The 72089-nt window shown below is 40.5% G+C and overlaps 1 protein-coding gene across 1 annotated transcript; it reads right to left on the reverse strand.

Moving 5' to 3' along the window:
- Window positions 1–216: 216 nt before the first annotated feature.
- On the reverse strand, window positions 217–35727 carry PGM2 (phosphoglucomutase 2). Its single transcript, XM_008523027.2, has 14 exons — window positions 35500–35727; window positions 31381–31548; window positions 26521–26627; window positions 22365–22449; window positions 20619–20702; window positions 20296–20489; window positions 16761–16950; window positions 15647–15744; window positions 14315–14495; window positions 14131–14224; window positions 12708–12837; window positions 11548–11737; window positions 7444–7577; window positions 217–2736 (listed from the first exon to the last, which is right to left on the reverse strand). Exons 1-14 carry the CDS (start codon window positions 35599–35601, stop codon window positions 2634–2636), a joined length of 1860 nt encoding a protein of 619 aa, XP_008521249.1. The 5' UTR covers window positions 35602–35727; the 3' UTR covers window positions 217–2633.
- Between the last annotated feature and the right edge of the window lie 36362 nt (window positions 35728–72089).

Here is a 72089-nt window from a genome sequence, read left to right on the forward strand (position 1 = left end):
TTTCCAAGCTGGGCTAACTTTGAGATTAGGATGCATGTTTATTACCAGTATGCAGAAAAGTCCCTGGCTCACAGCAGGATTCAACCATGACTCAATCAGTGAACATATGAATGAAGCCACAAATAGCTCTGAGGATTTGGTCTTTTAGGATGTAGAAATTACAAATATGACTTAGATGCCATCCTTTCAAAATCCCTTCAAAGTAGGACATACACATTTGTTCCATCACTTAAAGCATTTATTGAAACCATGGGTTTCCAAAGTCATGAAATAACAATACTTTCTCTCGATAGCATGAGCATTAAGGTAAATTGATGAGATAAATGAGAGGCACTCCCAACGTTTCTTACAGGAAAGAGGAACAGCTGTTATTTCACTGAGAGACCACAAAGAGAAAAAAAAAAAACAGTTGGCCTGCATTTTCTCCTGCAAGTCAGTCTCTCAGACTTCACTTGGGATTTGTTCTTTCCAGGAACCGAAAGAAAATGGGCTGTCACCTCTACACTCAAATTGGACAGCATTCCCCCAGCAGGTTTAGCTGTTAGCACGCAGAGGGACTGCCGTGCCTGCGCTCACTCCTCATCACGCCTTACTCCCCTGCAAAACATCTTCCTGGCATCTGCAGGCCACGTGGTTCTGCCCTGCTTGCCCCTAGTTTCAGCACACACCCCTTTCAGGCTGCAAGACAAGGCGCGCTATGAACACAAGGCTGCCCCTCTTTGGTACAAAGTGTTTTTCTTCCTATCTCAGATCTTAGGTCTTCTAAGAGGGCTGGTTGAGCATTCTGCCCAAGAGAATCGCCAATGATTTATTGTTGCGGATAGTGCCCTTTATGGATTTCCACATAATTTAAAGACCTGCAGCATGAAATGAACTCTGAGACCATTTAGTGACATTTCTTCATTTTAAAAATAACAAAATTATCACCCAAAGTCCACAGTTTACATTAGGGTTCACTCTTGGTGTTGTATGTTCTATAAATTTGGACAAATGTTTAAAAACACGTATTCACTATTACAGTATCATACGCAGTATTTTCACTGCCCTGAAAATCCTCTGTTCCGCCTATTTAGCCCTCCTTACCCCCTTAACCCTGACAAACAATGACCTTTTACTGTCTCCACAGTTTGGGTGATAATAATGTATCAATGCAGGTTCATCACTTTTAACAAATGTACCACTCAAGGGGGATGTTGGCAATGGGGGAGGCTGTGCGTGTGTGGGGCCAGGGGACATATGGGAAATCTCTGCACCTTCCTCTCAATTGTACTGTGAACCTACAACTGAGGTAAAAAACTCTTTGTAGAGAGGACACAGTGCTAACATTTTTTTCAGAGTACAGTTTGAGACTAGAAAACAGTATAAAGCAAAAATAAACATAGCTTCTACAATGAAGCAGCTGCTAGAATCTATCGAATATTGCAGGTTTAAGAGTTCTGGTAGGGCACAAACTATGTATCACTAAGATATAAAAACCTTTTTTCCTTTACTTTAGAAAACATTATCAATCGTATTGTCATTTTTCATTGTTCTGAAACTGTTAATAACCATTTAGGTTAAGAAGAAGAAGAATAATAATCGGTAATCATTTGCTTTAAAAATAGAAAATCATATAAAATATATAAAGTATATAAAGAACAGCTTGGTCCTAGCTCAGGGGTACTCAATGGCAGTCATTCTGGAAGGTTATAAGGCCATCGGTTATGAGGAGGGCAGAAGGCACAGATTAAATAATAAACCTGGAAAAGGATATCTATTATAATAAAGTCCGGTTTTAGATTTTAATCACGTAGAAGCAAGGCAAAAACATTACAGTCAGGTAAATAGTTATTGCCTCTAGTCCCTGCTGCCTCACGACCAAGAATTACATTAAATTGCGCTACAGCAAAGACTGGACAAAAAGTACTTTGCAAGTTTCCAACAGCCAATTGTTTGATTCAGGATTTAAAGAGATAAAATGAATGTTAACACATTGAACAAAGATGGTTAAGCTGTTTTTTCCTAGCATATATACAATGTATAACAGTGTATTATTAGAACCAGAAAGTTTTAGGTCAAAAAACGCTTATTTTTTTAAAGTATCTTTTGCTCCACTTTACAGGTTCCTGTGAATTGTATTTCCCCTAAACATGAACACAACATCTGATCTGTTCATTTATTTTACTTTATAAGCAATTGATAGAAAGGTAAACAAATGTAAATATATATATACCCAAGAAGTGGCTATCCTACACATGACAGCCCAGAATTTGGTAACTGTATACGTTTTCTGGCTATTTCAATAATTCATAAAAACAATTATGGAGAAGCCATATTTGTTATTTATTCTAATTAAAGCGTATTAATTATAATATATTTTTGAAAGTTAGTTATCTTTAAAATCTTCATTTTTTAATTCAGATAATACCCAGGCTCAACCTTTTAATAGGAATCTTGGTTTTTTAGGTCTTGGCCATCTTTTCTTTATTCACTTTAAAGATCAAACACAGAACAATGAGGAATGTAGGTCTATTAAAAAACATATAAATACTTGTAGTGATAGCTTCAATCATTTGGCCCTCAAAAACATTGCTTAACAAATCAAGTTCAGCTCAATTGTATGTAACTGGAATTACGCCCAAGGCTGGAATATTTCACTCTGCCTTTGGCTGCAGGTTATACTTCTGTGGCTGGAAAAAACATTCTTCAATAGCACTGACTAGTTCATTTAGTTCTTTCTTCAGCTGCTCAGGATCACTGGAAAATAAGGGGAAGAAAATTCCAGATGAGTGGATTATTCCAAAGCATATTTTAACTCGCACATTGATCAAGTAACACTAAAATTTAACCTTAAGAGGAGGGCTAAATGAGACAAAACAGAACTCCAGCGACTTCAGCAGGGGAACGCATCTGTTAACTGGGACAAAAACTCCCGTGAGACAATATCCATTATTTTCCCCAAAAGTTTTCCCCAAGTTTCTACTATAAACTAAATTATCCCTTTGCACTTTTCATAAGAGTTTTAAAGAAACGCAACGTTTGGCCTAGCACCCATACAAGAGCTACAACGTTGGTACTTAGTGCAGAGAAAACTTTCAGGACTCCCGCTGTTACTACATCTTGCTGAACTTTTACAAACGACGTCTCTAAGTCTCCGGTCTCCCAGGATACGAATGTTCCTGATCTTGTCTGCCCTCAACTACTGGAAGCCAAGCTGCAGCCTCATCTGAAAGGCTTCCTAGAATGGACGGAGACCGGGAGCCGCCTACTGGGCCCGCTAGTCACACCCCTGAAACTCACAGGCCTCGGGTTTATCTTTTTTATTCTACCTCCGGAACAAAAGGGTCACAACTAAAGTATAAACAAGAACCTGGGGAACCAGATCCCTTTAAGGAAATCAAGTTTTCAAGCACGTGGAAAATACTAATTTATATGCAAACAATTAGAAGGTTGATAATAGATAAAACATAATTGTAATTAGACAGGTTTCCAGCAGCTTCTATGTTGGGCTACTAACAGAATGTGAATTACTCTAAGTACTTAAAGACAAAAAAGCTGAATTAAAAAAACTAAATCCTTCAATTCCAACTTTCATTACTTCATACTTGACCATCTTTAATATATGCAAACTTTATTTTAATGAAAATTGCAATCCTTGCAATTTAGTTAAGATCATTTTTACATTGTAATAGCTAGCCAGTACAACTAAAACAATCCATTTTATTACAGACATTAATTCTGGCTCTTCTACTTACTAGCTGTGTGCCCTTGGGCAAATAGCCTCTTGAAGGCCCAGATTCCTCATTTATAAAATTGGGATAAAGACTTCATCTTCTCAAGAGAGTTGTACAGATTGAGATAAATTATATAAAGCAATTAGCACAGAACCTGGCCCAAAAACCTCAATAAATGTAGCTACCATTATAATTATTTTTATCCCCACTGGTAACATATAAGGTAATTATGCTTCATAAGCACATATGAATCACACAGTTCTTTTTTTCCTTCCCCATAAATGTGCTTTGATGAAAATAACAGTTCTCAGGAAGGCACATAACTATTGTTTTGTTTTGTTTTTACAATATACCTAAAACTAAAACTCATCAGTGAATTTTCTATACATCTACGTATGTGTGTACATATATCTCCTACCAGTTTGTTTCTCTGTTAGAACTCTGTCTAATTATTATCTAAACCTTGAGATCGTAAAAGAATGTCCTTGTTCTTAGGAGATGCATACTGAGGTCCATGGCTTTCTTTCAAATGGCTCAGAAGAAAAAAAAAAAACCCAAATAAAATATATATGGAGAGAGAGAGCAAAAATCACAAGATACTGCTGAGTCTAGGCTGGGGTAGGCAAACTACAGATTGTGGCCTGTTTTTGCAAATAAAGTTTTATTAGAACATAGCCACACCCACTCCTTTATATATACGGCTGTTTTCCCTGCTATAACAACAGAGCTGAGGAGTTGTAACACAGATCATACGATCTGTAAACCCTAAAATATCTACTATGTGGCTCTTTACTGAAAGTTTGCCAATCCCTGGTCCAAGTAAAGGGTATGTGGGTATTTGCTTCGCTATTATTTCAACATTTCTGTAGGTTTGAAATTTTTCAAAATAAAAAGTTGGAGAAAACTAAAGACATTTACCCCAACAAAAATATTTTTTAAAAGCAAGACTTATACTTGAAAGGATTTTCCATTCTAAAGGATTAGTAAGTTGTGGAATTCTATGAATCAATGATGTTCATGATATAAAATATATTAATAATATTTAAGGTTATCCGAAAATAAGGAAAGCTCAGCCAGGGCTTTATTGCCGCTGTGCGTTAGCTGTGCTGACTTGCCTGAGCACAGACAGCAGATCCACTGACTGGCCTGCTACCCAAGGTCCCATTTAATAAATGCAAGCAGCATTTCAGTGAATATAATAAAAGGACAATTTTTCAAACTATTTTCAGCAATTTATGAATTAATATTTGAATTCAAGTCCACTCAATAAGCCACATGAAAAATGTAAATACTGTAAGTCCTTAAACATTAAATAGTATTGTTATTATAAAGGAAAGTTTTCTGAAATATTAGATACATTTTCACAAGATAATGAAAAAGAAAAGACAAATATGTAGAGAAAACATCTTTAAATTGGACTAATGTCCACTCGTTTTCAAAAGAATGAGATGTAGAAATATGAAAGTACTAAGGAGAATTACCGAAAACATCAATGAAAAACCATACTCAATATAGTAACAAATAGCTTATTATGTAACACAGATGGAAAGATTGATACATGCACAATATTACAATAAAATGTTCGTAATACAGAACATGTAGAAAAATGAGCTATTTTATGTGTTTGTTGAAGTTGCTTAATAGTTGAGTTTTTGCCTTTGAGCACAAAAAGGTTTTAAATGGGAATCCATAGCAAAATTTCTTCCACAGTGCCATGATTTCTTCAATATGTTTGAAGATCGTGAGGTCTGAGGGCCACCGTCATGACTTTGACAGTTGGCCTGGTGCTCTTATTCAGAAGAACCAGGGCCCATTTGGGTGTGGAACGCCATGGCCCCATGATAAACTGGCGGAAGGGTGAACATAAGGAGTCCTTGTATCCATGTTTTATAGTTTTGTTTTGCTCTAACATTTCTTCCTTTGCTACCAGGACTCCCTTCTGTCTGCCTAAGAAAAGCCTACCTGTAACAATTCTTTCCTTACTGCTCTAATTTGCTACATTTAATCTGCCTGTTGGCTTGCCGATTTAAGAAGCTCAAAAATTTTCCTCTGCTTTTATTTCCACATGGTGCAAATTTGATTCACAAGGTCAGAAAAACTCCTCTGTGAGCAGAGCTTTGGTTTATGTATGTTCTAACAACTACCTAGACCCGTGCTGTCTTCTGCAGTAGCCATTAGCCACCTGCAGCTATGGAGCGCTTGAAATGTGGAGTGCAACTGAGGAACTGAATTTTTAATTTAATAAAAGTTTACTTAGTTAAAATTCAAATTTAAAACTAACGTTTGATTCAGTTATTGGAAAACAGGTACTTTTGGAGCAACCTAGGTATTAAAATCTGCTTTTTCAAGTGTAAATTTAATGAACTCTAAATACAGATCAAGTATTTCTGAAAAAATTTAGCATTTGAATTGAGATATGTGGTAAGTATAAAATAAAGACACTGTGGAAAAAAGTGAAAGATCTCATTAATAATTTTTATGTGGATTATATGTTGTAATGATAATATTTTAATATTCTAAGTTATAAAACATATTATTAAAATTAATTTTATGGGGCCACCCAGTGGCATAGTGGTTAAATTTACACACTCTGCTTCTGTGGCCTGGGGTTCACTGGTTCGAATCCTGGGCACAGACCTACACATCATTCATCAAGCCATGCTGTGTGGCAGCATCTCATATACAAAATAGAGGAAGATTGGTACAGATGTTAGCTCAGGGCCAGTCTTCCTCACCAAACGAAAATAATAATAATAATAATAATTTTACCTATTTCTTTTCATTACAGTCACGTGTCACTTAACGACAGGGATATGTTCTGAGAAATGAGTCATCAGGCAATTCGGTCATCGTGTGCACATCATAGAGTGTACTTACACAAACCTAGATCGCACAGCCTACTACACACCTAGGCTGTATGGTTCTAATCTTATGGGACCACTGTCACATATGTGGTCTGTCATTGACCAAAACATTGTTATGCAGCACATGACTCTATTTAAAAATGTGTCTAGCAGAAAATTTCCAATTGCCTACGTGGCTCACATTTTATTTCTACTGAACTGTCTTGACTTAATTCACCTTTAAAAAAAATACTACCTCATTCTTAACTGCCTTCTGAATAGGGAGTGCTAGTTAACTGAGTGTTAAATAGGTATGCAAAACCATATTTACACGTGCTAACTACACGTGTTACGGTTGTTGGAAAATGACCAACTCCAACCCAAGATCACAAAAACATGATTCTGAAGCTACCAGACCATCAGTTCTTTGGTGGCAAGGACTCTTTTTGATAGGGCTCTTTATCCCCACCAGGACCCAGCACAGACTTATGCACAATAGGTGCTCAGAGATATTTGCTGAATGCGTGTGCAATGGATTTTAATTTATTGTGTCAGAGATATGGAGAAAAAGAGAAAAACGCATTGGTCCTAGCTTCAAATAAAAAGTACTAGAAAAAGGAAATTTTGTTACTATGACTGAAATTAGAAATCAAATTTTTCCATACAAAGGAAGTTAGAAAAGAAATAAGTAATTAAGTAGGAAGCAAGCACTCTTGTCCCCGAACACTCCAACCAGCTCTTACGATCACGATATTGCTGCAGGTCCTGCAACAAGCTTCCTAATTGAACTACGTATCGGAAAGATGAAATGTTTTACTTAGCATTTGAATTGAACCAATTAGGACGTTGGAGACTAAAAATGACAGCAGCTGCCACACACATCATACCTATTTCCAGGGGGGGCACACAGCTCTGAATAGTACTTGATTTTGGGCTCTGTCCCACTGGTCCGCATGGTGGCCACGCCTCCATTAGCAAAGGTAAAGGTGATCATTTGGCTGCTTTTACTAGTAGGGAGGACCTAGGAATTAATTTACAAACGTTATAAAGTTAAATAGGAACATAAACTGTTCTAGTCTAACTATTTTCCCCTGGATAAGCATGAAAAGAAATGCCAAACACATTGGTTAGAAAAGAACATTTTTGAGGAAATCAAAAAATGTACTCCATATGAATGAAATACTAAATAATTATAATAAGGCGATTTGTAAAAAATTAAGTAACTTTATATATTAGTTTTTTACTTCCCTGGTTCTACTAATTAAAGCTACTAAAGTTTTACTAGAATTCATAAGAAAATGATTTGAATGATTAATAATACATTACAAAAAAAACCCCCCACAACACTAGACCTTATTTCACTTTGCAAAAAAAAAAGTCTATGGAGAGAATCTCTCCATAGACTTTTTTTTGTGTAAGATAAAGCTTCTGGAGGATGTATTCATAGCTAATTGCTCCCCCAACTCCACTAAAATGATAGAAGTAAAAAAAAAAACACAAGGGCAAAGAAGAAAATAGGAAACAGCAGTTGATGGGGTTGCCAACTAATGCTAGAAGCCAGAAAACAGATGGAGGAGCAGAACTGATCTGATGGAATGAGGACAATGACAGCTGAGCATCTGCAGGAGACAGACAAGAACCGGTCAAGGTGCTCGGCAGAACTCTGGCAAAGCTCACTACCTGGAGGCAGCAGGGACTGCAAAGGGCAGGGGCGAGACAAAGGTAGGATTTGAATGGAGGTATGAGGCCTGCCCAGATCCTCACCCTCTGCCCACGCAGTCACCAAACCACCTCATCAGGGGATGGTTTAAATCTCTAGTATAACTGAACCAGAAAGGCTCAGGAGCTGGGGACAGGAGGCATCGTGGAGGGCAGAGTATGGTGAAGACAGAGAGTAAGCCAGAGTCCACACTGAAGGCTAGCACTCCTCCGCCATGCCCCCGCACCTCTCCACTGCTTCTGGGGCCTCAGCAGCCCAACTTACAGCCCTCAGGTGGGAGATGAGGGTGAGAGTCAGGCCTCCCCAGATGGAAGCCCCCATATAAACGTTAATTTGATACCCAGTCTCCATAGAGTGAAGTATGCAGTTGACAAGGATTGTGCTTGTACACAGAGCTTCCAACCAGCTTTTTAGTGCCCAAAGAACAATTAAGGATCACTAGACGCTGGGGAAAAGACATGAGATACACGACAAATTCCAAAACAAACAAACAAAAAACTTGGAGGAAATAAAGACAATACAGAGGAAAAAAGATCTACATTTTTAAAAAGCTATAATTAATATCCTCAAAAGAACTGAGATATTATCTACATGAAATAAGAATAGGATGTTATTTTTAATAAACTAGAGAATAAGAACTGAAATAAATACTCAACAGAAGCACTGAAAGTTAATGTTGAGAAAATCTCCCCAAAAGTAGGACAAGAAGATACAGACGGACAATAGGAAAGAAAGAAACATGGAAAGCAGAGTATTGGTCCTGGAGAGCCAGCATCTAACTAAGAAGTTGTCAGGAAAGGCAGAGCAGGAAATGCAGACGATGGAGAAGAGGGAATGGAGAAGAGAAAATGCAGGTGAAAACTGCCCAGCCTCCTTCTTTGACACAAAATCAAGAAAATTTCTCAGAACTGAAAGAACTGATTCTACAGATCAACAAAGACCCACCAACCGTCTAGAAAAATGAACGAAAAGAGACCCATACTAAAGTACATCACTAAAATTACAGAACCCAAAGTTTAGTGGAAAGTTCCTAAAACCTTCCCATAGAGAAATAAACAAGTTGCAAGGAAAGGACTGAGTAAGTACGACATCAACATCCTTGGATGCTGCACACTGTAGGCTCACTAGGTCCTGAATGAATGAATGACTGCTCAACAGCCACCCTGGAAACTAAACAATAATGAGTGATGCTTTTAAACCTGGGAGTCAATAAAGTGTGAGGGTAGAATACGACATCTTTAGACCTAAAGACCTCCAAAAATTTACCTCCCATTCACTTTTTCTTAGGATGCTACTAGAGGGTGTGATTTAGGAAAATAAATATAAAAAAGAGGAAGTCATGGGGTCCAGGAGCAAAGGCCTCAACCCCAGTGAGTGGAGAAGAGCATTTCCAGAATGACACTGTGCACCCAACCCAGAGAGGAGCTGGCCTTGCCGGATGGAGGGACCGGGGGGAGGTCACTGAAACAAAATGGAACCGATAGAATAGCTGAATTATTGGACCATGTGGAAAACCCTACTGAAAGGTATTTGAAGGACGTGGGAAGAACTGGCGACAGTTAGAGAAATCGAGCCAAAAGAAAGAGCAAAGCAGGGCCAGCCCCGTGGCCGAGTGGTTAAGTTCGCTCGCTCTGCTTCGGTGGCCCAGGGTTTCACCGGTTTGGATCCTGGGTGTGGACATGGCACCGCTCATCAAGCCATGCTGAGGTGGCGTCCCACACAGCACAACCAGAAGGACCTACGACTAGAATATACAACTACGTACTGGGGGGCTTTGGGGAGAGTAAAGAAAAAAAGAAGATTGGCAACAGATGTTAGCTCAGGTGCCAATCTTTAAAAAAAAAAGAACAAAGCAACTATTAATGCTAGGAAAAATAATTTTTTATACAAATCAGGGGAACCCAATCAAAGTACACTACTTAACTAAGCAGGAAACAATAGCTACTAATTATAATCATACAAGCACGGGATCTGATGTCACCAAAAGTTGTGGTATAAATGCATTTTGAGGTTAGGGGAGAAGGGGGAATAGTGGATGTGGGTCGTGTAAGAACTAAATCCTTAACTTTATAATAGAAAATTAATAAAGCCCAACACTGATAAGTCCACACGTTACCATATGAGCACATTATTTAGAAATTTGGTGGTAAATACCAGGAGAGACAACTGAGGGGCACAGTGGCTGCCTCGGCACATGGCAATGAGATGGTAGGGATTACAACTGCCATGGTTTCATCACAGCCCTTTTAATACTATTTGTCTTTTCAACTATATTGTGAGCAGTTGAAAATAAAAACATATAAGAAGGTAAATATCAAAGAAAATGTCTAACATTGAGATTCTTACTCTCCTTCCCTTCCCCCTGCCATGGTTAATGATACTCTTCTGCCATATTTGAGCCTTCTTGTGACTCCAGTGGGGAATCCACATGTTGTGAAGAACACAAACTCATGCTTTACAGCTAACAGCTGCCATACATTCAGACAGTCGCATAAAACTAGCGGGAAAGCAAACTGTGGTTTTCCAAGTGTGGACCAGTAGCCTCAGCACCAGCTGGAACTTGTCAGAAAGGCAAATTCTTGCCCCCCCCCCCCCCCCCGCCCCCGATCTACTCAATCAGAAACGCCAGGGGTGGGCTGCGGCACTTGGTCTTTTAACCAGGCAGCCAGGTGATTCTGATGCTTGCTGAAGTTCAATAACTGCTGAGAGAGAGGAAAAGCTGGATCCGGAGTCAGAAGACCCAGTTTCTACCCAGACCATCACCAACTAGCTGTGTGACTGCAGGCAGATCCTGCACTTCTGAGTGTTTATTTCCTAGTGTGTTAAATGACAGTGTTGGCTTAGATGACTAGTGACAATGCTTTTAGTTCTAACGCAAGATTTTTAACTTTCTATGTATTTTTTTTTTTAAAGATTTTATTATTTCCTTTTTCTCCCCAACACCCCCCGGCACATAGTTGTATATTCTTCGTTGTGGATTCCTCTAGTTGTGGTATGTGGGACGCTGCCTCAGCGTGGTTTGATGAGCAGTGCCATGTCCGCGCCCAGGATTCGAACCAACGAAACACTGGGCCGCCTGCAGCGGAGCGCACGAACCCAACCACTCGGCCACGGGGCCAGCCCCAACTTTTTATGTATTTTTATAGCTAATTTAAAGTAATGCCTACATGCCTAAAATCAGCTTCAATTAATTATATGATTAAATAAGTTAGCTATTCAGAGTATAATAGAAGGTAAAGAGAAGAGTTTGACAAAAGTAGACATTACTTACAGCTTTTTTATCAGGCTGGCTATCATCATAGCCAGTTGTAAGGTCCCTAACGCCAGAAATTTCAAATCTGCCACAAGTTTTTGGATAATTATTCTTCCCATCGTAGTTTCTAAGGTTTTCAAACAATTTTTTAATGGTGTCTTGATCATAGCAGATAAAATATGAAGCTTTGGTAATATGGTAGCCATACCTTTCGAAACAAAATAATAAAATGGGTCATGAGGATATAATACACAGCACGGTGACTAGAATTAATAATACTGTATTGTATATTTGAAGGTTGCTAAGAGAATAGACCTTAAAAGTTCTCATCACAAGAAAAAAATTTATAACTATGTGTGGTGATGGATGTTAACTAGTCTTATGGTGGTGATCAATCTGCAATATATACAATTATCAAATAATTACACTGTACACCTGAAGCTAATATAATGTTCTATGTTAATTATATCTCAACAAAAGAAGAAATGCAAAATGGGAAAAAATAATTCCACATGGTGTACATACACTATGTATTAACCATTATATTCTAAACTAAATGAAATAACCATGACTAACTTCAAAGGGATAATTTAACATTAAAAAAAGGTACAATAATCTCCCCCAGGGATTGCCAAACTGCTGCCTGGCCTTCGGCCTGTATTTTTAAGTAAAAGATCTACTGGAACACAGCCACCCCACACCCATTACATTATGTATTGTCCCCGGCTGTTTCTGCACTACAAAGGCAGAGCTGAGCAATGAAGTTAAAGACTAAATAGATGTTTCATGAACACATTTAATCTTTTTTGACCTCAGACACTGAAAATTACATTCTTCACTTCACCATTTCCGTGACTAATGTTCTCATTTGTTAAGGATTAATGCAATCACAAAGGGTAATACTACTAAGTGGTTAAGTATCGAAAGGAAAAAGTGATCTCTTACTTAGTTTTCATAAGGAACAATTCATAGCTAAAGTAAGAGCATTCAAAAGAATATTACTGTTTCATGCAAAAGAACATAAAACATTTAAAAAGAGCCCTATGTCGGTGATACAGGTTAGCCAGACTTATTGTGGCGATCATTTCAAAATATATACATACATTGAATCATTATGTTGTACATTTGAAACTAATAAAAAAAATTACCTCAGTTAAAGAGAGTTAATAGAAACTTACTCAACATAGATGGCCTTTAGCTGCTGAGACAAAGACAAATTCTTGGTTGCTAGAAAGCTAGCCAACTCTGCGCTTATGACAGCGGCACTGACTCCATCTTTGTCCAGAACAAAAGGGCAGCACATATATCCTGCAGAAACACGTGTCGCACATACACCCTTAGAACGGGGCTCCTTTACAACACTGTGCGTGCACATATCTAAATGCATCCTGCCTATCGCATAGGAGGTTGTACAGTACGAGAGTGTGGCTGCTTCTCATTGCCCACCATTACGTTTAAGACTCTAGCCCAGTGCCTAGCGCATAGCAGGCCTTCAAGAAGTACTTGTTGAATAACCTGTAAGGAGATTCTCCCTCTTCGACAAATCATGCTCATTCTCTAGGTCCAGCGCAAAGCCCTCCAGCTCACATTAAACTGTTTCCAATTGTTCTAGTCAATGTTTATTCTGTCTTCTCTGAATCCCCTTAGTTCTTGTGAGTTCATTTTTCATCTTGACACCTGGCCTATAATCTTTTGTGTGGTTCCTTAACTAGATCTATACAAACTGCTGTAGGCTAAGGTCAGTCTCATCCATCTCTTTCAGAGTCTAAGTAATTGCTATGCAATAAATATTTGGTAAACAGACATTAGAAAAAATTATTTTAAATAAAAAGCTATAGAAAGACAAGACTGCCAATTTTGACAACAAAAGCTGAGCTATTTACTTCAATGAATTAGTTAAATGATGTGCATGTGTCTGTGCTGCAGGGCATATACGGGTGAACCAGAAGAATGTATATTATATAATAAGCATAATGTATCATAGCTCCTATTGAACTAATAACTAAAATATTCCTAGCACAAGCATCTGAACTTCATAGAACTATGAATCTAGTTTTCATATCTAGCTCTCCTTCTTTCTGCTAATTTCTATTGATAATTTAAGACAAGCGTTTTTAGTCATTCTGGCTGGACGTGAGGTCGTCCTTGCAGGTGACAATCACTTTGACGAAAGCACCACAACTGTGCCTTCTCCTATCCCCTGGATGGACCTACACACAGCACTTTTGATGGGAGTATGTATATCATATTAGGCCTGTATATCAACACCACAGTTGAGAAAATATCAAAATATGTGGATTCCTAAGCTACTAGCAGCCATGTGTGGAACACCACTGTTTTCAGTCATCTGGGGAGAGGATCCAGTTGCTTAAATTAATGGCTTGGTTATTTGTGAGAAATTCTTTTTAGCTGAAAAACATCTGAGATGCCAATTTTGGGGTAGGACGGTTCAGTGCTCTTTAAGCATCCCAGAAGCAAAGCAAACTGTGTGCCCCTGTTGCACTGTTCATCTTTTGGACTCAAATCCAATTCCAAATCTTTTCCCATTTATTTGCATTCTATGTACTAACTGATTCCATGATCATCATTATCCCTTCTTACCGATGGCTTCTTCAAATGCAAATAAGACATTTTTCCCTTGGTCTATTAGCTGTTTGGCTCGGTTTCCCATCCACTTAAAGCCAGTTAATGTTTCCTAAAGAGATAATCCATAAGAGAAAGAAATGCCTTAGACTTTCTACAGAGCGAAAGAAAGGGAAAAGAGCACGTGCCGCCAACACCTTACCTCGAAGTGAAAACCCTCCTTTAAGGCAATGGCCCTCAAGATTTTGGAGGAGACTGTGCTGGACAACATGTACGTGTCTTTGAGGGCACTGGGATCTTGGTTCTTTTCTTTCCAAGAAGTAAAGAGCCACCAGCCCAAGAGGGCCCCCAACTCATTGCCTGAAAACACTCTCCATTCACCACTGAAAGAAAAAAACAACCTATGCATTGCTGCGATCTTAAGAAAGACACTGGAAGACACTGGGACAGGACGATTAAGCCAAAGAAGCCTCACAGTAGTTTCTGCAAGACTGTTCTTATTCTTGCTTAAATAATGGGCCAGAAAGCTGACCGCCACTTCACAAACATCTAAGCAGCTACCATGTCTCAGCCAGTTTGTCCAGACAAACATCCTATCTTTGAAGAGCATATAAAATAAGTATGTCAGTGAGGACACATAATGCTTTTATCTTAGTCTGAAACATAACAGAAATATGCTGGCAAGAGCCCCCTAGTATAATAGTTTGTGTAGCTTGATTTTTGGTCTGGTCAGTATTGCTGATCCTGAGAGGGCAGTACGTGGCTTTCTTTAAGATCGAGCTTGGTGCTAAAACAGTGAGGACACCAGAGAACAGGTGTGTGATTAGGTTCCTCTCTGTAACCCAGGTGGCTAGAAGTACATCTCCCATTTCAGCGAGTATCACCCTAGCTTACTTTTCTAAAAACGCATATAGAATCGAACCTGTTTTATCATAATCTAAAACCCTAACCCTTTGGCAGCACCTCACTGCCCCAAAACATCACATATACTGTTTGACACCCAAAAACTGCCTGGACCCTGCTCACCTTTCAACTCCCTCCGCCCCTCCTAACTTACCACTACTCTTCTGTAAAAACTCCGCGGTCAAACTTGTCTTAAACACTGTGTCAGCACCCCGCAGGTATTTCTCTCTGGCCTGCTCAACCTAAATCCAACATTTGCTTGAAGGTCCAGCTCCTTACCAAACCCTTCAGCAAATACTGAACTGCAAAGTCAGCACCAAGCAAAGTACTTTGCCCTCATTAGGCATTGAGTCATTAATTATAATGAAATCAGTGATAAAATAAGAGAAGATAACAAATAGGAATTTCAGTTCCAAACACATACTAGGCTGCTTGACTCTGTGATATGCCTGCCCATCATGCGGCCCCCACGGCAGCCCCGTTGCGTTATGTTAGCGGTTCAGTGAGAGGATCATTTTCAAAACAAATGGGAAATATCTCCAACTAGGTCCAGTCTCCCCAGGAACATTTTACTGCCCAAGATGTCACCCTTTATATTTTCTATTAGATAGATAACCACAATTAATTGTACCTGTCTTGTTTCTCTGCCACAGCAAGTCTATCAGCATCTGGGTCGTTGGCTAAAATGATTTTGGCCTTCGTTTTGTCAGCCAAAGCAAAAGATAAAGTCTGAAAAAGAGTAGGAAAAGAAAAGACTACTTCAATCAAGAATTGACGGGGTTGGCCCGGTGGTGCAGCAGTTAAGTGCGCACATTCTGCTTCAGCGGCCCGGAGTGCGCTGATTCGGATCCCAGGTGCGGACATGGCACCGCTTGGCAAGCCATGTTGTGGTAGGTGTCCTACATATAAAGTAGAGGAAGATGGGCATGGATGTTAACTAAGGGCCAGTCTCTTCCTCAGCAAAAAAAACTAACATCTTCCTCAGCAGATGTTAGTTCATGGCTAAGCTTCCTCAAAAAACAACAACAAAAAAAAGAATTGAGCACATTGCAATCTTTAAAAATGGCAATATTCAGTTATTTAAGACCTAAAGGAGGACTTTCCTTAAACTAAGGCTGAGTTTTGTTCCTGGAGCTGGTCTTGGCTAATCACGTATTACCTCCTAAGCCAGAGGTCAGATAATGGGAGCATCAACATGTGACCCACACAGGCCCAGGGGATTTGCCCCTCATCTGACAGCGTGTGTGTGGCTGCACTGGTATTTCTAGGCTTTGCCTTGTGATCAACCCACAAACAAACCAAAATAAACCAACTCTCTGAATATCATGGTTACCCTAACCTTTAAAAAGGTTAAAGGGACCATAATTTAAATAGCACATCTTCATATCAAAAAAATGACAACTGAGGAATGAAAATCATGTGGTAAACCTCCATTCTGTTACTGTTTCTTTTTGGCATTAAGGAAGCACAGTAAATTGAAACCGAAATTAAATTAAATTGATTAAATTTAAAACGTCATTTAGATTTCAGCTCTCACATCCTGAGGCTGAGACATCTAAGTTGAAAGTTCCGTCAAAAAATGGATGACTAATAAATATTTCCAATGATGAAATTATTTTTTGGTTCAGCACAATGAAAACACATAAAAACTTATTTTACTTCATAGTAGTTTTTGAATTAATTTTTGAATGAGATTCAGTTTTGAATATAAAAGGTAAATTTTATAATAAAAACAATTAGGTTACCAAGACTCCTTCACCCTCTTCGGGATTCGGGTATTTCACGGTTGGGAACTCGGGGTCGGGATCCTTCTGTTCGGGGACAGCCGCGGGGGGAACGAAGTCAAAGGCTCTAAACGCAGACTGCACGAAGTTGTGACCCACACCGTGGACAGCCGTGTGCACAAACTTCAGCTTGGTCTCCCTGTTCACACTCCTAGAATGAGACCCATCACGGAAAATGACAAAATAGACAAATGCGGCTCTTGAAACTGGAAGATTTCAAAAATATCAAGGGAGCAGATTCCTAAGAATGTAAGAAATCAATGGAATAAGAATGTTTGAGACGACTGAGTATTTTTCTAATTACATTTAAAAAAATGAAACAAAACTTACCTATACTCTCAACATACACCCCTTCCCCACCCTATTCAAGTTTAAAAGTTTACTCTGTAGTTATTTTCAGCAAAGCTGATTACTTTTAGATTTTGTTTTATGCTACAGCTTTCTCACCTAGAGAGGGATAAAAGAAAGAACCTCGGGCTCAGATTCTAGAAGAGACTCACAGCCAGCCCAGGGGATACCCGCCCATGGCAGTGCCAGCTCCAGGGCTCCAAATCCTCTTTACTAGCCTCAGAAATGATTTTCAAAATGTCCATTTTAACAAAATGTGATGGAACATCGCATACATTGATGTGTGTATATATATATATATATATATATATATATAAATTTTCTTTATCAAGTAACAATCCTGTTCAGCCAAGTGCCCTGATCTAGGAACTTAACACAGAATAACAACAGACATCAAAATTAACAATAGCAGTTACAGAAAGGTAAACGTAGGCTTTAAAAAATTCCAGTGCTCTGACTGCTAGAATCTTAGGTTATTGGCCATTTTCTTTTGGAAATGAATAAGTGAACAGGGTCTTCTCTAAGAGAACAGTGGTTTAAAACAAGCATATCCTTCAAATAAAATGCATCTGGAAAAATAAATGTGCAAGCTTAGTGAGAACAAAGCTGGAGACAAAGCTCTCAGATAGTAAAATGAATTATAAAGCTATGGCAATTAGAATAGTTTGGTACGAGATATAAAAAGATAGAGAAAAGGAACAGAATGGAGAGTCCAGAAGCTGATCTGATTTGAAATGGGAAATATCTATGAAAAGCATAAGTCTTCATGGTTAACATGATTTGGAGACAGACTCTGAATTTAAACCCTAGAGCTCTGCCACTTACAAGCTGTGTGACTGCTGGTTATTTCCGTAACCTCTCTGTGTCGCAGTATTCTCATCTATAAAATGCCAATATACCAGAATTTACCCTGAGTGTTACTGTGAGGATTAAAATGAGATTAAATTAACTAGTACAAGTGAAGGGCCAACAGCAGTTATCTGATCTATGATAAGCACTCAATTAGTGTTAGAAATTGTGTGATAAAGGTGACATTACCAATTAGTTAAAGAAAGACAGATTCTTCATTTTAATGTGTTGGTACAACTGCAAACCATTTAGAAAAAAAACCTAATCTGCTTACAAAATTAAAAATCACCACTGACTCAAAAGATTTAAATACTACAAAATGCAAACATGCCAGTCCTGGGAAAAAACAAGAGGGATTAAAAAAAAATCTTGGTGTAAAGAAAGTCTCCTTAAGTATGACCCAAAACCCAGAAGTTCTAAATTAAAAAACTCATAAACATTATCAAATTTTTACAAAAGTTCAGCAAAAAGATTCAATGAAAAAGTCCAAAGGTAACAATAGAAGGGAAAATAATATTTGAAATAAATGAAGACTGGTCTTCTATATAAGCAAAGAGGTTTTACAAGTGCACAAGATGAACAAATACATAAAAAATGGGATAAATATGCAATATAGATTATTTATAATTAAAGAATGCAAATGAAGTGAGACACTACTTCATCTAGCAAATTGGGAAAAATGAGAAATTTGATAATCCTCAGTGTAGCTAAGAATATGTGGATCATAAACTGTTGGTGGGAGCATCAACTAGGGTACCATTTTTAGAGGGCCATTTGTTAACCATTATCAACTTTGTAAATGCTTATACAATTCTTTTTTTTTTTTTAATTTTATTTTTCCCTTTTCTCCTCAGAGCCCCCAGGTACATAGTTGCATATTTTTTAGTTGTGGGTCCTTCCAGTTGTGACATGTGGGACGCCGCCTCAGCATGGCTTGATGAGCAGTGCCATGTTCACGCCCAGGATCCGAACCGGTGAAATCCTGGGCAGCCTAAGCGAAGCGCCCGAACCCAACCACTTGGCCACAGGGTCGGCCTGCTTATACAATTCTGATGCTGATGCTGGAGATGTACCTGAGGATGCACATGAGCACGTGTATACACACACAAGGACTCGAGGACCTGTGCTCAAGGATGTTGATACCAGTGCTCCTTGGAGTAGTAAACTGGAACCTCCCCCCGTCTTTGTGAAGTTCAATCAGAGGGAAAGAGGGAAGGTTCCAAGATATGCTTTGTTTGGATTATACACCATTTAAAAAATGGTCCCCCACGTTTAAAACTTAAGAGATATCACATAGACTATTTAGGTTTCTAGTGTCTCTCAGGGAGAAAAAAATCAGATGATTTGGCAACTCTGTCCCTACATTTGCACATGGTAACTAACACCCAGCTGGCATGGCCGCTCCCTTCAGATGGGCCTGGGTTTCCACATTCTACACAGGAGCCTCCACTCCCAGGTGGTCCAACAAATACAATATTAGCGACAACCTAGAAATTCCGCTCCTTTAAAATCACTGGTTTCTTGATGGGGACAATCGAGCACGGTGGGACCTGGAGCACACTAGGGAAGGATAACACTGTCACTGAGCTAATCTGCCTCTAACCTGACTGCATCGAGTCTGCGTCACTGGGTTAAATAAATGGGTACAGCAGCCATTAAATGATCAGGACGAATAGGGGCTAACACAGAAGGGACCCATGATGGACTAAGTCGGGGAGAAGGGCATAGAACAAGGTACACACACACTATAGTCCTATGTACGGTTTTCGAATATATTATGCATGTGTGTTTGCATATGCACAGAAAATTTCTGGAAAGACAAAAAATGTCAGTGCTACCTATTCACCACCTCTCAGCAAGGTTTTTTACACATCTATAGACACACACACACATAAACAAATACACATACAGAAATATATGAACCTACCACAGAGGTCAGCAATCTATGGCCTGTGGGCCAACCATTTGCTTTTATAAATAAAACTTTTTTCCTTTTTTAAGAAAACCTTTTTTGAACACAGCTACGTTTGCACTCAGTCATTTCCCTATCATCTATGGCTGCTTTCCTACTGCAGCGGCAGAGTTGAGCAGCTGAGAAGTAGTTTGTACAGTTCTCAAAGCCAAAAATATTTATTACCTGCCTTTTTAAGAAAAGTTGCCAACCCCTGATCCACAGCCTCTAAAATCAGATGCAGCTACAGTATGTACCAATTGAAGAGGAAAATTTAATGGAAACTGATAGAATTCGGCTGAAGCACATTAATTTAACTCACTTGGAGTGAGTTTACAATCCACTTACCTGTGAAAGCAGTATTTTTTAAGGTCTTCAAAGTAGTCCTTATTGATGGAGGCACTTGGGTCGTGAAGGAGTGGGCTGCCATTAATTACAGAGTCATCCCAGGCTTGAGGCCACGGCTCTAGATTGTCCTCAATAGCCTGAGAAATCTCTTGATCATGGGGAGAGATGATCTGAGCTCCATTCTCCCAATAGACCTGGAGAACGTGGGAACATATCGAGAGGGTTTAGGGCTAACAGAAAGCATCCGTTCCCTAGGCTCCCAACCCGTAAAGGGGCAGGATTCTTACAGAAGGACATATATGTGGACAGAAAAACACAAGTACCTTATAACCATTGTCCTCCTTCGGATTGTGAGAGGCGGTTATCATGATTCCAGCACAAAGTTTCAAATGTGACACTGTGTAGGGCTGTAACATAGCAGGAAACAAGAACAGTTCCAAACAAAAAATTAGATATACTAAAATGTCTGTTGTATATTGTTTGTACCAACTGGTTCTCTTTTAAGGAACATAATATAGAAATAGCATAAAGTGTCATTTGATATTTTTGTGCCACACCCAAGCAGTATACTCTGATGACCATTAGAACGAACTCACTGCTCAAATCTCTGGGATGTGTTCCCTAATAAGAAAGGTGAGTATTTTCCGAGGTGCCTTCTTTGTATTCTCCCTTCTACTGGGAAAGCTAGAAAACTCTCCAAACCAAGAGACGGTCTAATCCTCCATTTCACATTCTTTGAAGCCTCTGCTTGGCACGAGAGCTTATGGATTCAGTTTACTCCCTCCCACTGCTTCCTTTTCTCCTTATTTGCTTTTAAAGAGAAGGTTGAAGGAAACGTTGAAGAAATGGAGAGTGCTCTTACAGCTTGCTCATTCATCTCCCACTCCAGGATGAACAGCACTCTCTTGTATTTCTCCTTAGCTCCCATCTTTACAAGACGACTTCCCAAAATGAGGAGAGGGTAGGCCTATCCCCCATATGGCTGCATTTGAGATTTATCTACAAGGCAACCTGAGATTCTGTCCCCCTCTACTCTCCTGCCAAGAATCATTGTGGTGATTTGTCCTCTTAGGAATCATCTCACATCCCTCAGGTGTCCTGGAGCAAAGACAAGGGGAGAAGCACTCCACAGTGAGGGAAAATGATCATGGGACACTCATGTAATTCAAGTCTGATATAAAAATAATAGCTGGCATCATCTATATAGAAGACCATGGATGTTCGAACTCACTGCAATTTTTCCATCAAACAATGCAAGTTGAACTACATTTAGATGTGACGTTGGGTGTCTACTGGGTTATTTACAGTCTAGGAGGCGATGCATCTACCTGTCAGTGCACCAGAGACAGTAAACACAAAGCTGGCAGCACTTCCCTCGCCTGTATTCATACACTCCCACTTCTCCGTGATGGAAGGAACTGCATTCGAATCACGTTTTTCACTTAATTGCTAAAAACATATATTCTTAGCATCTGGCCTCACCCTTCAAAGTTCTATCTACTTAAAAGCAACAGCTGTCACGGTCTCTATTTTCCTTTTCAGGTTCTGTTACATAAAGGACTTGATAAAAATCTTACCAAAAGATGCCAAGCACGCTTCTTGCTGTGGCTACAAATAGTATTCAGAATGAAACATTTGTATAAAAAGCTGGTGCACCAACTTGTCAAAAATATTCATGATAAGACATGGTTGGAGGTGAATTCAGGTTTAGACCCAAGAAGTTTCCTAATTGTGATAGCTGGGAAAAAGAACTACAAACCAAATTAAAAAACAAACAAAAGACATTTTTTGCTAACCAGCTAAAATTTCCTTTGCATGCAAGCAAAAGGAAAACTATAATTAAAAAAGTAAATTCTGATGAATCAAAAGTTGAATATCAAAGAAACTTTAGTAGGATGTGGGAGAAACAATCCTAGTGGAGAGGAGAGAGAATGCCCGCTGACCTGACGCCAAGGAGCTCTTCTGTCATGTGAACGCCTGGATCGCAACAGCACTAACGACTGTAAAATTCAGCCACATCCCAGCCCCAATCCCGTGACAGGAAATTATAAAGGGAAACAGCTACTTACCACAAATGGGGTTGGGGTTATATCAGAAAAGAGGTACACAGGAATCCCCTGACTGATAAACGTGGTTGCAGCAAGTCGGGCAAATCTGGAAATGCAACATGACGGGGAGAAAAGGAGAGAAGAGTTGTCAGGATTGCAGGTGACAGTAAAGAAGGACATGAACGCCTGACTTCTTTTTAAAAAAATTTTATTGAGGTCATATTGGCTTGTGATATTGTATAAATTTCAGGTGTATATTATTATATTTCAGTTTCTGTATAGACCGTATCGTGTTCACCACCACAGTCCAGTTTTTATCCGTCATCATATATGTGCCCCTTTACCCCTTTAGCCCTCCTTCCACCCCCTGCCCCTCTGGTAACCACTAATCTATTGTCTTTATCCACATGTTTGTTTATCTTCCACATATGAGTGAAATCATGCAGTATTCGTCTTTCTCTGTCTGACTTATTTCACTTAGCATAATACCCCTAAAGTCCATCCATGTTGTCAGAAATGGCACAATTTTGTCTTTTTTTTTTACCAGCTGAGTAATACCATTGCATATATACACCACATCTTCTTTATCCATTCCAACTACTTGTTTAGGTTGAATATAGCAGCCTGATCAAGAAAAATGTTTATTATATTTCCATCAGCATAGAACATTAAAGCTGGATGAACCTTAGGAGTCGTCTCATTCCATGTCTTTGTTTTACAGAAATGTTTTAAAGTCAAGAAAGGCCGGACAACTTGTTCCATGTCCAACAGCCACTTAGCAGCTGAGCCAGGCCGGCACCTAAGTCTTTCAAGCCCCTGTCTATCTCAGTGATTCTCAGCTGAGGGTGATTCTGCCCCCATGGGGCATCTGAAATGTCAGGAGACATTTTTGGATGTCATTGGGGGTAGGGATAGGGGACTACCGCCAGCTAGTGGGTAGAGGTCAGGGATGCTGGTAAACACCCTACAATGCACAGGGCAGTCCCCCACAACAAAGAATTATCAGGCCCACTATGAAGTCACATGTCAAGAGCACAGAGATGAGAAACCCTAGTCCAAAGCTATCACAATCCAGTATATACCATGAAGCCTAGCATTTGAGTGAATGTTGTCTTATATGAAACATGTAAGATATGCACATTGGCATGTGTATGTGTGTGTGACTGTGATATATATATGACATATATATGTATATGACATATATACATCTTGGCTCTCTTCAGTCCTTAAAAGATGACTTAAATCTTTGACACTTTGACATTTTTCTCAATTTCCACAGCAACTGGCTTTGGGTAGGACACAGAACATGGCATCACGTCTCTCTTCATGCTTGGAGTAAAATACTTTACCACAATAAATGAGCAATTTACTTCCAATGAACAACATCACACCACTACAGGATTAAATAAACGGATCATTCATTCTCCCCTCAAATATTCCTCGAGTACGAGCTTCAACAAACACTATTCCAGGAGCTGGCTGGGGCACAAAGAGATCTCTGCACTTTAACAACTCAAGCATTAAAATTCCTAGGATCAGTAGTAATACAAGAATGATTCTGACAGTAAAAAAAAAAAAATGTCTCTACATAGGGGCAAGTCATAAAAATAACAAAATTCAGCAAAAACAATTTTAAGAAGAATCTGAATTAAATCCACACTGCATTCACCAGAAGTCATCAAGCCACTTTTGCTCTCATGAAATGTTTATTGTGTGTTCAGGCCGACTTTAAAGACACTTTCTGGGGCTGGCCTGGTGGCAGACTGGTTAAGTTTGCACGCTCCGTTTTGCGGCCGGGGGTTCGCCAGTTTGGATCCTGGGCACGGACCTACACATTGCTCATCAAGCCACACTATGGGGGCATCCCACATAGAAGAACTAGAAGGACTTACAACTAGGATATACCACTATGTACTGGGTCTTTGAGGAGAAAAAATTTAAAAAAAGAGGAAGATTGGCAACAGATGTTAGCTCAGGCAGGACCAATCTTCCTCAAAAAAAAAAAAAGTTACTTTCTTAAAGTTGGCAAAGGACACACTCAGCATACATATGATATATATGAACTAAGTTACAAATGTGCACAAAAAAGATTCAGTGTGTTCTCTGCATATGCTTAACAGTTATCACTTATGTTCTCCACCAGATATTTAAAATTGGAAGATTGGAGAACTAATCAACATTTCCTTAGGTAAACTTCTGAGACTGTAATAGTTTCCAACTCTTTAAGAAGATTCCATTTACTCATCAGGAATGTTTCACCATATATTAGTTTAATATTTATTTTACGATTTCTAAATGTCTTGTATGTTGTAGGTGACAGAGAGCAACCCTGAGCTCCGATCCGTCCCATTCCATCAAACGCTCAGACGTGAACCATTAAGTCAGGCGGAACCAGTAACATCAGCCACTTTAAGGAAATGATAGGGCTCCAAGGCAGAGCAAGAAATACCTGTACCTTAAGTGACAATGTTAACATGGCTGAAGGATGCGTCAACCAGAAGCAGGGCAGTCAGCCTAAAATGAAGACATTTGAGGAGCTAAACAGGCAGAGTTACCCTTATATACGTACCGTGCATGCTCTGGCCTGGGGCTGGTAAAGCATGTGTATGATCTAATTCTAAACTTAAATTCACTAACTGAAAACTGACAAACGGATATTCTGGTTTATACTACATCTTTCTCTTGTGAATACAGTGCATGCGCATCTATCCCTGAGAGTTACAGCTTCTCTCTTGCTTTGTTGACAAAAACCACATTTTTGAGCCTGCAGCTGAAAACCAAACATCTTATATCATCCTGAGTTCAATCTAGGGGCAGCTGTCATCTAGTCTTTCACTCTGGACATGCTCCTTTCCTCGTAGCCACACATTTGTTCCCATCAGTGCTTTTCTCTTAGATTAAAAGCCCTTGACAGGCAAAGGTTAGGACTCTATGAACTCAGCCAGCTCTGTAAAGTTAACGAGACTTTCCATTAATATTAAATACTTGTATGTTCCTCCAACCTAATCAACTACTTATACTTATACACCGGAGGAATAAAAAATTCATCATAATAGAGGAAATGTTCAAGTATAAAAGAGGGTCACGTAACATGATTAAGAACAGGGGTTGGCAAACTACAGCCCATTGTGTAAATAAAGTTTTATTGGAACACTGCCATGTCCATTCAGTTACGTATTGTCTATGGCTGTTTTTGTGCTCCAGGGCAGAGTTGAGGAGTTGTGACAGAGACTGTATGGTTCACAACGTGTATGATGTTTCCTATTTGCCCTTTAGAGAAAAAGTTTGCTGAACCCTGGTGCCAGCCTCTTTATGCTTACATTGTGGCTCCTTCTCTCACTTCATAATCTTAGGGCACAGAGATGAAAGCACATACCTTACAGGTGGTTGTGAGGATTAAATGAGTAAATACCTAAGTGCCTAGTTCATATTCAGCGCTCAAGTGACTGCTGCTATTACTATCACTGTCGTCGTTGTCATCACCACCATCACCATCATCATCATCACCATCTGCCTATAGCTACATGAGGGCCCCACTGGTTTGGGAATATTACAAGAATGCAACTTGAAATGGGGTTCAAGAACGGGAAGGAGGGCTCGCCCGGTGGCGCAGCGGTTAAGTGCGCACGTTCCGCTTCCGCGGCCTGGGGTTTGCTGGTTCAGATCCCGGGTACAGACATGGCACCACTTGGCAAGCCATGCTGTGGTAGGCGTCACACATATAAAGTAGAGGAAGATGGGTGTGGATGTTAGCTCAGGGCCAGTCTTCCTCATCAAAAAGAGGAGGATCGGCAGCAGATGTTAGCTCAGGGCTGATCTTCCTCAAAAAAAAAAAAACATTAAAAAGGAAAGAATGGGAAGAAGCTCATGAGACTTACAAAGAGTGGAAGAAAAAAATTAGATAAACAGAAGAAAGTGAGAGGGAGAAATTATAATGCCATTTAAAAAAATTTATTTCATTTAGATAGATATTAAATTCTAGATTGTCTAAATAATTTCATTTTCTGAAGCCAAATGTAAAACCAGAATTCTTAAAAGTTACAGAGTTTACCCATCATTTTTAGAGTTAAGCAGTGTAGCTAACAAATGTATTTGAAGTCAAGCTATTGAAATGGTGATAAAAATAAAACCACAGAATACACTACAAGGAAACAGTTTCCTAAAAATGTTTCAATACCTTCTGCTACTGCCTCCACTTGCGGGATGAGCTCGAGCATCGAAGCTGATCACGACCCCTCTTTGCTTCAGGTCAGTGAACTGTTTTTCCAGGTATCTGCAAAACCCCTAAAAAACATACCATGGATTAAAAGAGCACATATGCTTTAACACATCAAAACTTGGCCAAAAATTGGTCAAGTTTTCTCTACTTCCACATGACAAAACTGTAGCAGAGGGGGGAAATCTCTCTGTAATTAAACAAACTGAACAATAAGAAAATAGCAGCTTTATTCATTGTCTATCTATACGTATCAAGTACTGTGCTGGACACTTAATGTCTATTATCTCTAACCCCAGATCAACTTTGCCAAGGAATCCCATTTTACAGATGGGTAAACTAAGGCTCGGAAAGGCTCAGTGACTTGCCGGTTTCAGATACACAAGGAGCAGAGCCTGGATTTGGGCTCAGGTCTGGTTAGAGGTGGTTTGGGGCTAGCAGGAAAGCTCACAGAATCTGGGTTTGTCCTCCACTCCACCACCTATAAGCAAATGACAAGTTCCTTACCTCTCAGTATCTGTCTCCTCTTCTGTAAAACAGGAATAACAGTACCTACCTTAAAGGGCTGTCTAAGGATTAAACGACTTAACACACGGCAAGTGCTGAGAATCCAGCCCCAAGGAATTGCTACATGTTTGCATTACGAGCATTATCTTTGTTGTGATTTTCCTTCAAAGCCTGTGCTCCTTCCTTGACACTAGTTCCACAATGACAGAGGACAGGCAGGTGTTTCAGACATTTCTCTCTGCTCTGTAACATCATCAGTAGGTCAAAGAAACACAGTACATTTACAAAATTTTGACAATTCACTAATCTAAACCCATTCTGCTTGTTCGTTTGTGATACTGCTTTCCAGCAGGCAGAGGTCTTAAGAAGACCTTATCAGCCCAATTACAAGGCATAGCCAATTACACACACAAAGATTGTGCAGAGTCTGGGCTATTACCCATGCCTAGAAACGATGGCGCACGCAAGTCCTGTATGTCAGTGGGTGCAATAACACCACATCAATCTGAAATAGGGAAGATTAGAGAACAGTGAACTTTGAATTCAATAGGTTTAGACTGCTGGATAAAATAGGTTTTATTACAGAACACAGAGAACTCTGGCTGATTGGGTAACAATGATGGTTCATATTACTTATGTTATTTAGGCTGAAGGAAGTCTTGTTAAAAAATAATTATAACTCATTTTTGATTGGGGGATACTTTAGTTCTTCTGCCAGACCAGTGCCAATTTAGAATGCCTTTAGTTTTTCCTGGACAAAAGTATTACACTGGGCATATCTTCTGAGGTTGCGTGATACAAGGAAATAAGGACATGTGTATTGGTTTTGTGGGTTCCCTAAAAGGTACCCGGATGCTTCACTCTCTGAGGATGACAACAGCGACAGCACCCTTTCCCTGTCCCTAGTTGACACACATTGGGTGGCCCCAATGTTCAAGGCGGCAAAATGCATTCAGCCTGAGTCCAAAATCCTCAGATGTCCAAATTACCTCTGGGGCCTGCTGAAGCTGAGCCCTGAGAGAATGGCTAAGGGAAGAGGGAATCCTTATTCCATGGAAAAAACTCAGGGCGGGATGAGGGAGGTTTTCAGAATTGAAATGTTATTATAAGACACAAGAAATAAACTTTGTATGGCTTCAAAAGGTCACACTATGACCAATATGTAAAAGCTACGGAAAGACAGATTTTGGCTCAAAATAACGAAACCATTTTTTAATGAGAACAATCCAAAGACAGAAGGGCTATGCCAGAAGACAGTGAGTCCCTGAATTGATGTGTCGTGGCTCAGTCAAGTAATCTAGGAGGAAATTATAATTTCTATCAATGAGGCGAACAATACAAAAATTCCCCTCTTGTCTCTATCCTGTATCCCTTTGGGACGTTCTTGACTCACAGACATCTGCTTCTTAAATCTAACCAGATGAATCTGGAAGCCCCATTAGGACGAGAGTCCACACCAGAGACCAGCAGGCAGGGTGCTGGGCCACAGTGAAGGCCAGCACATTCCGCCAGGTCACACTACCCAAGGTTGGGGTGGAAGCCCGGGTAGTTTATCCTGGGAATCCTTTTCTTCAATTTTGAAACTACTCCTAAGATTTTAAAAATGCTCTTATAGGGGCCGGCCCAGTGGCGCAGTGGTTAAGTGCGCACATTCCACTTCTCAGTGGCCCAGGGTTCACCGGTTCAGATCCCGGGTGCGGACATGACACCGCTTGGCACACCATGCTGTCGTAGGCGTCCCATGTATAAAGTAGAGGAAGATGGGTACGGTTGTTAGCTCAGGGCCAGTCTTCCTCAGCAAAAAGAGGAGGATTGGCAGCAGATGTTAGCTCAGGGCTAATCTTCCTCAAAAAAAAAAAGCTCTTATAAAATTGTCTTAATTTTTAACATGCTTGTCTCCTATTGTAAGTGTTTCAGTATAGGCTGGATGATCAATTTGGAGGAGAGAATTGTGGAGCAAATTATCCCAACAAGTGGCTGGTTGACTCAGATGACCTTTAAAGGATCTACTCATCTCAGTTTTGTAGGATTTTTAGCTATCACAGGGTCTACCCCCAGAAGAGACCAGTTCCCCTAGGGAAGAGGATGTGTGTGGCAGGTCCCAAGACCTTTCTGGGGATAGATTTCATCACTCCTAGAAACTAGATCTAGATGAACACAGAAGAAAAGACTCTTATTTCATCTAGAACCCCTTAAAATCCCCTAACAATTAGGCCTAAAAGGAGGTGTGACCAACTGGATTTTCCAAAGATGGCCACGCCAATACATCCCATCCCACATGCTCCTCTAGTGTGACACTGATGTTCCTCCATTGAGAGATGGGCGTCAACATGCCTTCACCTTGAATATGAGCAGCTTTACTGACTCACTTTTAACAGAAGATGGTAGAAGTGGTTTTGTGTGACTTTCAAGGCTAAGTCATAAAGTCAATACAGCTTCCATCTGGTGCACACAAACTCTCTCTGGATGCTTTCCCAGGCATCATGTTATAAGGAAGCCCAGGCCACATGCAGCGTTCCAGCCCAGATAACATCTTAGTCAAGAGCCAGCAATAACTGCAGACATGTGAGTGAGGGAGCTTTCAGATGATTCCAGGATCCAAGCTAGCCCAGGTGATGCCAAGTGCAACAGACATGAGCTGTCTCCACTAAACTCTACCCACATTACAGATTTGTGAGCAAAATAAATGTGATTGCTGTTTAAAACCATCATGTTTTGGGTGATTTGTTACGCAGCCCTTAACTGGAGCAGAGGGTGACCTTACCAGCACCACAATTCCATGTTATCCATAAACTAGAACAGGATTTCCAGGCTCACTCCATTGCAAGCCTTCCCTCCAAAGAGACCTCAGGGAGCCCTACTGCTTAACAGGGATTTGTGGCCAGGTGTTACCATGGCAACTCTGTACCGTTATACAAGATTTCCTTATTAGGGTTTTGCTTAAACAGGCCCAACTGTGCCTTTTCTGCTGGGAGGTACATGTAAGAGACACATAATCATCAGTAGTTAATTTTTCCAGCCTTTTCTTCCCCAGAATTAAAGTGATCTTCATTTTTAACATCTACGTAGTTGAAGAAACAGAATAATCTGTTCTACTCCATTTCCTCCATAATCAGATCTCTCGATATTCAGTGGCAGCTTCTCTGTTTTGTCAAAGGCTTCATCTCTATTCCTGAAAGCTGGGTCTGGACTCTGACAGCGAAATTCACAAACTAAGGCAAGGGAATACAGCAATCATTGCCACCTATACTATAAATTAAAACTAGATAGAATTGGCTCTTGGTTATTCTGGCAGTTAGAAAAGCTCTTGAACGCTTGCCCCTGTACAACCGTAACAAGAACCGTAAGACCGTAAAAGTCAGTCAGCTTTGCTGGTGGATTTGCACTGGAATGAAAGCTCCATGAGGGAATCCGTCTGTTTTAGTCATTATTATATCCCCAATGCCTGGCACATAGTAGGCACTCAATACATCTCTGCGAAATGAATGAATGAGTGAATGGATGGCTATATGAGTTTTGAAACATGTACTGGTTCAAACAACTGCACAAGCCTTACTTTTGGGAGTAAATGTGTGACTCCCTGTGTCTAGGCAAACCCACAAGACACGGCCATAATTAAAACAAATTATGTCTGTCAAATACGAAAGGAACCTGGGGTTAAATTAATCAAACAAAGGGGCCACTGGACTGGGGTGGCTTTAATACTTTAGTAGCCTATGAAAGCAAACCAAAACCTAAGCCTGTAAATGCCTCAAGGTCAAGAAATCAAAACCTAAGGATACCCAATCACAAACAGCCAACGAGGCTTTCCCAAATAAGACAGCTGCTTAAGCTATAGCCAATCAAATCATTTCCTTGCTTTGTTTCCTGCTCTTCTCTGTAAGTCTTTCCCCTGGTTCCTGTCAGTGGAGTGTTCCTAAGCACTTCTGGTTTGGTAATGTCCAATTTGAATAGATTTTTGCTCAAATAAACTCTTACTTTTTTTCTTTTTTTGTGTGTGAGGACGATTGGCCCTGAGGTAACATCTGTTGCCAATCTTCCTCTTTTTGCTTGAGGAAGATTGTTGCTGAGCTAACATCTGTGCCAATCTTCCTCTATTTTATGTGGGACACCGCCACAGCATGGCTTGACGAGAAGTGCTAGGTCCGTGCCTGGGATCTGAACCTGCGGACCCTGGGCCCCTGAGGCAGAGTGTGCAAACTTAACCACTATGCCACCGTGCCAGCCCCACTCTAAAATTTTTAATATGCCTCCGTTCATTTGTTAAGACTGGGGATATGTTAAGAATAACTAAGAGTTATGAAAATGCGGTACCTGTGTAGTCTGGATGATAGTCAAGTCATTCATATGAGAAACTCCCACTCCCATGGCAGATCGAAGGCCAGCTGTCCCAAACTCCATTCGAGCCCCAAAACATTTCTGTAGTTCTTCTTTATTACCTTCTGCAATTAGTTGTTTCACTGACTGTAAAGTTAAAGAATTCTGCAAAACAGATATACACCAGATACAGCCAGGTAAATAAGAGAATGAAAAATCTGAAAAATAAAAAAACCCACAGTGATTCTAACCTATGAAATATAATATATATATATATATATATATATACGCTTTTCAATTTTCTGACGCTTTTGAAATATGAAGTTGGTGTTTTGGAATTATAATGCGCGATATTGTGATACAATAAGAAATAGATGTTTGGTTTTTGTTCCTGGTTTCCGGCCCAGGGCTGCTAAAGCCCTTGGAATTTCCTGAGTGATTAGGGTGAGAGGAGCATCTTTTTATTCATAAGAAGCCTCTTTTCAGGCATACGTGAGTTTACGCTAATGAGGTAACTGTTGGAGGACAGGGAGCTGGTTACCAGGGAACCAACCATGTGACTAGAGGGTTAGAACTTACAGCCTCTGATGTCCAGGGACAGGAGAGGGGCTGGAGATGAAGCTCAGTCACCGAAGGCCAACGATTTACTCAACCATCCCTAAGCAATGGAAGCTCCATGAAAACCCTAAACAACGGGGCACGGAGAGCTTCCGGGCTGGTGAAGACATCAAGGTGCTGGTGCACCAGGAGGGTGACTTGGAAGGTCTGCGCCCCTCCCCCATACCCTGCCCTGTGCATCTCTTCCACTGGCTGCTCTTGAGTTGTGTCCTTTATAATAAAACTGATAATCGTATGTAAACTGCTCTCCTGAGTTCTGGGAGCCATTCTAGGAAATTATCAGCCCCAAGAAGGGGGTCATGGGAACCCTTGATTTACTGCTGGTTGGTCAGAAGTACAGGTGACAACCTGGGACTTTCGACTGACATCTGAAGTGGCCACAGTCTTGTGGGACTGAGCCCTTAATCTGGAGGGGGTCTCAGCTAACTCCAAGTAGCTAGTGTCTGAATTGAGTTAAATTGTAGGACACCCAGTTGGTGTACACACAGAACTGGAAAATTGGTTGGTGTGGAAAACCCACACATTCGGTGTCAGGAGTGTTGTGAGTAGAAGGAAATAGTTTTTTCCTTTATAATGTAAATATTATTTTCTTTCCTAATAAGGCAAGCGCTTTTGGAGAAATGGAATGAACATATAGGTTTTGGGTTCTAACACCCAGAATGGAATCCCAACCACACCATCACTTACCAATTCTATACACTTGGGCAGATTACATCGCTTCTTCAATTCTCAGCTTCCTCATCTATAAAATGGGAACAGTCTAGAACCTCCCTTGGAAGGTGGTTTCCATTAAATTAATGTAAAACTTCTTTCTCTGCCTGGTACTTAGTTGTAATCAAATATTCATTTTCTTCCCTAATGTCTTCAAATTTTCCCAGAGAGTGATGATTACACAATTTAACTCAAAACCTTACTTTTGCAGTGTTTTATAAATTGTACAATGCTTTCACATACCTGGTCAAATTTGAATCTTGCAGTAACTGCAAAAAGCATGCAAATAACAAAAACCCCACTTTACAGAGGAGGAAGTCTCAGAGATTAAGTGAATTACTTAAACTGCATGATAATCATGAACTTAGTGGCTTTTCTGCTTTAAATAGACACACAAGTCATTTCAGTTCATTTTACACTGCCATAGTTTCTTTGTTTAATAGTTGCAGAAAATGATAAGAATGGAGAAAAATGACAATCACGTTAATTCCACATCAGACTTTTAAATTAAGAATTCAGAGGAATAACAGAGTAAGGACTTTATTTCTATCTTACAGTCAGCATCCAACAAGATAAACATGCACGCAAGATGTGGCCACATCATTAAACTTTGAAATGCTCTTGCAATAAAACCTTGGCTTTCTGGCATTAAGCCCACATTTCCAGATTGTTCCAGATTCAAGAGGAATCAAGTAAAAGCCCACTTTTTTGATTAAAAGCAACAAACACTGATCACAGAGCACAATCTACCAATCAGACTGTCAGGTGCCCCCAAGGAGGGGTTCAGATCTGGAACCTAAAGAGGTTCAATAAATATTTGCTGAGTGAATGAGAAAATGGAGACTTCAAGGCCACACCCAATATCCAGCGATTCTCTCATCCACAGTGTAGATTTGGAAAATCCTAACTGGCCTTTGATATCTATAAAAGACCAAATAGCCTGAGAGAAACCCAAGGAGGCAGAGAGAGAGAATGAAAAGTCAATATGGCAGGAGAGATCAGAATCAGACGTGGGAGTGACCGAAGGTGACAGCAGCGAAAGGCACAGGGATGCAGGCACAGTGGGAACGTGGGAGGGCACCTGCCAGGCTCCTTGCTGACCCTTGGGGGCGTCAGACCAGAGGACTGCAGTGCTTTTAGCTGGCGGGAAGTCCCCATTTGGTGCCTGTCTTGAACCAAAGAAGAAACTGAGAGAGGAAAGAACCAAAGGAGTGGTAGGAATTAAAAAATAAAAAAGACGACGTCCCCTCACCTCTATCAGGGAGGTACTATCTCTATACAAAGACAACATTTTGTGCAAATGAGACTTCGATTTCTCCAAAGGGAAAGTTTAATGGAACAATTCGTTACCAACTATAACGTTAAAAGATTTCTACACACTATAAGTTACCAGAAATGGAAAACTTTTTCTTCCCAAAAGAATCACAAGGCTCTTTGCAGGAAAAGCAAAAACACCCAAGGAGTTGCCAATAGCAACCGGAAACAGGATGTGCTGACATTTCATGGACAGGGGACACAGGGAAAAGGGGAAGACCTGGCCCCTGCTGACAGGCCTTGCAGTCCCGTTCCTTTATTCAACAAATTATTTTAGGTATCTACCGTGAGTAGTGCACTGTGTCAGGGCCTATAAACCATGGAAGATAGCGAGGGAGCCGACAGGGCCGGTTACAGAATATCTGGGGCCCAGTGCAGAGTGAAAATGTGGGACCTCTTGTTCAACAGTCTTTAAGAATTTCAAGACAGGACAGCAGAGTATTAAACCAAGTGCTGAGCCCTCCTAAAAAACAGGTCTTGTGCCCCAGAACAGCTCTCCTGCCTTTGAAGTCAGCCCTGAGGGCGCACATTAAACAAAGAAACCTACAAACAAGTTTTTGTTTTGTTTTTTGACCAACCGCAGTCAGAGCTGCGAAGGAAAAGAACAGGAACAGAGGGAGAATTAGGGAGAAGACCTCTCTACATGAGCCACATTTAAGTTCACACCCAAAACATGAGTAACAACATGAGAAACACGTTCAGCAGAAGAGCGCAGAGAGGAACATTCCGGGAAAACAAAGAGCATGCCAGAAGGAAGGAACATGTGGGAAGGAGGAACTCAAGTTAGAAAGGAGGGAGGAAGCGATGTCCGGAGCTGGGGCCCTGATTCTTTCTTTGCTCCAGCATCTAAGAGAGTGAAGTGAAGAGGAGAAAAGCCAGCGGTGCTGTGCCCAAGGGGTTTCCTCTCATCTTCTCAGCAAAGTCAGAGACCTGAGAAGACGCCTGAAGCCAGAGCCCAATCGGGAGGACGCACGTTTGTAACCAAGCGCCAGGGAGAGGTGGATGGAATGCTACTTGCAGAGTTACCAGGAGCAAAAGAAATAGGCGGGACGGGACCGTTGTGTGTCAGTGGGAGATGCACAGCCGCTTGCTGAAGACAAGCCGGCGGTCTGAGCGACGGGAAAGCATGCCTGCCTCAATTAGAGGAGACTCCAGAGCCAGGCGGCGTTCAGATCAGCCCCGGCTCGCTCCCCGCCTCTCGGACTTGCAGCCCCGGCCGGTCGGAGGGCTAGTTTTGTCCCGGGACTTCCTTTCTCCGACAAACTCCGAGTCTGCCGCATGCCGAGGCGGCCCGGGGAGGCCTGGCGGCCGCCACGTCGTCCTCCACCGTCTTCTGGGGGAACCGTGGGGCCCCGCGGGCGGGGAGGGGAGGGGAGGGGAGGGAGGAAGCGCGGCAGGCTGTGCGGCGCCTGCGGAGCGGGCAGGGGACCCCGCACCTCCTCCGGAAGCTCCCCGCTCCCCGCCGCCCCTCACCTTGTCCCACTGCAGCCACCGGGCCGTCTCCTGGTCCAGCCGGGGGTCCATGCCAGCGCCGCTGCCTCCCGGAGCCGCTGTCGCCGCCGCCGCCGCCACCATCTCCGCGCTGCCACCGCCCAGTTCAGGGGGAGGCGCGATCGGCCTTCCGCCAGGCGGGGACACAAGGCGGCTGGGGCGGGGAGAAGAGGCGCGGGCGCCCGCTGGTCCCGGGAAGAGGACACGCTCCGCCCCGGGCACGCCTCCTTGCAGTTCCCCGGCGCGCCGCTGGGGGCAGCAAGGTGGACGAGTGGAGTCGGGGGTGCTGAGCCTTTACCATCATCTCTGAAAGGTCCTGAGGTCAACCCCCTTCATGCAACAGGTATCCACTGAGTTCCTACCGTGCTCCAGGCACCGTGTCAGGTGCTGGCACCCAAGGATGTGTAAACTCAGATTGGAGCCTAAAAATTATGAAGAAATTCTGAGGGTCAAGAATAACGGAAAAAATCTGGAAAAAGAAGAACGAAGTGGAATGATTAAGTTAAATAGACCGTGCAACAGAATGGAGAGTCTAGAAAGAAAACTGCGCGTGTACAGTTTATTTATTTCGGAGGTGGCACTGCACAGCAAGGGGAAAGGACTTATTTTCAATTAATGGTGCTAGGTCAATTGGGCATCCACGTAGAAAAAGAAAAAAATTTGAGCCCCTACCTCACATCACATCATGTACAAATATGCATTCCAGGTCAGTTGTAGATTTGTGTGTGAAAGGTAAAATGAAACTTCTAGAAACTAAGATAGAAGTACACCTTCATGACCTTGGGATCGCTAAGCCATAAAGGAGATGCATGCAGTAAGCGTGAAAAGGCGTGTACAAGAATGTTTCTAGCAGCATAGTTTGTAATAGCCCCAAACTGGAAACAACCCAAATGTCCATCAACAATACAATGGATAAATACATACAATGATATAAACAAATTATGGTATTGGCATACAGCAATGAAAATGAACTATTATATACAACGTCATGGATACACCTCACAAACATGTTGAGTGAAAGAAGCTAGTCCTTGTCATCATTTCTGTGCTGAGTCTCTCTCCCAATACTGGACCATTCCAAGGACATGAAATTCTAGAATATGTAAAAATATAGGGAAAGAAAACATCAGTGGTTTCCAAGAACTGGGCATGGGGAGGGGGGTTGAATACGAAGCCCACAAGGGAATTTTGGGGGTGATGGAACTGTTCTGTATCCTGACTGAGGCCGTGATAAACAGAATGCTACATGTTTATCAAAGCTCACAGAACTGCACACGCTAAAGGATAAATTTCACTGTGTGTAAATTATATATCAAATTTTAAAAGTCTTAAGATTTAAAACTTTAAAAAGGGGACAAAGCTAATCTATGAACATGGGGAGAGTAGTTACTTCAGGAAGGAGAAGGCTGCCTTCTGGGAGACTGGAGTTCTATTTCTTGACCTGGGTAGTGATTGTTCAAGTGTGTTCACTTTGTAATAATTCACTGAGCTGCACTTACGAATTGTGCATTTTTGTGTATTCTATTTCAATTTTTAAAAGAAAACAATCTATACCCAGGATCTATGATATCTGTTTAAGTGTAATGAGAGAGGCATGTTAATCATATAATCACATCAGTTAATACACAATCACAAATTGATAAAAATGTTGGAGAGAAAGCAAGGAGATTCCATGAGGGTGCGTAGTGGGGGGTGTCCTAGTCTGGGAAGCCTCCCTCAGCACTTGAAGCCTCTGTGGAGATGTGAGGGAAGGATGCAGTTAGTGTTGTGGGGGACAGCCTGGAAAACGCTTTCCAGATAGAGAGAACCACTGTGTGTCCTTCCTCTGAGTGAAAGGCCGAGAGACTGCAGCACGGGGGAAGAAGAAGAGACGGATGAGCAGCCCTAGTCTCCCCGTTGCTGTCTGCGGGTCTGCCACCCTCAGGGCTGTCTCCTTTCTCTGCCCCACACCAACCTTCTTTTCAGTCACTCTAGGACAGAAATTGCGGGACATAGAGTCAGAGACCAGGCGGGTCTCACTTGCCCTCGTTTCCCTCTCAAATGCCAGAGCTCTCCTAGGTGGGTCTGTGTGGCTTCCAGCCTTCTGCCAGGAGTGGGGTGGGGCGGGGATAGGGAGGCGGCACTGAGAGAGGGGAGGAGGGGGCGGTTCTGGGCCTGCGTCCTATCCTCCCTCCATGATGGGAGTGCTTGCAGCTGAGTCTCTGGTATAGTTCAAAAGGTGTGGGGGGTGGTGTGGTAAGGGGATATTTTGACTCTTTTTATTATTTTCCTCAGTGCAGAAATTGTGGGTCCCTAGTGACATCCACTCAGAACTATTGTACCTCCATTTGGGACAGCAAGGGGCAGGTTTCTCAATATTCAACATAGAGGAAAGAAAGCAGGTAGGATTTTCAATCTGAGAGGAACTTTTCACAAGAAAGTTGCCAAGCCGTAAGTAGATTCTCCTCCCTCAACCTGTGAAGAGCACCAAGATCTCAGGTACCGTCTGACACAGTGCGCCGTGCTCTCATCTCACCCTCCCCTCTGCCCCCCGGGTGAAGTAGAGAACAGTCCAAGGTTGCATCAGGGGGGTCTCTATGTGCAGGAGATTTTCCCAGGGTCTCCTGTAACTAAGATGCCGGCACTGGAGGTCTTTTTGGTTCTGATGATGCTACAGTGACCTGAAGCAGCAGGCTCCCACACATGACCCCCACTAACGTTTCTTGTCTGTGGAAGCCCGTGGAGAAAAATAGAATGTTGGAGCAGGAAGGGGTCTTTGGAAACAATTCAGACCTCCTTATTTTGTAGATGAGGGAATGGAGACACAGAAAATTTCAGAGCCCTTCTCCAAGACACACAGCTGGTCAATGAGAGAGCCAAGATTTGCGTGCCCAGTCTCCTGATACTCTAATCCAACGTTCAGTCTCCTGTTCCACTCTGCCCAGTGCTACACATGTCCACAGAAGGAAGTTCCGTGAACTCTGGTAACCTATTTCCACGTGAATAGTAACCAGATCTTGACGAAAAGCAAATATTAACCACTTCTGGCATCGATAACGTTAGGTGATGCTCAAAATAATCTGATTTGTGTGTGTGTGCTCCCCTGCTGCCTGAGAAGTGTTTCACACATGGATGTCCCATTTTCCTTGGAAGTCTTCTCAATTTCCCCAAACACCTTGTCAGCAATTCCACCAGATCCTTTGTATCCAGCCCAGGAACAGTTTCTAGTTTGGAAAGTTTTAAATATTTACTAAAATTGATCCCCATGTAACCGTCACCCAGGTCAACTCTGATCACCCATGGCCAATCTTGTCTTATCTACCCGCTTCCCTCTCCTGTATACTTTGAAGAATATTCCAGACATCATGTCATCTCATTTGTAAATATTTGAGCGTGTATCTCTAAAAGGTAAGGACACTTTAAGAATAACCACAAAACCATTATATCACCTAAATTTTTTAAAGTTGAAATTAATAATTCCCTAATATCATTAAATGTCCATTTAGCATTCAAATTTTCAACTGTCTAGTAAGTGTCTTCATTTTTTGTTTGTTTGTTTATAGGTTGCTTGAATCAAGAGCCAAATACTCTTGCCATTGGTTGATAAGTCTTCTAGAATCTCTTTTAATCTGTAGGTTCTGCCTCAGTTCCCTCACAATTTATTTGTTGCAGAACCTGGGTTGTTTGTCCTATAGGTTTTCCCACTGTCTGGACTTTGCTGATTGCATTCCCATGGTGTCTGTTAGCCTGTTTCTCTGTCTCTTGTATTGCCTATGAACGCATTTCATCATAGTTTTCTCTTCACGGTCTCTCCCTCACTAGACTGTGAGTTCGTTGAGGACAGGATGGTGTTTTATTGATCTTTGCCTACTCAGAGCTTAGTACTGTAAGTGCCCGATAAGTGGGTGAAGAAATGAGTGACGTTGGGAGGGTGTTTTCTTTCCTCATGTAGGAAAAAGGAAGGCTCTAGAGTAAGGGCTGGACCTTGGCCCCCGCCCCCCCCGCCTTTGTTCTCTGGCGGACTCTGAGCAAGTCACTTATTCTCTCTTGAACTTAGTTCCTTGTTTCTAAAATGGAAGCAGTAATAGTGTCCAGCTCATAGGGGTGATGTGGGGCTTAAATAAGAAACACATGTAAAATGCTTGGCGGAGTGCCTGGCAGAGAGTAAGCACTCAATAAATGTTAGCCATTATGATCAAAGTTCTACTATTGTGACATCCTGTGTTAGTCAGGATAGGCTAGGTCAAGCTGAAGTAATAAATTAATCCCTAAATCTCAGGACTTAATGAAACAAATATATATATTTTTTCTTGCTCGTGTTACCTGCCCAGGGTAAGTCAGTGGATGCTATACTCCACACAGTCACTCAGGGATCAGACTGCTTCCGTCTTGTGGCTCCTCCATCTCAAGATGTGGCCTCTACCATCACCATGAAAGAGCAAGAGAAAAGTGTGAGGTCACACAATGGCTCTTAAATGCTTCTGCCTGGGAGTGGCATGGATCACTTCCACTCACATTTCATTAGCTAGAACTCATCATACAAACCCACTTCACTGCAAGAGTGTGGCAAGTGTAGACTACCCATGTATCCTGGAAGGAGAAGAGAAGTGGATAGGGATGAGCCCTCAGACAGTCACAACTATACTTTCTATGTCGTCTGTGATTAAATGTTAGGATGGTTGCAAATATCGATGGCTCTGGTGTATTTCTAACAAGCAAGGAGTAATTCTTAGATATCACTCCATGAAATTTCGAACCACCACCTGAGAGAACAATCTGTTCTCCTCCATACAATAGAGTGATTCTTTGTAATAGAAGTCAGATGGTCCCTCTCCTGTTTTCAGTTCTCCCATGGCTTCATAATATACTTAGAATATAAACTATCTTTTACCATGGGCTTCAAAGTTCTTCTTAAACTGTCCCCTGCCCTGATTTCCAGCTACTTTTCTCACTCATCACCATCAACCAGGCTGTTCTCTGTGCTGATCCTTGAACATGTCAAGCTAGTGCTGGTCTGAGGCCTGTGCCTGCATTGCTCTCCCCTAGATATCCCAGGGACAAATGTCCACATTTAATTCAGGTTTCTGCTCAAATATCACCTCATCAGAAAGACTCTCTTCTATAAAGTGCCAATAAATGTTTAACAACTAATTCTCTGGGATAAAAAAACAAACATGATTTGTAGTATTTGCAGTTTCCGTGGTGTAAATACATTCATTCACCTTGGCTGGTTTCAAGTCCCCAGTGTGACATCACTGAAGACGGAGCTGGGAAGAGATGCAGAGTAGCACACCATTGTGTGATGTTTCCAACACAGAGATACAGTAGATGTAAATAACTTAAAGAGCATAGATAATAGGGACAAATGGTAAAATAAATAGAAAATGGTGAATTTTGAGTATTTTTTACCTTTGTTTTTATTATAATGTATTTACTTGTACGTTTATATAACTTAACTTGTAATAATGGCTGTGTTTAATATCTGGCTAGCAAAATCCCTAAAAATTTAAGTCAGTTCTGATGACACTGGTATGAGCCGTCACCAACACACCGTTGCCTCTCCTCAAATGGGACCTGCCCCACTCTCTTATCCTACTTTATTTTTCTTCAAAGTGTTAATCAGTTCCTGCCATGATATATTATGATTTTTTTTTTTAAATATTGTCTGTCTACCCTGCTATAATGTAAACTCTTTTGTTTTTTCTGACTGAGTCCCCAGTACCTAGAACAGTGCTTGGTTCATATTAGATGTTCAGTAAGTACTCATTGAAGAATGAATCCTTGGGTCCCCTTACGCTCATGAAGAAAACAGAAAATGGAATGTAACAATATAAGACACAGATGTAATACCTATACAAACCTTTTCTCTAAAACAAGCTAGCATTTCTGAATTTAACCAGAAAAAGTGGACTGCTTGTCGCTAGTCTCTAGAGCGCCAATTTCAAGGCTGATGAGAGAATGAGTAAATAAGGTGTCAATCAACTTTATCAGTATACTTATTACTGACCATGAACCCAAAGCACACCAACAGCAAACGTTTGTGCAGACCAACTGGAGTTTAATGGTCTTTCTCAGTGAAAAAATATTTAAATATCTATTGTTTATGCCTATTTTCATCAAATAAATTAGTGAAATTGGCGAGTTTTCAATCATTACTCATGTTAATAACCTTTCACTTGAACTCCCACTAAGGCTTCTGGTCATTAAAAATTGAACACCGGGGCTGGTTTGTGTTCCCTCCCCTGGCTTCCTCATTCCGCTTCTCTTTTTCCTTTACATGGTGTCCAGTTCTCAAGCACACGTTCCCCCACCCCCACGCCTGACCTGTCACAACCAAACCTCAGGGAATGAGTCATTCATTCTCATTAGACGGTTGGTGACCACTTAAGCATTGCTGGGTCCTTTCCTGAGGTATGTGGGCCTTTGGCCAGGCACTGACGAGCTGGGGAACTTAGGGGAGCGCTGTCAGTGAACTGCTCTGTGCCTTGGTGAGACAAAGTGTGCCCTGACCACATCGTCAGAATATGTGAGGATAAAGCCCTCTAAAAGGTTCATGTTTGAAAACTTCAACACCCTCTAAAGGGACAGTATGCTCCTTCCAGCTTGGAACTAAGCCTTACACTAAAAAATGCATCTCTACCAAGTATTGAATTTAAGAAACTTAGTAGGAAGGGAATTTTTTTTTCTAAGCCCCACATAATTCCTGATGTTTCTGAAACACCACTGTTTTGGCAACTGAATAGTCAGCCTTACTTACAGTATCTGTTTGTGCAGCCACTGGGTAAATTATTTAGCTCCAAGTGAAGCTGCCTGGTACATCGTGTTTTTCTTGTTCATCAAGATTATTTTGGTCTACCACCCTCTTACCCCAGTCATTTCTAGTTCTCACTGCATTAATTTAGAATTTAGTTTGTACTTCTTTTTTTTTTTTTGAGGAAGATTAGGCCTGAGCTAACATCGTGCCCGTCTTCCTCTACTTTATATGTGGGATGCTGCCACAGCATGGCTTGATAAGTGGTGCACAGGGCCACACCTGGGATCTGAACTGGCAAACCCCAGGCTGCTGAAGTGGAGCACACAAACTTAACCGCTGTGCCACCAGGCCAGCCCTCTTTTTTTTTTTTTTTTTTTTTTTGGTGAGGAAGATTGACCCTGAGCTAATGTCTGTTGCTAATCTTCCTCTTTTTGCCTGAGGAACATTGTCACTGAGCTAACATCCTTGCTAATCTTTCCTATTTTGTATGTGGGATGCTACCAAAGCATGGCTTTATGAACGGTAGTAGGTCTGCACCCTGGATCCAAACCCACAAACCCCGGGCTGCCAAAGTGGAGCGTGCGAACTTAACCTCTATGCCCCTAGGCCAGCCCTAGTTTGTACTTTTTGAAGTAAATAATAATAGAAAGGAGACCTAGAGTGTAGTACTAAAAGAAATACTGGTCCCAAATAAAATTATATTGCAAAGATAATAGACAAATCATAATTTAAGGTGGATAATCCAGCCTTAAATTCCTTAAAGTACCATTGTGTTTAATTCAAGAAAAAAAGTTAAACCTGTAAACTTTCCCACACTAAGCATTGTTCAATTTCTCTAATCCCGTTTTCTTTCTTCAGTGATTTAAGCACTCTCTCTCTCTCTGTCTCTCTCTGTGTCTGTTCTACCTGTAGAGAGTATATGTGGCTTTTTGATGAGGCATGCATCCCTTTCTTTATAGGAGGATTATGCATTCACCCTTTGCATGCAACATGCAAGGACTTCCTGTTGGAGGAGTAATTTCCCCTTCTCATCAGTGTGGGACTTGGCCGTGTGACTTGCTTTGCTCAGTGGAATGTGAGGACATGAGACCTGGGTCCCATCTGAAGAACAATTTTAATAGGCACCACCTCTTTTGGGCAGCTCTCCTTCCCTCTGCCACCTGGCAGCACGTCCCACAGGGTGCTGCCATTCGGCTCCGTCTGGGAATGAGAAGACACAAGCAGCAAGTTGTAGCACCTGACCCAGAGCCACCTCCATGCAATGTGGCGAGGAAAGAAGTAGCTGCTATTTCAAATCCCTGGGATTTAGGAGGTCCTTTATTACTGCAGCAAAGCAGGCTAACCCATACTGGAATGGCTTGTATCTGCTTTGAGGATGGCTGGGATTAAGGAACATTTGGATTTTAAAAGTCAGCTCTTTGAATTTTTCCTTTACTGTATGAAGACAAAAGTGTTTAGAGAAAGTTCCCAGATAGTATCCGACATTTCCTCCTGGGTCACAGCTGGATGAGGGACAATCAGGTCTTTCAGTCCCCTCTCAATGGTAAAAAAAAAAAACCCAATAGTTTCTCAGCAAGCTCCAGGCACCATGTACCTTAAATAATGGAAAGGTTTTTACTATTAAATTGTTCATGTTTTGCTTTTCAAAATATCCTCTCACTAGCACACAGATAGACTTCTGCAAAAAGCGCAAAGGAAAGATTCCCACAGTTCTGGCATACTGGTAATTATCACGTTCTGAAAAATACTATGTCATAGTTTGACTTGATGAAATCTTATTAAAATGTGGTTTGACAACTATAATTTACTCTAGACAGGCTCCTTTTCAAATTAATGGCCTAGATGATTATATAGTTGGACATCTAAATAATTAAAGGTTTTCCATGAAATTTATCATTTCTGTGTGTCAGATATCTCATTGCCTAGCTTTATGTCTTAATGTTCACGTACATTTTTCTGTTCCTATATATGTATATACAGTAGTTTCCCCCTTATCTGCTGTTTCGCTTTCCTCGGTTTCAGTTACCCACGGTCAGCTGTGGTCCAAAAATTTAAATGGAAAATTCCAGAAATAAACAATTTGTAGGTTTTAAATTGAGTGCCGTTCTGTGTAGGGTGATGAAATCTCCTGCCGTCCTGTGCAGTCCCACCCAGGATGTGAATCGTCCCTCTGTCCAGCAGACCCACACTATATTCTACTCGCCGGTCAGTCGCTTAGTAGCTCTCTCGGTTATCAGATCGACCATCATGGTACCACAGTGCTTGTGTTCAAGTAACTCTTATTTTACTTACTGATGGCCCCAAAGAGCAAGAGTAGTGATGCTGGCAGTTCGGATATGCCAAAGAGAAGCTGTGAAGTGCTTCCTTTAAGGAAAAGGTGAAAATTCTTGACTTAATAGGAAAGAAAACAGATTGTATGCTGAGGTTGCTAAGATCTACAGTAACTTTTATTACAGAATATTGTCATAATTGTTCTACTTTATTATTAATTATTGTTGTTAATCTCTTACTGTGCCTAACTTATAAATTAAACTTTATCATATGTATGTATGTATAGGAAAAAACGGTATAGATAGGGTTTGGTGCTATCCATGGTTTCAAGCATCCACTGGGGGTTTTGGAACATATCCCCTGTGGATGGGAGGTTACTGCTGTAGTAGTGTTTAGTTTTAGTAATGGAGAAAAAAATTCTATGCTCAACCATAAAATTAGCTTTTAAAAACGTATTGTTTTTCACAAGGCTGAGGTTTAATTGTATGTAACATTGATGGTTGATATCTAATACATGCAAATGTAGATGCAGGAGGTATTAAGATGAACAAGAAATACAGAATAAAAAAAGGCTCAGAAAGGTAAACAAGCAACCTCACATCAGAGACTCAGTCTGACAGAGAAACATTAAAATATTCATTTTATTAATGGTGAGACCTGGATTGAGGCTTTGCACCGACAGTAGCACGTGGGCCATGTACATTTGCTCCACCTCTTCTAAAAGTACACCAAGATGGAAATAAAGGGACATTTTAGGAAGATACAAGAACAGAGGGAATGGCGAGAGGTGGAAACAGCCACAAATTTTGGAGGCTGGAAGGCAGTTGGAAGAATGTAACTGGCATAGCAGCCTTGAGAGGGAGTTGAATCCTAAACTAGTGGATGCAGCCAGGAACAACCCAGTTCACAGGCAGAACCTCCGAAGACTCGGGAATTGGTAGACCCAGCTACTTCTGGAAGTAAAAGTAAAGGTAGGGGTAAAATCAAAAAGATTGGTTGAGAGTCTAAGAAGTAGTTAGATCTCTAGACTTCTTGCCCTCCATGCCAAAGACGATTGCTCCATCACTACACACACCAGCAGAGGGCTGGAGCTTTATTCTCTCGAGGGTCTCTTGACTGAGGAACCTCAGAAATAGGTTAGATTAGGATACCAAAGTGAAGATAGGATGAATAAGTAAAAATTTATATGCTGAATATTGATACCACCTCAGGCTTCTTGCCAATCTATTTTCCAGAATGAGGTAGAATCTTACCTGGAAAATATAACCAGCTCAAGAAGAAAGAAGCCCAGTGGAATGGGCAGCTGTCACCTAACAGTGAAGCCGCATAGCACATAGACCTTCCAATAAGTTTTTTACGTCCTCTCTTAAATATGAGAAGACAGCCAAAAATCACCAGATTTGAGCAAATCCTCCCATAGGAACACAGAGACCAAAATAAATGAACAAGAGAAAGGAAACAACCTACATGAAAGAGATTATGTGTAGGAAAGAGAATGTGAAAAAAATGCAAAATTAATATCTTGAAAAAGATAAGGAAAAACTGCATTTATGAAGTAATAACAGGATGACTAAAAGTAAGAGAAGATATAGCACTAGAAAATAGCTAATGGTAATTTAAAACATAATAGTAGAAATAAAAATATCCCAAAGTATGGTCAGAAGAAAAAGTTAAGGAAATCTTCCCCAAAGTAGAACAAAAACAAAGAGAAGGAAAAAGAAAAAAATTTTAAAGGAAACCCTGGAAAGACAATGTCTTTTCTTTTTCTTTTTTTTTCTGAGGAAGATTCACCCTGAGCTATTATCTGTTGCCAATCTTTCCTCTTTCTGTATGTGAGCTGCTGCCACAGCATGGCCACTAATAGATGAGTGGTGTAGGTCTGTGCCTGGGAACAAACCCGGGCTGCCAGAGCAGAGTGCATTGAACTTAACCACTAGCCCATGGGGCTGGCCCAGAAAAAATTTTTAAATGAGAAATTAGAGAAGTATTTTAGGAATTCCAAAAAAAAGAGAGCAGAGAAAATGGAGGAAAAAAAATAATCAAAGAAATAATTCAAGAAAATTTCCCAGACCTGAGGTTCCAGATTGAAAGGGCTCACTGAGTACCTGATAAAGTACATCTAAGAGACCCACATTAAGACACAGCATAGTGAAATTTCAGAACTCTCTGCCCAAATGAGGGCATGAACCTATTTAGAGGAAGACATGGGGTCTGAGAAACAGATGATCTATGAGAAAAAAATGAAAGATAACTCTAGGATGATATTGAAGGAAGATATCAGAATGACCTCTGTGCAATTGGCCTAGATGTCAGTCCATCCAGACAGAAGCAGGTCAGAATGTAGAGATGGCTTCAAAAAATTGAAAGTATATGGACTGGGGGTATGTGGGAAATCTCTGTACCTCCCTCTCAATTTTTTTGTAAACATAAAACTGCTCTAAAAAAGTCTTAAAAAAGTTGAAAATGATCAAATACCTGATATATTTCAAAGCGCTGAGAGTAAATTTACTCAACTGGAGGAAAAATTGGGAATAAAGCAGTAATAAGTACTTAGAAATTTAAGCAAAATTTTAAAAGGCAAGTATAAACTCTAAGGAAATAAGTTGTACAGAAAAGAAAAATTAATAATACGTGAATTAGCTGTCAACAGTGTTTGCATTCTACATAGCTATAAAATGGAAACTCTAAATATTGATCTAACCAAATTTACAACATATTGGAAGGGCAGAATATTGAGAGAAGTGTGTGTGTCTGTGTGTTTAAAAAGACGTGAAATCACCATCTCCCTGGTGAGAGATCAGTAAATAATGTTTAAAAGTAAAATTAAAAAGTGTCTATGTAAGCATGTTATTTAGAAATATGGAGGGAAATACAAAAGAACCCATTAAAAAGAGTTAAAGGAAGTTGCATTGTTGGAAACGGTGGTAGTTGTAGAGGCTTCTGCTTTTCATAACAAGCCTTTTAGAATTATGTACAAATCTTTAAACTATAGACATTTATAACTTTGATAAAAATATAAAATAAATTAAACAAAAAATCCATAGTTAAGAAGAGGCTTTGAGGTGAAGCCAAATGGGCTGTGTGTGAACTTTGCCCCCTTGGGTTCCGTCCAAGGACTAAGTTCTGGGGCACCCCAATCTTCAGGGACACCTGAGAACCCACAGCCAGCACGGTGGGAGGACAACCAAGGAGAGTGTGTCCTCGGAGCTGAGGAGGCAGGTGTTTTTGGGGGAATGGTGAGTTTTCTCAAATGCTGAGAAGAAAGAAGGAAAGCTCAGAAATTGCACTGGAATAAAGAATACACAAATTCCAGGTCTTTGCTTGCGATTTCCAGCTGACAGAAGAAAGAAGCCATGGGCCTCTTGGTTCAGTGATTGCCAACCCGAAATCACTTGGGGATCTTAAAAGAGCTCTCTCGTTCACACACATTTACACTCACACACTCGAAACCTGAATGGTTGGACCATTGGATTTTATGGGGTGGGGCTTAGGACTTTGCATTTCAGGAAGTTGCAGTTCTGATTCTGGTCGTCAGCAAGGCTTGGGGAGCATGGGTCTGGCTAGACTTTATCCAGAGCAATAGCTGATAGCTGGGCATTGGCCACACCTGCAAACCCTGCCTCTTCTTAAACTTCAGATATTCTGTCCTCAACAAAATTCTCATGTCTGAAGCCTGCATTAGTATTGGCTTCATATCTAGCATGTTTTTGAACATCTTGTTTTGAAATATTCATTTTGCCTTAATGAAAGTCAATGGACTGTGCTTGGTAAGGGATTTTTCTTCTAGAGTTTCGCATTCTTACAGGTGACGTCTATTCTTATGTATAAGCACACTTATTCACATATTGAAGGCAATTTGTTTCTTTTTATTTTTAAAGATTGGCACCTGAGCTAACATCTGTTGCCAATCTTCTTTTTTGTTTCTTCTTCTTCTCCCCAAAGCCCTCCAGTACATAGTTGTGTGTTCTAGTTGTAGGTCCTTCTGGTTGTGCTGTGTGGGACACCGCCTTAGCGTGGCTTGATGAGCGGTACTAGGTCTGTGCCCAGGATCCAAACCAGCAAAACCCTGGGCCGCTGAAGTGGAGCATGCAAACTTAACCACTCCACCACAAGGCTGACCCCAATTTGTTTCTTTTTAATAAAAGTGTTAGACAGGCATTGAGACAAAGAGGCCAAACTGCTCTTTCAATGGCTTTTGTAAAGAAAACCCAAACAGCAAACAAAACAGCTTATGATTCAATTAGCAATCCTGCAGCCATCTGTCAAGCCATAAAGATTTCCTGGAATAGTAAAAATAAATAATGGTTTTTCTTGCATTAATGGTTATTTATTTCTACTATACAACCTAATAATACTATTCTCTTCTCTGAAAGTGAAAATAACTATTAAAAACAGCTCTTTTTTATTGTGGTAAAATATACATAATATTATTTGCCATTTTAACCATTTTTAGTCACACGGTTCTGTGGCGTTAAGTACATTCACGTTACTTTGCTACTGTCATCACCATCCATCTCCAGAACTAAAACAGCTCTTTTTAAAATGTCTGAAGGTAGTTGTTTTATATGCTTAACATAGATTAAAAAATTTTGTTGGCCAAGCTAGTACAAATATTAAAGTGAATATTAATAAAATAACTTACAAGTATCTTGAAATATCTCATTTTCCTCTTTTTTCTTACTATGTTAGTTTTCTATTACTGGATAATAAATTACCTGAGTTTAACAGCTAAAAACAACTAATATTTTATATTCTTTTTATCATATTAAGTCTTTGAAATCTGATGAGCATATTACACTGACATTACTTCTCAGTTTGGGCTAGCCTCATTTCAAGTGGTCAGTAGCCACATGTTAACGTACTTGCTGCATGAAGACACACCAGTTATGATGAGGATGTCCTGGACCTGAGCACTTTACAGCTTATTCTAGATCTCACAAGCAGATTGCAGCATAAACGCGCAAGCACATGGCATTTGTGCCAAGTATGCTCAACTCACGTTGTACCATCCTGGTTTTGTAGGAGGCCCGTGAATAGTCTTAGCCAGATGAAACCCTCTAGACGGACGAGCTGGGAACCCTAGGGCATGGTCTTGGTCAAGGCACGATGGGAAGATGTGGTCTAGAAAATATCACTATTCCAGGATCTTGTCTACTGACAGTCTTAAACTAAGGAAGACTATTCAAGGTTAGCCAACATACTGTCAAAATTATTATTAATAGCTTATTGCAATTACAGCAAAAGGGTTGAAAATTACTACCACCACTCATACAGAAAAGTAGCTTCTGTATGTCTATAGCCTATCTATTTTTCCCGTCCCCACCACGAGAATGTTAATGCTCATACACTGGTGGTGGGAGTGCATATTGGCAGAGTCACCTTGGAAACAAGTGAAATTGAAAGTGTACATACTCTATGCTTCAGCACTTCCATCTTAGGTATATAACCTACAGCAGGAGTCTGCAAACTGTTTCTGTAAAGATCCAGATAGTAAATACTTGGGCTTCGTGGGCCAGAAGATCTCTGTCACAGCTACTCAACTCTGCTGCTGTAGTTGGAAATCAGCCACAGACAATATGGAACTGAAGGGGTGTGTCTATGTTTTATAAATAAAACTTTATTGGTAGACACTGAAATTTGAATTTCATGTAATTTTCACATGTCACAAAATACTCTTTTCTTTCTTTTTCTTTTTTCAACTATTTAAAATGTAAAAATCATTCCCAGCCTGCGGACTGTACAAAAACAAACAGTGGGCTGGATTTATCCCGTAGGTTGCAGTTGGTTAACTCCTGTCCCGGAGGAAATGTTGCACGTGTGTGGTGAGAGGCCCATGTAAGGAACGTCCAACAGTGTTACGTCTAATAGCAACAAAATAAAAAGCCCATCCCAGTAGCATAGTCAATAAGAAATAATTTGTGATATATTGATAGGATGGAACACTACACAGCACTGAAAATGCCTGCATTTTATTTACATGTATCACCATGGGTGAATCTTAAACACTTACTATTGACCAAAACAGCAAGTCACAGAAGAATTCATACGGTACAATAGTTATATCAAGGGTAAAAAAAGAAAAAAACGTGCTGAATTAAACAATATGTAGGTGATAAAACTATAAAGAAAGGCAAGGAAATTATAAACACATAATTCAAGAAAGTTGTTCCCTTAGGGAGGAGGAGAGATGAAGATATGTTGGGAGAAGCACCCAGGAGCTTCCAAGGTACAGGAATTTTTCTATTTCCTATATTTTATGCTGGGCATGCAGGAGTTCCTTTCCTTCATGTGCTTTAAATTGCATATTTATAAATAATATATACTTATGGACATGCATCTTACTAAAAATATTTAAACTGCATATATAAAAATAATATATACTTATGAACATATATCTTACTAAAAATATAATCTAATTTTTAGAGAAGCATTGCTACTGACAATTTGAAGTTGACACAGTACTTTGTTTCACATACTTGTTTACATATCAGGGGTTTAGCCAACGGACTTGGTTTTGTTGGAAAGGGTGCCCTCTTCTGGCAGTATGTCCAATTGTTAAGGAATTTGAATTGACAATATAGACTTTTAAAAATACCAGAAACTCACAGAATCACAAACATGAAGAGGCACTTTGTGAGGTGTTATGTCTATTCTTAACCAGTCCGAAGGATTTTATTTTTAGAAATCTCTGGAGAAGCATTGTTTTCCTATTTTAATTCAATAATATGACTTTAGTTAGTTTTAAAAATTCTCGTTTCCTTTATATCTTAATTTCTATTTCTTATCGATAGGCGAAATCCCTTAGACCCCTTTCGTGGAACATTTAAGAGACAACTATGGAAGCACTTATCCTGAACTGCGTCCCTGGACCTGGAATAACCCAGGAGCTGGGCAAGGCTGAGTTTCTTGTCACTGGCAATAGCTTGTATATTCTTGCAAGGATTTCAGAATTCTGTTTCTATTCAGAGGGAGACTCTGTCCAGATCTAGGGTCTTGTAGGGACTACTCTGGTTTGCCCCAATATCTAACATAGGTCTCCATTGAACATGAATATTACACTACAGTTTGTGAAAAGAATCTAAACAAAAAGTACCATTTATTCAGTTATTACTAAAAATATAGTTGAAGTTGTAGCATTAGTGGCTTGTAATTAATAAATCTAGTTTTTTGACCCAGCCATTACAGTTTAGTTAAATAAAACTCCTTTCTTTGTTAATTCACTGAACTTACAGTTATTATTATTATAACTTTAAGTCAAACATAGAATTTATGCTCCCAGATCACCTCATACCACCACTGTATTAAAAATAATCTTTTTTTAAGTTGAGGTATAGTTGACATATAACATTATATTAGTTTCAGGTGTACAACATAGTGATTTGATATTTGTATACACTGTGAAATGATCACCACAATAAGTGTAGTTACCATCTGTCACCATAGAAAGTTACAAAATTTTTTTTCTTGTGCTGAGAACTTTTAAGATTTGCTCTCTTAGTTCCTTTCAAATGTGCAATACAATATTATTAACTGTAGTCACCATTCTGTGTGTTACGTCCCCGTTACTTATTTATTTTCTAGCTGGGAGTTTGTACCTCTTGACCTCCTTCCCCCATTTCTCCTATTCCCCAACCCTCCCTCCCCTCTGGCAATGACCATTCTGTTCTCTGTATCTATCAGTTTAGGTTTGTTTGTTCGTTTGTTTTGTTTTTTTAGATTCCATATGTGAGTGAAATCATAGGGTATTTGTCTTTCTCTGTCTGACTTATTTCACTTAGCATAATACCCTCAAGATCCATCTGTGGTGTCGAAAATGTCAAGATTTCATTTTTTATGGCTGAGCAGCATTCCATTATATATATGTGTATATACACACACCACATCTTCTTTGTCCATTCATTCATTGATGGACGCTTATGTTGTTTCCACAGCTTGGCTATTGTAAATAATGTTGCAATGAATGTAGGAATGCATATATCTTTTTGAATTAGTTTTCTTTGAATTTTATTTTCTTCAGATAAATACCGGCAAGTAGAACTGCTGGATTATATGGTAGTTCTATTTTTAATTTTTTGAGGAAGCTCCATCCTGTTTTCCATAGTGGTTGCACCAATTTACATAAAAGTAATCTTTTTAAAAATGCCTTTTTTAAACATTATACGTTAGTATGAAAATTTTGTATTTTATTTGTATAAATACAAAATATTTATTAATTTATTATTTTCCTTTTCTTTCATGGCTACAGTAAACTTAATTTCTATGAAGGATTTTATTAGCCCTAAATTGTTTTATAGAAAAATGTGTTAATTGCACTAAAGTGGGTTGCACTGCTTTAAAAAATTTGTACTATTTTTATTACGCGTGAAAGAATGAAAAGTGGACAGCAGAAATGAAAATCCTAGACTTTTAAAACTGGAAGAGATTTCAGAGATCATCTTGCATGTTGCCCCCTACCATGGGAACTGCCCTCAGCTGAGTACACTGTGTTCTAAAGTGGTCACTTGATTTGTTCCAAATAGTGCAATTTTAGTAATTGGGATAACTCTTTTAACCAGTTTCAAGTGAACTTAAGTAGCAGCTTGGTTTTTATCTTAATGGAGTGAGCTCTTTAGTGGGCACTTGGCATGCCCAGGCTTTTATCATTGGGTAGCTGGGAGGCAGTGTTGTATAGAGGGAAAAAGCTTTCAAGTCACAGAAATAGAGCTGGGAGCTGGCTCCCGCCGCTTGGTGGCAGATCCTGGGCAAATTACTAAGGATGCAAATGGGAATAATAATACATACCCTGTAAGGTTGCTGTGGACTTCAAAGAGATGCATAGCTCTTGCAACATAATAGACCTTCAGTTAATAGTTGCAACCATTATTACTGGCTGTATACTTTTATCAGCTGTTTATTTATTATTATTATTAGCTATATATTTTTATTAGTGGTATTTTTAATGCTTATATGCAATTTTCATCTGAAATCCATCTCTTTAGTTTCTTATTAATCAAATTAATTAATGCTATTATATATTTATATATTACATATATATTAATTTTTATAATTATAAGTAATAATTAATTCATGCCTTAATTCTATATATTTTCCCACTGTCCTTAGAACAGTGACTTGCACCATCTTTAATTCATTTGTGCCTCAGTTTCCTCATTTGTGTTAGAGGGAGAGGTTGAACCAAATAATTTAAAAATCCCTTTTGGCCCTGACTTCCCACATGCTCACCAGTTGGTTTTTTGAAAACCCAATTCCTGCTTCTCACAGGGTTTTCAGGCCTGAATTATCTTCCTACAATAATTCATACCTCTGACTGCATGGTGAAAAATATTGGATTGAAAATCTTTGTCAGGAGTTAAAAAGAAATGATGATAATGGGAGTAGGGGATAAATCACTGTTTAATAAATGTGGTCAAACAAGCAAGAATAGTAGGGAGAAAAGTTAACTTGGGTGTGTACTTCATATTATTTATTTAAGTAAACTTCAAATGGGTCAAAGAGTTAAATATTTAATACCAATCTATTAAAGAAAAAAATCTTTGGAAAAATGGAATGCCAAATTTAATCCAGCTGTGGAAAAGAGATAAATTTTGATGCTTGATAAGCATAGGTTATGACCATAGATGCGATACATATGATTGAATAGGTGAAGTCAAACTAAAATTTGTGTACACACAGTGTATTGAAATTAATATTGAAAGAAATTAACAGGGTAAAGGAGACAAATGCGACAAAGACATCTCATAAAAGCTTTACTATTCAAATATAGTAAGCACATCAGTGTAAAAATTAACAAGTAGAATTCATTTAGTAGCCCTTTAAGGTGATCCAGAACAAGAGATAGCACATTGTCTCATGGAAAGAGTCTATGAGCCAATAGAAAGATGGAATAGAAAACAAGGTAGAAAAAATAAAAATTATAATGTCCAATGGAGCCAGGGCTGCGTGGCCACCGTGGGAAAACAAAATGTGCTTTCTCACTGCAGGAGGGTTGCATCTTTCTGGGGAATGATTTTCCAACATGTAGCAGGCTCTTTGAAAACTATTCATACCCTTTAACCCACTAATTCTATTTTGGAAATATACCCTAAGGAAATAAACCTAAAGGAAACAACATCAGTTGTAGAAGAACAAATATAGCTGCTCCACTTATAACACAAAATAAATAAATGGAAAAGGAAAGGGTTTATTTCAAGAAAAAGAAACAATGTGGGACTCACATACACACATATGTGTATATATGTATATATGCGTGTATGTGTGTGTACATATATACACACACACACAATACACACACATTGGCACATTCTCTAGGCGGAAAAAGTTTATGTGGTCTGTTTAAAGACTTGGAATTGTTTTTATGAAAATAATCTTAAGATGAAAAAGACAAGCAAAAGATAGTAGTTATACACTTATTATAGCTGTAACCTTTCATGTAATGATTATTCAATTGAGTTTATGTCTCATGGTCTCTATTTTCTGAAGCAGATGACTAAATTATTTGTTGAAAGTACTGGGGAATGAGGAGGGCAAGAGATGATGGAGGGGGAACTTGAGAAAAATGTCTAAGAAGTGAAGTAGTTGCTTTGGGGAATGGGATAAAGAGCCAAGTATTCTTAGAAGGCCTATAGCTGAGGCCTCAGATCATGAATTTTTTCCAGTCTAAAGAGTGATTTTTTTCCTGACACTGATCCAAAGTCAGAATGTGGGAGCAAAAAATGGAGATAGAGTCAATAAGCAAAAGTTAGAGTTTTAGAGAGGTGAAAAGAATGACAAAGGAACAAATGACATGAATCATTGGTAAATCTATCAGTCATTTGGTTGAAAGTAGCAGAAATGAACCATTAACTTTAGTCAATAATGAATAGCTCATAGATCAAAGAGAAGTTTAGAGGATCACGCTTAAAAAGCAGATGGGAACCAAGGGAGATCAGACAGCCAACACAGGAATGAATGACCAGGACACCCTCCTGGAATGGCTGGCATTGTTGCCAAAGGGGACCCACTCCCACCAGACCTCCCTCCCACTACCTCTAGACACGCCTTGCCTGGATTCTGCAGCCATGAACACAGGCTAAGCTATCTGTTTGTCCCTAGTGGTCAAGAGTTGAGGTGTCAGGCAGGAGCATCCAATTGGCTAATCTTTGTTTATGTGTCCAATCTCTACTTCCAGGAGGAAGGGAGAAGTACCTGGCCCCATCAGCTTCCATACTGGAAATGAGTCCCTACCTCCCAGCAGACTCTTACTGTAGGGATTTCCCCCAATTAGGGAGGGGGTTCAGACACTGAATTAGGAAAACAAACAAACAACAAAAACCTGTTATTCACTGAAGTAAGAGAGTGGTTGAGTGTTGGACCATTGGTTCTGTGATTATAGGAAAAGATGTGGGAAAAGACAGTAGTTGACAAGTTTGGAGAAAAGGGCGGGATAATGGGAAGTTTTGATGCATTATTAAATGTCAAGAATGAGAATGCTGGAAAGATAGAAGACTGTCACAGTAGGACATTAGAGTTTAAGATTTCAAAGTTGGAGCACACAAGATTTCTAGGCATCGATACAGTTATAAATCAAAGACAGCTAGAAAAAACTGGAAAGACAGCAATGGGAAAGAGGGAATGTTTGATGTTTTAGACCTATCCCAGCTCATAGCAGAGAGCCTGGCACTAAAAGGATAAGCGAATGAATGTTGAATAGGCTCTTTCCTTTTGTAGAGTTTTCTACATTTCTGATTTACATATATAAAAAAAGCAGAAAGTTGTATTTAATATTTGTCCTGATAATGACTTAATCTGATTTTCTGCTTAACTTTGAGATATGGTATAGCAGAGCCATCAAGGACTAAAAAATCCAGGCTTATTAGCTTTTTGCTCCATTAATCAGGTATTCACGTTGCTTTATTTGTATAGATATAAGCTAAACAATTTTGGTAAATCTGTTTGCTATTAAGTTTAAAGGGTAAGTTTGGAGAGGTTAGATATTATTGCTGGATGCTTGCTTGTTTGCTGTTAGACTTATTCTCTGCCCTCTCTCTACTCTGCTCTGTGTTGCGGGAACCTACATATCTCAGGCTCCCTTGTCAACTGGCTTCCTGATAAGTTCAGCTGGAGAGAGGCACTAAAAGAAGATTTGGGGCAAGGAGCAGGAGAGAAGCCAAAGTATTTCTCTCTGTGTGTCTGTGCATCCCTCCCTTCCTCCTTCTCCCCTTCCTTCCCTCCCTCTGTGTGTCTTCCTCTCAATCTCTCTCTCTCTCCGTCTCTGGTATAGTGTTCTGTGGCAGTTGTGTCTCCACCTCCTGCCCAACAGCCCCTCTCCTGGTCTCCCATTGGAAAGCCCCAACTTCAGGCCCTGGTAACACCCTCTCATGCCATTGACCTTCTCGTCCTGGGGGTGGTAGTGGCTTCCTACATCTCTAATCTCTGCGTAGTCTTACTGTCCCCTACTTGGCCTCTCAAGTCCTTTTATACATTCATTGTATTAAAGTCACATTGTACGAAAGACCTAAACTGTTTTCTCTTCTCCCAACAGGATCTTGACTGATCTTATATCCACAGCAAAGACTAAATATTGTGGAATTCACTTGATCTTCAACTGCATTCTAAAGTCATCAGACTCGTACAGAGCTTCCTATACCTGGGAACACTTTATTCAAATGGGAAGTTATAACGGGAAGCAAAGTGCTCCTAGCCATCCATCAAATCCTTTTGCTCTCCTCCCAGACACTCAGCCAGACTCCATTTCCCAGCTGTACGATGGATTGCTGGCAAACAGAAAATGGATAGAATTTATACCTGGTATTTCCAGGCCTGATCATAAAAATGTTCCTTCTCTCTCTTCCCCTTTCTGCTGACTGGACTTCAACATTCAGGGCAACTCTGGAGGTAGATGTTGAAGATGTCAGAGCCTCCATCTGCCTGGGTCCTTGACTGTCTCCGTGGAGGAGACTCTTCTCACACAAAGCACTACAACTGGATTTGAGATGAGCTGGAGATAAACTTCTATCATGGATAATTGCTGAGATTTCGGAGTTTGTCTCATAGCATTTATTGCTACCTTAACTAATATATGACCCGAGGTTATTTTTATTAGGGAGCGCGGTGGTGAAGAATGGAGGTAGACAGGCTTGGAATCTCTGCTCTGCCACTTACTAGCTGTCTGACTTGAGTGAGTCACTAACTGTCACCAAGCCTCAGTTTCCTCTGTTGTAAAATAGGAACGATAATACTACTATTCCATGGCGATGTGGTAAGGAATTACTATACATAGTGTCTACATGCATAATTCCCTACATAATTACTATATTATATTATACTACATCGTATGTAATTAGTGAGAACTCAGTAACCGTTAGCCATTTTTGTTATTAATCAACTAGAAAGTAGATTAGATCTTAAAAATAGTTTCCCTAGCTCTACGTGTATCTCACATGACCTTAAGACACATCGATGTAAGTTAAGGAAAGTACCACTTTCAGATAAATGGACCTTCATTATAAAGTCAATCTCATGGCCATTGAATTTTCTTCCTGGTGTTGTCATTAGATTTTTCCACTGCAGTTGCTGGAAAACAACGTCTTCCTAGGGAAACTGCACTGTGCAATTGGAAGGGTCAAGAGGAACAGGACTTTATAAACCACAGCCTCACCTGACCTCCCCATTAGGATTGAGGACTCCTTCCTTTGAGCCCTTACTGCACATTCCACACTCTAGGACGTTTACATGCTGCCAGCTTGCCTCCCTGTACCAGCACACAGGAAAGAAATGAAAGCAAGTTTAATGACTGGACACTTACAGGTCAAGGAGAACCAAAAGAGGGTAATGAAGCACTCCCAGGCTACAACAGCGCAGCTTCTATCGGCACTGGGCCTGAAGGAGCAATGGGAAGGGATGGTTACGGGAATCTGGCTCCACCCGTGGCTCTGGGAGAAGGCTACTCCTCAGTCACTGTGGCTACAGGGAAATGCAGCCAGTGTCAAGCCTTAGCAGGGCAGGGAGGGACCCAGGGCTACAGAAAGCTTCACCTTTCTCTCTTCCTGCCCTTCACCTCCTGCTATACCTCCGCTTGACTTAGCTCAATCCGAAGCCAGAGGGAGCCCACTTGATGCTGTCCATAAAAGTCAGCCTCCGGGGCACTGGGCAGGGTGGAGAAAGGTGGAGTGTGGATCTAGAGGGGCAAAGGAGAATATCCATATCCTGCCCCTGTGGAAACGTGAGCTTCTCACGAGTTGAGTCTTTGTCTTATTGCCTTTGCATCCTCAGAGCTCAGCAAAGGACCATTAATGGATGTTGGTTGAACAAATGAATATGGAGAACAAAGAGGCTTGCATTTAAATTTGAAGAAATATATATAATGTCCCCATAGCCTTAATTTGCCCTGGGGACAACGAAACTCCGTCCTGGAAATGACGGCTCAAACTGAATCGGGGCAATCAGTGCTTCATGAACCCCCAGCATCCCAGTCCTCGAGATCCATCCTTCCTCAGGCATTGGCAATTGCCTTCTCCCCTGAGCTCACTCCTTGCCTTTGGCCACTGTGTCCTCCAGTGTAGGTCAGCCTTGCAGGCTCCAGGGCTGTTTCTGAAGCCCTTCACGAAGTCAAAGGGCTTCCACCAATGCCCAATTGCCTGTTCCTCCTCATCCTAGATTTCCTTGACCTTTTCCTTGCTAGCTCTTGTGCTGCACTAAAATGACATCTCAACATTCAGGCTGATAGTGTTCCTTTTACTGCAGGGCCAGCACTACCAATTGCTTAAGGTTTGTCAGCCAATGGATAAAAACTGATTGCTAGTCATGGCAAAAGAGAGGGCACAAGAGAGGAGCAATGCCTGTTCCAGAACATCTTCCCCAGGGCAGGCCAGGAGCTCTCGCTGGTCGCAGTACTGTAGAGTCTGCCGTACTTCTTCCGTAACAGCGTACTGCTCCACCGGATGTTTTTTTCATTTTGGGTTCAGAAAAATATCTTAGAGATGAATAGCATCTAATAAATCGGCACTAACCCAGGGCTGCAGTAAATAAGAGATGCATTTCCTGACAAAAAAGAAACTTCTTCTGAAAGTTGTACAAACTCACACCATGTGAATAGTTGACATACTTTTATTACGAAACTTCATAGAAATGAGGTTTCCTTGTATTGTGAATCAATATATTTTGGGACAAGTCTTTTGTCTGAGGGTCAAGAATGTGTCTAAAAGGAAAGCGGACAATAGGTATCTGGAAAATGTGTTTCCTGTCGCTTTTCTGGTTGGCTTAGTTGCTCTATTTGCTCTCAAGACTGTGGGAAGAAAACATTAGAGACAGAAATTTGGTCAGAAGGGTATCACCGATCACCTCCAGGGATGTGCAGCCTTAGTATTCCCATAAACAGGTTTTTAAAAAGATTTAATTGTTAACCACCATCACTGATTATTAAGTCCATTCACATTTTCTACATTGAACTTGTCACTGAAGGTGACGGATCAAGTTTCTTTTTGGTTATGACTTAGTTTTGTGAACTTGGCCAAGCTTACCTGTGACTTTTATCATAGATTTTCTCAGGGGGAGAAGATGCTTTTCCTTTAGCTTATGACAGCCAAATTAGGAGCCTGAGAACATAAAATAGTATGTCCATGTTGTCTTAAGCATATACACTCATGATCTCTATTTTATTCACGAATTCACTGTTTATTCAATGGCTTTTTGTTCAGGCCCTATATCTGGTACTCCAGGGACTTCATGAAATGTGAGACATGGTCCCTGCCCAAAAGAGCATCGCTAGCTGGGGAGAAGATAAATGTTTAGCAACTATGCAGACCAAAATGCAGGAGCCATGACAAGGTATATTTGATCAAGTACCATTTGAGCGTCAGAGAGAATATACATTTAGAATCCTAGAGGGAGAGAGCTGACTGAAGACAATTCAGAGAAGCTTCCAAAGAGGAAAAGGAGATGAGATTGGTAGAATTTGAGATAATACGGGGCAGTGGAGGAAACGATGTGAGTGAAGGTTCCTGGAGATTTGTTATTTACCCCTCGAGCTTGTTTTCTCTGTCAAGCATGGAATCAGCAAATATGTAAGCCTCAAGGAAATAGTTTCATTGTAGCCACACAGTGGTAGGTCATCTAACTGTTGTGGACCAAACAATTGTGTGCACCTATTAACGTGTCTATAATCTTTCCTAGGTACAATGCTCAGATTGTGATGGAGGGAAAAAAAACATAAATGATTCTACTTTAGGAAGGATATTAAGGGATTGTTTTGCTTCAATACTAAAAAATTGTGATACAAAAGAAGGTAGGCAAGCAAATCAATATTGGCAAGTGATTATAAATATCCAGTTACGGTCACTGGATTATAAAAACATTTTTAGTATATTATGTTACAATAGATTTATCTACAATAGACAGATGTCAACTAGACTTATTGCGGGGATCATTTTGCATTATATATGTATATTAAATCATTACATTGTATACCTGAAACTAATGTAATGTTATCTGTCAATTACCTCTCAATAAAAAAAGAAAGTAGGCAAGAAAATCAATATTGGCAAGTGATTATTAATATCCAGTTACTGTCACTTAAAGAATCTATTTATAATATTTTGATACAATAGATGCAATCAGAGGCACTGACAACAAATGAGAAAGCAAATAAATTAAAAGTCCATCAATACATTTAAGAATTAAACATGACTCTAAGAAGACTCAAAGGGCACTCTCGCTCTCTCTCTCCCTCGTAATTTTTACCAGTCCATGAGTTTGATTGGGTTTCTCCACCTCAGCACTATTGGTATTTTAGGCAGGATAACCCTTTGATTTGGCGGGTTGTCCTTTGCCCTGTAGAATCCTTAGTAGCATCCCTGTGCTTTACCCACTAGATGCCAGTAGCATCCTTCTCCACCCCTTAATTGTGACAACCGAAAATGTCTGCAGACATCTGCCAAATGTCCCCTGGGGGGCAAAAATTGCTGTTATTGAGAACACTGGTTTAGACAAATAAATGTATTTTTTTAAAAAAAAATAAGTCCTGAACAGCTTTAACAGAGATCACATATGTAGGAGTAGAGTGTGGGGTTGGCACAGAAAGAAGGGGGCGGGGAAGAACTTTTTAAACACTCATGCAAGGAAGCACACTCTCATTTATTCCTAGTAGTCTCAATTATTTCTGGTAGAGAACATACGAAATAATATTTCTGAAAAAACTACCAGCTGTCTTGAGCTCTCTGAACCAAGGCTCGGGTGTTCTTGGCAGCTGACCTCTGCTGGCCAAGCATAGGAACTTTCTGAGCCTGGTGCAGACTCTCAGTGTTTTTATATGTGAGCATTCTGTGACGGATCAACCTCAGGGCAGGGTCTTAGGTGAAGGTGTTTGAGGCAGGCGGTCTTTCCCCAAGGTTTACAATGTCATCTCAGAGTAGATGTGCAAGATATTGGGAACATGCTCAGTTGACTAAGCTCCGTGGAAATGACCTTCCCTCTCTGGAAAGAGCAAGTCAAATTGCTCACCTTTGCATGGGCAGTGCTCTCCACTCAGATGGAGTCACCACCCAGATCCATTCTCATTGCTATGCAGAATTACCTCATCAATACTGGCAACATCGTTCTCTTCTCAATCTCTAGGGCTGTAAGCATTGGTATCCATTTAAGAAATGCATTATATTTTATGCATGAAAGTAGAGGATATTTTTATCAGAACATCTGGCACCAGAATTCCTTTTAGGGAGAGAGTGGATTTTATTGGAAAAAAATATTTGGTGAATAATTGGAATGGAGGAAGAGATGTTTAAGTCACCCATAAGTGAAAAAGGTCATCATGATTATAAATGCTTGATGTGAAACAAAGGGATAATTCTGCTTTGCCTTTTGGAGGAGATTGAAATGAAAGTGGGAAAGGGGAAGAGAGAAATAGAGAGGATGAGGGATAAACAAGATGAAAAAAGGTTGTGTAATTTCCACCCTCCCCGAGACCCCCAAAATATCACAGCAAAATCTTCTTTATCTGTTAGGGATGTATTAAGCTGCAAGTAATTTACTTAAGTTACCAGACTCCTGGCTTAAATAAATGGGAGTTTATCTGAAATTAGAGACATGTAGTTGTTGGTGTGGATTCAGCTGTTCAATGATGCCATCAGAGACCCAGGCACTTTCTTTATTTCCACATTATCATCCCTATTTTGTTGGCTATTATGCTCATGCTTGCCACATTATGGTCTCAGGTAGCTACTGTGGGCTCACACATGAAGTTCATATTTGAGGCAGGAAGAAGGAAAAAGAGGGAAAAGCTACTAGGGATGGCCTTCTTCTTCTTCTTCTTGTTTTTTGGTGAGGAAGATTGGCCCTGAGCTAACATCTGTTGCCAATCTTCCTCTTTTGGCTTGAGGAAGATTGTCACTGAGCCAACATCTGTGCCAATCTTCCTTTATTTTGCATGGGGGACACTTTCACAGCATGGCTTGATGAGCACTCTGTAGTTCTGTGCCTGGGATCCAAACCTGTGAATCCCAGAGTGTATGAAGCCAACCACTACGCCACTGTACTGGCCTCCATGTTCTTCTTTTAAGAAAGTAAAACGTTTCCCAGAAGCACTCCCAGCAAGTTCCTACTTAAATCACATGGCCTCCCTGAACTCAGGGGGTGAAAGGAAACAATTAGCTTCTATATCCTCTTTACTAGAGGCTGCAAGGGGGAAGGCATGGTACTGAGTCAGCCAGCCTACACAATCTGCCACATCTGCTGCACTCGTAAATGTTGGCTGTGTGTGAGCTGGTTTGGGAAATGAAAGAGGGTGATGAGTTTCATATTGGGAATTGATCTGGTGTGGGCAGAAGCTGTTCATGGGAAAGTCAAAGGTCATAGAGCAGGGAAAACCAGGTGAATGCAGCCCTCCAGGAGGAGCAGAAATCACGGTGAGAACTTTGAGCCTCCACAGGCTGTGGATTTGAGAGGTGGGGCAATCAGGACAAGTAGATCGTATGACTGATGTCTGGGTTGTATTAACCTCTAGTTAATCACCAATTCCTGCTAGTTATTCTTCTCCATGGTCTTCAGATTTGCCACTTTCCCACAATTCCTTCTTTAACTTCCCTGCTGGTATCTTCCACGCCATTCCTGAATTTTCCATCACTGCCTTGTTTCTCTGCCTTCAGTTTTTTCTCCTTCTGGTCCAGCCTGATTTAGTTTGTTGGTGTCTAGCTGCTGTCTCATAGTCAAAAAGCTTCAAAATTTCTTTCAGGGAAAAATAACATAATGAATAAATGGCTAGAATATGGAATGTGGTAAGAAGTTAACAACAGAAGTATTCATCCCGATGCTGGGGTCGAGCTGTCCCCTCTTTCGCTCCTGCGAGCTCACTCCTCAAACACAGAGGTCCCGAAGCCTCAGTTCTTCAGTCCTTGCCACAGCAGCATAGAGTTGCTTTGGATTCCCAGGCCCACACTAGTGATTGCGTGCAAATTATTTGTAAAGTTCAAATAGATACGTTTCATCTCTCCATAAGAAGCAACAGAAATATAATTGCGCTAAAACAAGTTGAACAATAATCATAAATAGAAAATGTGTTGTAGAATATTTGATTATCATGGGAAAATGCTTAAAACATCTTCCTAAGTGGAAGAAATAGGATCCAAAATAGCATGTGTTAGCTGAGTTTTTTTCAGATACACAACGAGAGAGAGAGAGCGCGCGAGAGAAAGATGCATTGCATCGTATGTGCATCTTAGGGACCGATTTTAGAATTTAACCTTCAATAAAGTGAGGCTGCATTATCTTGTTTAACCCACAAAATAAACTATTAATATGTATCAAGGTTGCAGTTGCTTAATGTTATAATGTGACAGAGTAGATGCTGCCAGTAAGCATGATGACTTTAGAATTCTCCACCCCCATCCCTAGGTTATTTTAAATTATTACTTCTGTTTCTTCTTTTAGTCCAGCTGAGCAGTTCCCAAACCTTAGTAGCTTGAGAAGCACTTTCCGGGGTTCTGAACATACAACCATGTGGACTGTACCTAGGAGTGATTTGAGCACAGTTCAGGGATAGTTTGCAAGGTTTTCCCCCTTGTTATCTGGCTTTAGAATTAAACCTGGAATCACTTGCTGCTTCACCATATTTACATTTTAAGAAAAAGATTCAAATGGATAGAACGTATATGAGAAAGTTGATAGTATTTATTTTTGATAATGGGATTGGGAGAAAAACTCTTACTTTATTCTCATCTCTATTTTCTTATTTTTCTACTATGAAGCCATAGTGCTTTTCTAAGCAGAAAAAACTTGTTTAAAAATAAATGATAAAAGATCAACAGCGATGCTCATTTCACTTTTTTCCCCAAGAGCTTCTCCGCAACTGGACGGTACAGCCTGTTAGAAATCTGCCAGGGCGATTCTAGAAGCTCAGCCCCCCTGAGTCAGCTCCAGGCCCCACAGATCTGCTCTCTTTCACTTCAAGACAGGGACCAGCAAGGGTCTTCTCACATGGTTATTTCCAGTAGGGTGACAGTGCCAGGGGTAAATCAATCCAGTAATATTTAGGGACAAACCAATCAGCTCACTAATCAAAATGGGTTACAAGGCTTCACTATAAACACCCAGACCACCTTTGTTCCATGACCCTCTTTTGGATCATAAGCTTTGTGATTTCTTTATTTGTGTATAGTCTTAGTTTTTGCTAACCACACAGTGTCGTTGCTGCCGTAGAGGAAAGAATTCTGAATTTCCTCACGCTTAATTGACTCTTCAGAGAGAGTCCTTTGTGCAATAGGAGCGTTTGGTTTAGATGGATCATGCTGAGCATTTGATAACGCAAATTAGTAATGCTGCCTTTTAAAAAGTATGTAGAAACTCAACCAGTTTGACTGCTCTGAGCTGTTCAGCTAGTGTGCAAACATGTGTTGTGTTCCCGGATTTTTTTTCTTGGACTTTTAGGGTGTGGAGTCAGGATGTCCTTTCTCTGTGCTTGCAAAGTCTTTTCATCTTTGCACACATGCTCAGAAACTGCAGGTAATATTTGAAAAGGATAAAGAAGTGTATACAAAGCATCCTCCCAAACAAACCTTTGTTGCGCTAAGTTTTATTTGAGGTTGAGAAGTCTATTTGTCTAATAGGAAACAATGAAGGATCCACGGACCACCCAGGGACACTCTCTCCCCAGGAAATTGCTGCCGTTCCCGGCTCAGCCCCTTTCTGCCCTTTACCTGTGTCTCGGCTTAGACAGCTTTGAAAGTCTAGAAGCAGCCATAAAAGGACCTCCACAGGAAGTTTCCAGACTCCACTGAGAAAGGGGACATAGTACAAAGCAGGTCACTTATTTTTATATCTTTCTTTGCCTTTGTCTCCCCTCCTTGCTTAATCTCCCCATGAACCGCCACAAAATTTGGGGGAGGAGAAAAGCTTATCCCCTTAAGATCCATCTAGAGGTGAAACGGCGGAGTGATTGAAGCTACCACTTTTCTCCTTCAGAGGAAAATAAAAGACAACAGGATAATTCAGGTATGTAAGAAATGGTGGACACACTGAAGAGACCGTAAAACTAGAGAGTTTATGTTAGTGTCTAAATTCATGAGCAACAGTGCAGATTTTTGTTCTGTTTTGTTTTAGTTCAGCCAGACAAATCGTCCTCCCTTCTCAAGTGATGTGACCACCTTTGCATGGTAGAAATCTTTCTCTGAGCAGGAGCTTGCTTTTCCATTTGTTGGGCCACGGGGGAGTCCACGAAGGACAAAGCAGTTCTTGTGGATCCAGTAGATGATGTTGATAACATGTTTCAGGAGGTTACAAATGAAGGCCACGGAGAGCAACCACACCTTCCACCGTACCTTGAAACAACCCTCCTCCCGTATCTGAATCCCCTAATCAGGTCTCTATGAGGCTTTTATTCATCATTACGCTTCCACGCATATACTTGGAGAAAGAGGAGAACTGAAGGTCTTCTCAGGGCCTCTTTGTCTTTTCTGGCAGCAGTAATTACTCAGTTCATGCTGAGTCATTGTATTCATTTAGGCTCATTGACTTTTACATATTTTCAAATGTAAGACACCTTTTCACATGGAGGTCAGTCTTTATAAGCATTGTATTTCACTATAATTCTAGTTTTTTGCCTTTGAGAATAGTGAGTTACTTTAAGTCGTTCTTATGAGGCTGCTCCTTCCTGTCTTGTCAGAGTCTGTCATCACTGCTCACCCAAGCTGCAGACAGATGGTGACCAAGATTGCTGAAACCCTGTGGTACGGGTCAGTGAACAGCCATCCTGGGTTGAGGCACTTCTGAGGGCATGACTGCCGGCAGCAATCAATTACAGGCCAACCAGGCAGCAATCAATTACAGGCCAACCAACCAGCCAATGCACATTTACTACCGAGCCAAGCACAGTGCTCAGCATTATGGGAGTAGATAAAGAGGTAATGACATGGTGTATATTCTTGGGGGAAAGAGGGAGAGGAATTAATATTAACAGGTGCTCACCAATACTTGGCACTGTGCTAGCCATTACAGAAACACACAATGAGATACAGGACATGGCTGCTGCTCCCAAGGAGCATGCAAGCGAACTGAAGAGTAAAATGCAAGCACACCCACCCCCACACCTTACAGCCTTAAATCCTTTTTAGAGAAAACAAAACTATTTAGTCCTCACAACTGAATGAGGCTTGCACTATTGTTATCCACATTATACAGTTAGGCAAAGTGAGGAAGGTGTTAGGCTGATCAATGGTAGAGCCGGCATTTCAATCCAGGTGGTTTTGCCATAGACCCCACGCCATTAACCCTACAGACTACATAGCATATACTATATATGCACATAAAAAGTGAGTTATGAAACAAAACTGTAATCAGGTACCTTCACTTTCTGAATTCTTGTTATCCAAAATCAGAAACTGATTAGGTGTATATATGGCGGTGTGTGTATAGATGTACGTATTAACATAGTACTCAGACTGCTCAGAGCCCTCCCTAGCCACACTTTTACTACATGCTATTTGAAACTTGGGAACAAAATATATTTAGGTGATATGGTATCCCTTGTTACTCAAAGTAGCTATCTAAACTCTCATCATTCAATATTAGAAAGAATAATTTGGAGAGGAAGTGTATAAGAGCGAAATAATTGGAGCAAATAATGAACGCGATAGGAGATGGCAGTTGAGATAAAATCCTCCGGGATAAATAGATGTTTGCCCAAAGATGAAGGAGAGGCCAGAATGACTGAGGTATGCAACCAAGGCATCACAGTTTGCATTCAGAACGAGAAGATTGGAAAGCCTGTATACGGAGAGGGGCCAGAGATGAAGCTAGACAGGGAGGCAGGAGCTAGATGCTCAGGGCACTGAGCGGACTTCATCCTGTAGACAGTGGTACGTCACTGGTAATTTTAAGCAGACAGGTAACATGATCAGATTTGTGAATTAAAAAGATGACAATGGCTTTGGTGTTTCATAATGTTCAATGTTATATGGCTTCTGCATGCTTGGGAGCACTTTGTGGAAGGAATGGCATCTATGCTGGCAAACTACAAAGCCTAATTTTGGAATTATTTTGCTAGGTAGCTATGCTCCTATCAAAACCCTTGGAGAAGCTACAATGGATCCCCCACGGAGCCCTGCCCAAATCTACAGATAAATGTGGTGACCTGTGCAGCATAAAATTACTTGGTGATCCATCCACTTGATAAAATAGTTAAATTGGAAAGCTACATTTGTTTGTAAATGGTATGGGCATTATCTACATTTATAAAGGGCTTTGAGTGCTTCAAAACAACATGGCAGTTGCTTCTTCAAGGGCAACAGGAGAGTGTCTTCTGCTGCTTTGAATCTCTCTGACTTCTGTCTCTGACCTCTAGACTCTTTTTCATTGTTTCTCCTGATTAGGTTCAGGCCCACTCAGGATAATCTACCTTTTGAATAACTTAAAGTCAACTGATTAGGAACCTTAATTACAGCTGCAAAACCTCTTCTCCTATATAACATAACTTAAATATTGGAGTGATAGCTGACATGGAGTGGCAATCTTGGAGACCGTCTTAAAATTCTGCCCACCATAGGTATTCTCACAAAGGGAAGCTAACCCCTCAGAGTCTATGCTTGGATGCCTGTTTACCTCTGCTAAATGCTCTCCTCCTCCCAGACACCAGCATTCGCAGTTGCAAATTCTGGACTTCTTGACCCCAGAAATATCTGGCTTTAATTTGGCACTTCTTAAAACTCCAGATGTGTTCATAACAGTATGGGCCACTAATGAACATTCTAGTGAACCTTGTAATTATTTGCATTTCCAGGTTGCTGCCCTATGAAAGTGGGTGTAGATGGGAACACTTAGAGAATTAGCTGCTGTTTATTTTGGCAGGAGTGGCAGTGATTGCTGTGAGTTCACCTGACCCTACTTCTTTTTCCTCCAGGGTATAGAGCCAGACTATACTTCCAAGTCTTGCCCTTGAGTATGTGGCTTGGTAACTACCCTCCCACACAATCCTTCACTCTCTTGGTTTCTTGCCATCTAGGAAGTTGGAAATCAGAGGCGTGGTGGAGACAGAAAGTGAAGGAGCTTGGGTCCTGAGTAATTGCTTGGAAGAGAGTCACACAGGAGGGCCACCTGACCAGGAACACCCACACTGGACTATTTCATGAGTAACATGAACTTTTGGTGTCAAACACTGACATGCTGGAGCTGATTGTTACAACAGTCAACCTCTCTGAGTGGTACAGCTGGATTCCACACAGCCTGTGGCCAAGAGCTCATCCACATGTGCTTCCTAATTGATAGCTAGATGAGTATCATTAATCTATTTGTTACTGTGACTTTCATTACCTTCCTTTATTTTTCAAACAAAAAGCATAATCCATAACCTATGACTGCTAAAACACAAAAGATATAAGGAAATATTTATTTTATTTGGGAGATTAAATAGAATCGATTTCTTTCTTTTTCTTTTTTTTTTTTTTTGTGAGGAAGATTAACCCTGGGCTAATATCTGTTGTCAATCCTCTTCTTTTTTCACTTGAGGAAGATTGTCCCTAGCTAGCACCTAGTGCTAATCTCCCGCTATTGTTTGTATGTGGGATGCCTCCACAGTATGGCTGATGAGTAGGTCTATGCTGGGGATCCGAACCTGCGAATCTGGGTGGCAGAAGCGGACCACACAGAACTTGAACCACTCAGCTGTGGGGACGGCCCCATCACTTTCTTTTTTTCAATTACATAAACTATTAAAGTTTTAGAGCAATGTCTATGTAGATCTACCTGTAACAGGAAAATAATTTAAATTTTCTCTTATTAATTAAAATAGTCTCTTGAAATTAGTAAGTTAGAAATCTAATTGATTTTCTCTTTATTAATCTAATATAATTAATTTATATAAACATTGCCCCAGACTAAAGTCCAAGGATATATACTGAGAGGCTACATAGTAAAAACCGGGAGATAAAGTTGTTGCTTATCACCTGGCCCCATGCTTTCAAGTTTACCTTCTTACCTTTCGTTCTTGTGAACAATGATGTCATTGCTTAGAATTTAGCTGTTTCCTGGAACCCACTGTGTGACCTTAGTGTATGACATTTTGTTGTGTACATTGAACTAAAAGAGAGTCAATACTATGATCAAGTTAATTTAATAAAATAACTTGATATTTAATATGCAAACATATTTTGGAAACTTAAGGTAACATTTTAATTATTTCATGGACTTTATTGATTGAAATCAAGAAAGAAATATCTTTGTTCAGAGTTAGCCTATTTCCATAAGAATAAATTGTTTCAAAAAAGATAATTAAGAAGAAAACAACAGAAAGAATGATATAAACAGGAAATAGAATAGAAGAACAGTGTTTGAATTATAGCTTAGATATGAAAGAAAGGTGACCAAGTGTAAGAAGAATGAACATGAGGGATATGTGAGCTTAAAGAAAAAAAATCAATATAGGTAGACACATTTTGTAAATTATAGGCTTAAGAAAGAAAAGGGAGAATAAAATAAAAACTTCACTCAAACTGAGACAAGAAATTTTTTTTTTCGGGGGGGAGGAAGATTGGCCCTGAGCTAACATCTGTTGCCAATCTTCCTCTTTTTACTTGAGGAAGATTTGCCCTGAGCTAACACCTGTGCCCATCTTGCTCTATTGTTTTGTATGTGGGATGCTGCCACAGCATGGCTTGATGAGCAGCCCAGGATCCAAACCTTTGAATCCCAGGCCATTGAAGTGGAGCATGCAAATTTAACCACTATACCACTGGGCTGGCCCCAAGAAATATTTTTAAACTGAAGAATATTTGTAAGAACAGAAAGGAACGTAAAGGGTACTAAATATTTAAGAAAAAGAAAGAAATCCTGCCACTTGTGACAACATGTATGGACCTGGAGGGCATTACGCTGAGTGAAATAACCAGACAAAGGCAAATACCACATGATATCACTTACACATGGAATCTAAAAAAATGGGTTAATATAGAGGGACAAACTTTCAGCTATAAGATGAATAAGGTCTGAGGATCTGATGTGTAACATGGGGAACCAAAGTTGATAACACTGTATTATATAATTGAAATTTTCTAAGAGAATAGGACTTAAATATTCTCCCCCACACACACACACAAAAGGTAAATATGTGAGGTGATGGATGATTTAATTGACTTGATGGAGGAAATCCTTTCACAAAGTGTACACATATCAAATTATCGCATTGTATACTTTAAATATCTTACAATTTTATTTGTCATACCCCTAAAAAGCTTAAAAAAAAAAAAAAGGAGGAGGAAAAGAAGCTTTAAAATCCCACGGTCCTGACTTCAAATGCCAGTTCCATTTTCAACTAGGCTGTGTGACCTTGGACTGATTGGTTACTTTACCACTCTGAGAGCAGGTATCCCCAACAGTCAAATGAAAATGATGATACCTCATAGGATGCCTGCAAGGATGTATTTCTCAAGCTTTTCTAGTCCATGGTACTGTAGCAGTCAGCCCCTCTCCCTCCAAATCAGTTCTCTCTCCTCCCAGGATCATTAAATGGTAGCTGGTCATGTGACCACTCAGTCATTCTCTATTTCCCAGCCTGCCTGCAGTTTGATGTGGTCATGTGACTACATTCTCACCAATAGAATGTGAGTGAACACATGATGGGCCATTCTGGGCTGCTGCCTAAGACAATGGGTGTGCCTTCTCCATGCCGCTTTCCTAGATAGAAAGAATGGAGGCCGAGCCTTGACCTGTGGATGAGGCCCAGGCCCCAAGGCCCTGAATGACTATATGGAGCAGAGCCTCTGACAACCTTGAGGACTCACCTCACACTGTTCCATGGGACAGCAGTACACTTCTGTCCTCTTTGAGCTCCTGGTTAGTTGTTGCTATCCTTTGTTACCACATCCTAGTCCTGTCCTAATGAATATAGCTCCCTTTAGACAAACATGAAAGTCTCTCTCCTCCCAACCTCATGCATTTCATCCATTGCTTGCTGACTCTGTTGGAAAAGCACTGCAGATTCTGGATGTTTCCACCCACCAAGAAAATGGAGTTAGATTTTACTTTACTTGAAGTTCCAGAACAATTGGATATTTTTATCAAATATAAAGTGAGATTATTTAATTTTTCCCATATAACCTCTCCCTGAAAAAAAAAA

Source organism: Equus przewalskii, chromosome 3, assembly GCF_037783145.1.
Source record: "Equus przewalskii isolate Varuska chromosome 3, EquPr2, whole genome shotgun sequence".
NCBI classification, from domain to species: Eukaryota; Metazoa; Chordata; class Mammalia; order Perissodactyla; family Equidae; genus Equus; species Equus przewalskii.

Bases quoted from the DNA above. Each gene is read 5' to 3' on its own strand.
- PGM2 (XM_008523027.2), bottom strand. From the start codon at position 35,601: ATGGTGGCGGCGGCGGCGGCGACAGCGGCTCCGGGAGGCAGCGGCGCT. The intron at 20,703-22,364 runs GTAAGTAGCTGT...GCTATGTTACAG, and splicing joins TAACCCCAACCCCATTTGTG to CCCTACACAGTGTCACATTT. The intron at 2,737-7,443 runs GTATGATGTGTG...CTTATTTTCCAG, and splicing joins TGTGCCCCCCCTGGAAATAG to TGATCCTGAGCAGCTGAAGA.